The sequence below is a fragment of the Schistocerca piceifrons genome, chromosome X, assembly GCF_021461385.2.
Source record: "Schistocerca piceifrons isolate TAMUIC-IGC-003096 chromosome X, iqSchPice1.1, whole genome shotgun sequence".
NCBI classification, from domain to species: domain Eukaryota; kingdom Metazoa; phylum Arthropoda; class Insecta; order Orthoptera; family Acrididae; genus Schistocerca; species Schistocerca piceifrons.
The window spans coordinates 985,488,695-985,560,783 of NC_060149.1; positions in this window are offsets into that span (position 1 = coordinate 985,488,695).

The window sequence follows — 72,089 nt, forward strand, 5'->3', positions numbered from 1 at the left end:
CTCTATTTCATTCCGATGCAATTTCTGTGTTTCATCGTCAAAAAGAAGGTCCAAGGGATACAGTAAACCTGAAGTGAAGCATCGGAATCTATAACTAGTGTCACAGGAATGGTTATAAACATAGACAGTAGGAATAGTCAGTCTTCTTGTACTTAAGTCGGCATTGTGCCTATTGTATTTAATTCCGATGCAATTTCTGTGTTTCATCGTCAATAAGAAGGTCCAAGGGATACAGTAAACCTGGAGTGAAGCATCGGAATCTAAAACTAGTGTCCCAGGGATGGTTCAAAACATAGACAGTAAGAAGAGTCAGCCATCTTGTACTTAAGTCGGCATTTTGCATTTTGTAATTAATTCCGATGCAATTTCTGTGTTTCATCGTCAATAAGAAGGTCAGAGGGATACAGTATTCCTGAAGTGAAGAATTGGAATCTATGACTAGTGTCACAGGAATGGTTCAAAACATAGTCAGTAAGAAGAGTCAGTCTTCTTGTACTTAAGTCGGTATTGTGCCTTTTGTATTTAATTCCGATGCAATTTCTGTGTTTCATCGTCAATAAGAAGGTCCAAGGGATACAGATAACCTGAAGTGAATCATCGGAATCTACAACTAGTGTCACAGGAATGGTCCAAATCATAGTCAGTAAGAAGACTCAGTCTTCTTGTACTTAAGTCACCATTGTGCCTTTTCTATTTAATTCTGATTCAATTTCTGTGTTTCATCGTCAATAAGAAGGTCCAAGGTATACAGTAAACCTAGAGTGACGCATCGGAATCCATAAACAGTGTCACAGGAATGGTTCAAAACATAGTCAGTAAGAAGAGTCAGTCTTCTTGTACTTAAGTCGGTATTGTGCCCTTTGTATTTAATTCCGATGCAATTTCTGTGTTTCATCGTCAATAAGAAGGTCCAAGGGATACAGTAAACCTGAAGTGAAGCATCGGAATCTGTAACTAGTGTCACAGGAATGGTTCAAAACATAGAAAGTAAGAAGAGTCAGACTTCTTGTACTTAAGTCGGCATTGTGCCTGTTGTATTTCATTCCGATGCAATTTCTGTGTTTCTTCGTCCATAAGAAGGTCCGAGTGATACAGTAAACCTCAAGTGAAGCATCTGAATAAAAAACTAGTGTCACAGGAAAGGTTGAAAACATAGGCAGTAGGATGAGTCAGCCTTCTTGTACTTAAGTCGGTATTGTGCGTTTTCTATTCAATTCCGATGCAATTCCTGTGTTTCATCGTCAATAAGACGGTCATAGGGATACAGTAAACCTAAAGTGAAGCATCGGTATCCATGCCTAGAGTCACAGGAATGGTTCAAAACATAGTCAGTAGGAAGAGTCAGTCTTCTTGTACTTATGTCGGTATTGTGCCTTTTGTATTTAATTCCGATACAATTTCTGTGTTTCATCGTCAATAAGAAGGTCCAAGGGATACAGTAAACCTGAAGTGAAGAATCGGAATCTGTAACTAGTGTCACAGGAATGGTTGAAAGCATGGAGTGGTGGAAGATTCAGTCTTCTTGTACTTAAGTCGGCATTGTGCCTTTTCTATTTAATTCCGATGCAATTTCTGTGTTTCATCATCAATAATACGGTCGGAGGGATACACTAAACCTGAATTGAAGCATCGGAATCTAAAACTAGTGTCCCAGGGATGGTTCAAAACATAGACAGTAAGAAGAGTCAGTCATCTTGTACTTAAGTCGGCATTGTGCTTTTTGTAATTAATTCCGATGCAATTTCTATGTTTCATCGTCAACACGAAGGTCCAAGGGATACAGTAAAGCTAGAGTGATGCATCGGAATCCATAACTAGTGTCACAGGAATGGTTCAAACCATAGACAGTAAGAAGAGTCAGACTTCTTTTACTTATGTCGGCAATGTGCCTCTTGTATTTAATTCCGATGCAATTTTTGTGTTTCATCGTCAATAAGAAGGTCCAAGGAATACAGTAAACCTGAAGTGAAGCATCGGAATCTATACCTAGTGTCACAGGAATGGTTCAAATCATAGACAGTAAGAAGTGCGGACTTCTTTTACTTAAGTCGGCATTGTGCCTTTTGTATTTAATTCCGATGCAATTTCTGTGTTTCATCGGCAATAAGAAGGTCCCAGGGATACAGTAAACCTGGAGTGAAGCATCGAAGCCTATAACTAGTGTCACAGGAACGGTTCAAAACATAGGCAGTAAGAGGAGTCAGACTTCTTTTACTTAAGTCTGCATTGTGCCTATTGTATTTAAATCCGATGCAATTTCTGTGTTTCATCGGCAATAAGAAGGTCCAAGGGATACAGTACACCTGGAGTGAAGCATCGAAGTCTATAACTAGTGTCACAGGAATGGTTCAAAACATAGACAGTAAGAAGAGTCAGTCTTCTTGTACTTAATTCGGCATTGTGCCTTTTGTATTTCATTCCGATGCAATTTCTGTGTTTCATCGTCCATAAGAAGGTCCGAGGGATACAGTAAACCTCAAGTGAAGCATCTGAATAAAAAACTAGTGTCACAGGAGTGGTTGAAAATATAGACAGTAGGAGGAGTCCGTCTTCTTGTACTTAAGTCGGTATTGTGCGTTTTCTATTTAATTCCGATGCAATTTCTGTGTTTCATCGTCAATAAGAAGGTCAGAGGGATACAGTAAACCTGAAGTGAAGCATCGGAATCTATAACTAGTGTCACAGGAATGGTTCAAAACATAGTCAGTAAGAAGAGTCAGTCTTCTTGTACTTAAGTGAGTATTGTGCCTTTTGTATTTAATTCCGATGCAATTTCTGTGTTTCATCGTCAATAAGAAGGTACAAGGGATACAGTAAACCTGAAGTGAATCATCGGAATCTATAACTAGTATAACAGGAATGGTTCAAAACATAGTCAGTAAGAAGAGTCAGTCTTCTTGTACTTAAGTCATCATTGTGCATTTTTTATTTAATTCTGATGCAATTTCTGTGTTTCATCGTCAATAAGAAGGTGCAAGGTATACAGTAAACCTTGAGTGAAGCATCGGAAGCTATAACTAGTGTCACAGGAATGGTTCAAACCATAGACAGTAAGAAGAGTCAGACTTCTTTTACTTAAGTCGGCATTGTGCCTTTTCCATTTAATTCCGAGTTTATTTCTGTGTTTCATCGTCAATTAGAACGTTTAAGGGATACAGTAAACCCGGAGTGAAGCATCGGAGTCTATAACTAGTGTCACAGGAATGGTTCAAAACATAGACAGTAAGAAGAGTCAGTCTTCTTGTACTTAATTCGGTATTGTGCCTTTCCAATTTAATTCCGATGCAATTTCTGTGTTTTATCGTCAATTAGAAGGTCAGAGGGATACAGGAAACCTGAAGTGAAGCATCGGAATCTATAACTAGGGCCACAGAAATGGTTCAAAACGTAGACAGTAAGAAGAGCCAGTCTTCTTGTACTTAATTCGGCATTGTGCCTTTTGTATTTAATTCTGATGCAATTTCTGTGTTTTATCGTCAATAAGAAGGTCAGAGGGATACAGTAAACCTGAAGTGAAGCATCGGAATCTATAACTAGTGTCACAGGAATGGTTCAAAACATAGTCAGTAAGAAGAGTCAGTCTTCTTGTACTTATGTCGGCACTGTGCTTTTTGTATTTAATTCCGATGCAATTTCTGTGTTTCATCGTCAATATGTAGGTCCAAGGGATACAGTAAACCTGGAGTGAAGCATCGGAATCTATAACTAGTGTCACAGGGATGGTTCAAACAATAGACAGGGAGAAGAGTCAGTATTCTTGTACTTAAGTCGGCATTGTCCCTTTTCTATTTAATTCCGATGCAATTTCGGTGTTTCATCGTCAATACGAAGGTCCAAGGGATACAGTAAACCTGAAGTGAAGCATCGGAATCTATAACTAGTGTCACAGGAATGGTTAAAATCATAGACAGTAGGAAGAGTCAGTCTTCTTGTACTTAAGTTGGCATTGTGCCTATTGTATTTCATTCCGATGCAATTTCTGTGTTTCATCGTCAATAAGAAGGTCCAAGGGATACAGTAAACCTGGAGTGAAGCATCGGAATCTAAAACTAGTGTCCCAGGGATGGTTCAAAACATAGACAGTAAGAAGAGTCAGCCATCTTGTACTTAAGTCGGCATTTTGCTTTTTGTAATTAATTCCGATGCAATTTCTGTGTTTCATCGTCAATAAGAAGGTCAGAGGGATACAGTAATCCTGAAGTGAAGAATTGGAATCTATGACTAGTGTCACAGGAATGGTTCAAAACATAGTCAGTAAGAAGAGTCAGTCTTCTTGTACTTAAGTCGGTATTGTGCCTTTTGTATTTAATTCCGATGCAATTTCTGTGTTTCATCGTCAATAAGAAGGTCCAAGGGATACAGATAACCTGAAGTGAATCATCGGAATCTACAACTAGTGTCACAGGAATGGTCCAAATCATAGTCAGTAAGAAGAGTCAGTCTTCTTGTACTTAATTCGGCATTGTGCCTTTTGTATTTAATTCTGATGCAATTTCTGTGTTTCATCGTCAATAAGAAGGTCAGAGGGATACAGTAAACCTGGAGTGAAGCATCGGAATCTATAACTAGTGTCACAGGAATGGTTCAAACATAGACAGTAAGAATCGTCAGTCTTCTTATACATAAGTCGGCATTGTGCCTTTTGTATTTCATTCCGATGCAATTTCTGTGTTTCTTCGTCCATAAGAAGGTCCGAGTGATACAGTAAACCTCAAGTGAAGCATCTGAATAAAAAACTAGTGTCACAGGAAAGGTTGACAACATTGGCAGTAGGATGAGTCAGCCTTCTTGTACTTAAGTCGGTATTGTGCGTTTTCTATTCAATTCCGATGCAATTTCTGTGTTTCATCGTCAATAAGACGGTCATAGGGATACAGTAAACCTGAAGTGAAGCATCGGTATCTATGCCTAGAGTCACAGGAATGGTTCAAAGCATAGTCAGTAAGAAGAGTCAGTCTTCTTGTACTTATGTCGGTATTGTGCCTTTTGTATTTAATTCCGATACAATTTCTGTGTTTCATCGTCAATAAGAAGGTCCAAGGGATACAGTAAACCTGAAGTGAAGAATCGGAATCTGTAACTAGTGTCACAGGAATGGTTCAAAACATAGAGTGGTGGGAGATTCAGTCTTCTTGTACTTAAGTCGGCATTGTGCCTTTTCTATTTAATTCCGATGCAATTTCTGTGTTTCATCATCAATAATACGGTCGGAGGGATACACTAAACCTGAATTGAAGCATCGGAATCTAAAACTAGTGTCCCAGGGATGGTTCGAAACATAGACAGTAAGAAGAGTCAGTCATCTTGTACTTAAGTCGGCATTGTGCTTTTTGTAATTAATTCCGATGCAATTTCTATGTTTCATCGTCAATAAGAAGGTCCAAGGGATACAGTTAACCTGAAGTGAATCATCGGAATCTATAACTAGTGTCACAGGAATGGTTCAAATCATAGTCGGTAAGAAGAGTCAGTCTTCTTGTACTTAAGTCATCATTGTGCCTTTTCTATTTAATTCTGATTCAATTTCTGTGTTTCATCGTCAACACGAAGGTCCAAGGGATACAGTAAACCTAGAGTGATGCATCGGAATCCATAACTAGTGTCACAGGAATGGTTCAAACCATAGACAGAAAGAAGAGTCAGACTTCTTTTACTTATGTCGGCAATGTGCCTCTTGTATTTAATTCCGATGCAATTTCTGTGTTTCATCGTCAATAAGACGGTCGGAGGTATACAGTAAACCTGAAGTGAAGCATCGGAATCTATGACTAGTGTCACAGGAATGGTTCAAAACATAGTCAGTAAGAAGAGTCAGTCTTCTTGTAGTTAAGTCGGTATTGTGCCTTTTGTATCTAATTCCGATGCAATTTTCGTGTTTCATCGTCAATAAGAAGGTCCAAGGAATACAGTAAACCTGAAGTGAAGCATCGGAATCTATAACTAGTGTCACAGGAATGGTTCAAATCATAGACAGTAAGAAGAGCGGACTTCTTTTACGTAAGTCGGCATTGTGATTTTTGTATTTAATTCCGATGCAATTTCTGTGTTTCATCGGCAATAAGAAGGTCCCAGGGATACAGTAAACCTGGAGTGAAGCATCGAAGCCTATAACTAGTGTCACAGGAACGGTTCAAAACATAGGCAGTAAGAGGAGTCAGACTTCTTTTACTTAAGTCTGCATTGTGCCTATTGTATTTAAATCCGATGCAATTTCTGTGTTTCATCGGCAATAAGAAGGTCCAAGGGATACAGTACACCTGGAGTGAAGCATCGAAGTCTATAACTAGTGTCACAGGAATGGTTCAAAACATAGACAGTAAGAAGAGTCAGTCTTCTTGTACTTAATTCGGCATTGTGCCTTTTGTATTTCATTCCGATGCAATTTCTGTGTTTCATCGTCCATAAGAAGGTCCGAGGGATACAGTAAACCTCAAGTGAAGCATCTGAATAAAAAACTAGTGTCACAGGAGTGGTTGAAAATATAGACAGTAGGAGGAGTCCGTCTTCTTGTACTTAAGTCGGTATTGTGCGTTTTCTATTTAATTCCGATGCAATTTCTGTGTTTCATCGTCAATAAGTAGGTCCAAGGGATACAGTAAACCTGGAGTGAAGCATCGGAATCTATAACTACTGTCACAGGGATGGTTCAAACCATAGACAGTAAGATGAGTCAGTATTCTTGTACTTAAGTCGGCATTGTGCCTTTTCTATTGAATTCCGATGCAATTTCTGTGTTTCATCGTCAATAAGAAGGTCCAAGGGATACAGTAAACCTGAAGTGAAGCATCGGAATCTATAACTAGTGTCACAGGAATGGTTCAAAACATAGTCAGTAAGAAGAGTCAGTCTTCTTGTACTTAAGTCGGCACTGTGCTTTTTGTATTTAATTCCGATGCAATATCTGTGTTTCATCGTCAATAAGCAGGTCCAAGGGATACAGTAAACCTGGAGTGAAGCATCGGAATCTATAACTAGTGTCACAGGGATGGTTCAAACCATAGACAGTAAGTTGAGTCAGTATTCTTGTACTTAAGTCGGCATTGTGCCTTTTCTATTAAATTCCGATGCAATTCCTGTGTTTCATCGTCAATAAGAAGGTCCAAGGGATACAGTAAACCTGAAGTGAAGCATCGGAATCTATAACTAGTGTCACAGGAATGGTTATAAACATAGACAGTAGGAAGAGTCAGTCTTCTTGTACTTAAGTCGGCATTGTGCCTATTGTATTGAATTCCGATGCAATTTCTGTGGTTCATCGTCAATAATACGGTCGGAGGGATACAGTAAACCTGAGGTGAAGCAGCGGAATCTATGACTACTGTCACAGGAATGGTTCAAAACATAGACAGTAAGAAGAGTCAGACTTCTTTTACTTAAGTCGGCAGTGTGCATTTTGTATTCAACTCCGATGCAATTTCTGTGTTTCATCGGCAATAAGAAGGTCCAAGTGATACAGGAAACCTGGAGTGAAGCATCGAAGTCTATAACTAGTGTCACAGGAATGGTTCAAAACGTAGACAGTAAGAAGAGTCAGTCTTCTTGTACTTAATTCGGCATTGTGCCTTTTGTATTTAATTCTGATGCAATTTCTGTGCTTTATCGTCAATAAGAAGGTCAGAGGGATACAGTAAACCTGAAGTGAAGCATCGGAATCTGTAACTAGTGTCACAGGAATGGTTAAAAACATAGACAGCAGGAAGAGTCAGTCTTCTTGTACTTAAGTCGGCATTGTGCCTGTTGTATTTAATTCCGATGCAATTTCTGTGTTTCATCGTCAATAAGAAGGTCCAAGGGATACAGTAAGCCTGGAGTGAAGCATCGGAATCTAAAACTAGTGTCCCAGGGATGGTTCAAAACATAGACAGTAAGAAGAGTCAGCCATCTTGTACTTAAGTCGGCATTTTGCTTTTTGTAATTAATTCCGATGCAATTTCTGTGTTTCATCGTCAATAAGAAGGTCAGAGGGATACAGTTATCCTGAAGTGAAGAATTGGAATCTATGACTAGTGTCACAGGAATGGTTCAAAACATAGTCAGTAAGAAGAGTCAGTCTTCTTGTACTTAAGTCGGTATTGTGCCTTTTGTATTTAATTCCGATGCAATTTCTGTGTTTCATCGTCAATAAGAAGGTCCAAGGGATACAGTTAACCTGAAGTGAATCATCGGAATCTACAACTAGTGTCAAAGGAATGGCCCAAATCATAGTCAGTAAGAAGAGTCAGTCTTCTTGTACTTAAGTCACCATTGTGCCTTTTCTATTTAATTCTGATTCAATTTCTGTGTTTCGTCGTCAATAAGAAGGTCCAAGGGATACAGTAAACCTAGAGGGACGCATCGGAATCCATAAACAGTGTCACAGGAATGGTTCAAAACATAGTCAGTAAGAAGAGTCAGTCTTCTTGTACTTAAGTCGGTATTGTGCCTTTTGTATTTAATTCCGATGCAATTTCTGTGTTTCATCGTCAATAAGAAGATCCAAGGGATACAGTAAACCTAAAGTGAAGCATCGGAATCTGTAACTAGTGTCACAGGAATGGTTCAAAACATAGACAGTAAAAAGAGTCAGACTTCTTTTACTTAAGTCGGCATTGTGCCTGTTGTATTTAATTCCGATGCAATTTCTGTGTTTCATCGCCAATAAGAAGGTCCAAGGGATACAGTAAACCTGGAGTGAAACATCGAAGTCTATAACTAGTGTCACAGGAGCGGTTCAAAACATAGACAGTAAGAAGAGTCAGTCTTCTTGTACTTAATCCGGCATTGTGCCTTTTGTATTTAATTCTGATGCAATTTCTGTGTTTCATCGTCAATGAGAAGGTCAGAGGGATACATTAAACCTGAAGTGAAGCATCGGAATCTATAACTAGTGTCACAGGAATGGTTCAAAACATAGAGTGTTGGAAGATTCAGTCTTCCTATACATAAGTCGGCATTGTGCCTTTTGTATTTCATTCCGATGCAATTTCTGTGTTTCTTCGTCCATAAGAAGGTCCGAGTGATACAGTAAACCTGAACTGAAGAATCGGAATCTGTAACTAGTGTCACAGGAATGGTTCAAACATAGAGTGTTGGAAGATTCAGTCTTCTTGTACTTAAGTCGGCATTGTGCCTTTTCTATTTAATTCCGATGCAATTTCTGTGTTTCATCATCAATAAGACGGTCATAGGGATACAGTAAACCTGAAGTGAAGCATCGGAATCTATGCCTAGAGTCACAGGAATGGTTCAAAACATAGTCAGTAAGAAGAGTCAGTCTTCTTGTACTTAAGTCGTTATTGTGCTATTTGTATTTAATTCCGATACAATTTCTGTGTTTCATCGTCAATAAGAAGGTCCAAGGGATACAGTAAACCTGAAGTGAAGAATCGGAATCTGTAACTAGTGTCACAGGAATGGTTCAAACATAGAGTGTTGGAAGATTCAGTCTTCTTGTACTTAAGTCGGCATTGTGCCTTTTCTATTTAATTCCGATGCAATTTCTGTATTTCATCATCAATAATACGGTCGGAGGGATACACTAAACCTGAATTGAAGCATCGGAATCTAAAACTAGTGTCCCAGGGATGGTTCAAAACATAGACAGTAAGAAGAGTCAGTCATCCTGTACTTAAGTCGGCATTGTGCTTTTTGTAATTAATTCCGATGCAATTTCTATGTTTCATCGTCAATAAGAAGGTCCAAGGGATACAGTTAACCTGAAGTGAATCATCGGAATCTATAACTAGTGTCACAGGAATGGTTCAAATCATAGTCGGTAAGAAGAGTCAGTCTTCCTGTAGTTAAGTCATCATTGAGCCTTTTCTATTTAATTCTGATTCAATTTCTGTGTTTCATCGTCAACAAGAAGGTCCAAGGGATACAGTAAACCTAGAGTGATGCATCGGAATCCATAACTAGTGTCACAGTAATGGTTCAAACCATAGACATTAAGAAGAGTCAGACTTCTTTTACTTATGTCGGCATTGTGCCTCTTGTATTTAATTCCGATGCAATTTCTGTGTTTCATCGTCAATAAGACGGTCGGAGGTATACAGTAAACCTGAAGTGAAGCATCGGAATCTATGACTAGTGTCACAGGAATGGTTCAAAACATAGTCAGTAAGAAGAGTCAGTCTTCTTGTAGTTAAGTCGGTATTGTGCCTTTTGTATCTAATTCCGATGCAATTTTTGTGTTTCATCGTCAATAAGAAGGTCCAAGGAATACAGTAAACCTGAAGTGAAGCATCGGAATCTATAACTAGTGTCACAGGAATGGTTCAAATCATAGACAGTAAGAAGAGCGGACTTCTTTTACTTAAGTCTGCATTGTGCCTTCTGTATTTAATTCCGATGCAATTTCTGTGTTTCATCGGCAATAAGAAGGTCCCAGGGATACAGTAAACCTGGAGTGAAGCATCGAAGCCTATAACTAGTGTCACAGGAACGGTTCAAAGCATAGGCAGTAAGAGGAGTCAGACTTCTTTTACTTAAGTCTGCATTGTGCCTATTGTATTCAATTCCGATGCAATTTCTGTGTTTCATCGTCCATAAGAAGGTCCGAGGGATACATTAAAACTCAAGTGAAGCATCTGAATAAAAAACTAGTGTCACAGGAGTGGTTGAAAATATAGACAGTAGGGGGAGTCCGTCTTCTTGTACTTAAGTCGGTATTGTGCGTTTTCTATTTAATTCTGATGCAATTTCTGTGTTTCATCGTCAATAAGAAGGTCAGAGGGATACAGTAAACCAGAAGTGAAGCATCGGAATCTATAACTAGTGTCACAGGAATGGTTCAAAACATAGTCAGTAAGAAGAGTCAGTCTTCTTGTACTTAAGTCAGTATTGTGCCTTTTGTATTTAATTCCGATGCAATTTCTGTGTTTCATCGTCAATAAGAAGGTACAAGGGATACAGTAAACCTGAAGTGAATCATCGGAATCTATAACTAGTATCACAGGAATGGTTCAAAACATAGTCAGTAAGAAGAGTCAGTCTTCTTGTACTTAAGTCATCATTGTGCCTTTTTTATTTAATTCTGATGCAATTTCTGTGTTTCATCGTCAATAAGAAGGTCCAAGGTATACAGTAAACCTTGAGTGAAGCATCGGAAGCTATAACTAGTGTCACAGGAATGGTTCAAACCATAGACAGTAAGAAGAGTCAGACTTCTTTTACTTAAGTCGGCATTGTGCCTTTTCTATTTAATTCCGAGTTTATTTCTGTGTTTCATCGTCAATAAGTAGGTCCAAGGGATACAGTAAACCCGGAGTGAAGCATCGGAGTCTATAACTAGTGTCACAGGAATGGTTCAAAACATAGACAGTAAGAAGAGTCAGTCTTCTTGTACTTAATTCGGTATTGTGCCTTTCCAATTTAATTCCGATGCAATTTCTGTGTTTTATCGTCAATTAGAAGGTCAGAGGGATACAGGAAACCTGAAGTGAAGCATCGGAATCTATAACTAGCGTCACAGGAATGGTTCAAAGCATAGTCAGTAAGAAGAGTCAGTCTTCTTGTACTTAAGTCGGCACTGTGCATTTTCTATTTAATTCCGATGCAATTTCTGTGTTTCATCGTCAATAAGAAGGTCCAAGGGATACAGTAAACCTGAAGTGAAGCATCGGAATCTATAACTAGTGTCACAGGAATGGTTATAAACATAGACAGTAGGAATAGTCAGTCTTCTTGTACTTAAGTCGGCATTGTGCCTATTGTATATAATTCCGATGCAATTTCTGTGGTTCATCGTCAATAATACGGTCGGAGGGATACAGTAAACCTGAAGTGAAGCAGCGTAATTTATGACTAGTGTCACAGGAAAGTTAAAAACATAGACAGTAAGAAGAGTCAGACTTCTTTTACTTAAGTCGGCAGTGTGCATTTTGTATTCAACTCCGATGCAATTTCTGTGTTTCATCGGCAATAAGAAGGTCCAAGGGATACAGTAAACCTGGAGTGAAGCATCGAAGTCTATAACTAGGGCCACAGAAATGGTTCAAAACGTAGACAGTAAGAGGAGTCAGTCTTCTTGTACTTAATTCGGCATTGTGCCTTTTGTATTTAATTCTGATGCAATTTCTGTGTTTTATCGTCAATAAGAAGGTCAGAGGGATACAGTAAACCTGAAGTGAAGCATCGGAATCTATAACTAGTGTCACAGGAATGGTTCAAAACATAGTCAGTAAGAAGAGTCAGTCTTCTTGTACTTATGTCGGCACTGCGCTTTTTGTATTTAATTCCGATGCAATTTCTGTGTTTCATCGTCAATAAGTAGGTCCAAGGGATACAGTAAACCTGGAGTGAAGCATCGGAATCTATAACTAGTGTCACAGGGATGGTTCAAACAATAGACAGGGAGAAGAGTCAGTATTCTTGTACTTAAGTCGGCATTGTCCCTTTTCTATTTAATTCCGATGCAATTTCGGTGTTTCATCGTCAATACGAAGGTCCAAGGGATACAGTAAACCTGAAGTGAAGCATCAGAATCTATAACTATTGTCACAGGAATGGTTAAAATCATAGACAGTAGGAAGAGTCAGTCTTCTTGTACTTAAGTCGGCATTGTGCCTATTGTATTTCATTCCGATGCAATTTCTGTGTTTCATCGTCAATAAGAAGGTCCAAGGGATACAGTAAACCTGGAGTGAAGCATCGGAATCTAAAACTAGTGTCCCAGGGATGGTTCAAAACATAGACAGTAACAAGGGTCAGCCATCTTGTACATAAGTCGGCATTTTGCTTTTTGTAATTAATTCCGATGCAATTTCTGTGTTTCATCGTCAATAAGAAGGTCAGAGGGATACAGTAATCCTGAAGTGAAGAATTGGAATCTATGACTAGTGTCACAGGAATGGTTCAAAACATAGTCAGTAAGAAGAGTCAGTCTTCTTGTACTTAAGTCGGTATTGTGCCTTTTGTATTTAATTCCGATGCAATTTCTGTGTTTCATCGTCAATAAGAAGGTCCAAGGGATACAGATAACCTGAAGTGAATCATCGGAATCTACAACTAGTGTCACAGGAATGGTCCAAATCATAGTCAGTAAGAAGAGTCAGTCTTCTTGTACTTAAGTCACCATTGTGCCTTTTCAATTTAATTCTGATTCAATTTCTGTGTTTCATCGTCAATAAGAAGGTCCAAGGTATACAGTAAACCTAGAGTGACGCATCGGAATCCATAAACTGTGTCACAGGAATGGTTCAAAACATAGTCAGTAAGAAGAGTCAGTCTTCTTGTACTTAAGTCATTATTGGGCCCTTTGTATTTAATTCCGATGCAATTTCTGTGTTTCATCGTCAATAAGAAGGTCCAAGGGATACAGTAAACCTGAAGTGAAGCATCGGAATCTGTAACTAGTGTCACAGGAATGGTTCAAAACATAGAAAGTAAGAAGAGTCAGACTTCTTGTACTTAAGTCGGCATTGTGCCTGTTGTATTTAATTCCGATGCAATTTCTGTGTTTCATCGCCAATAAGAAGGTCCAAGGGATACAGTAAACCTGGAGTGAAGCATCGGAATCTATAACTAGTGTCACAGGAATGGTTCAAATCATAGTCGGTAAGAAGAGTCAGTCTTCTTGTAGTTAAGTCATCATTGAGCCTTTTCTATTTAATTCTGATTCAATTTCTGTGTTTCATCGTCAACAAGAAGGTCCAAGGGATACAGTAAACCTAGAGTGATGCATCGGAATCCATAACTAGTGTCACAGTAATGGTTCAAACCATAGACATTAAGAAGAGTCAGACTTCTTTTACTTATGTCGGCATTGTGCCTCTTGTATTTAATTCCGATGCAATTTCTGTGTTTCATCGTCAATAAGACGGTCGGAGGTATACAGTAAACCTGAAGTGAAGCATCGGAATCTATGACTAGTGTCACAGGAATGGTTCAAAACATAGTCAGTAAGAAGAGTCAGTCTTCTTGTAGTTAAGTCGGTATTGTGCCTTTTGTATCTAATTCCGATGCAATTTTTGTGTTTCATCGTCAATAAGAAGGTCCAAGGAATACAGTAAACCTGAAGTGAAGCATCGGAATCTATAACTAGTGTCACAGGAATGGTTCAAATCATAGACAGTAAGAAGAGCGGACTTCTTTTACTTAAGTCTGCATTGTGCCTTCTGTATTTAATTCCGATGCAATTTCTGTGTTTCATCGGCAATAAGAAGGTCCCAGGGATACAGTAAACCTGGAGTGAAGCATCGAAGCCTATAACTAGTGTCACAGGAACGGTTCAAAGCATAGGCAGTAAGAGGAGTCAGACTTCTTTTACTTAAGTCTGCATTGTGCCTATTGTATTTAATTCCGATGCAATTTCTGTGTTTCATCGGCAATAAGAAGGTCCAAGGGATACAGTACACCTGGAGTGAAGCATCGAAGTCTATAACTAGTGTCACAGGAATGGTTCAAAACATAGACAGTAAGAAGAGTCAGTCTTCTTGTACTTAATTCGGCATTGTGCCTTTTGTATTTCATTCCGATGCAATTTCTGTGTTTCATCGTCCATAAGAAGGTCCGAGGGATACAGTAAACCTCAAGTGAAGCATCTGAATAAAAAACTAGTGTCACAGGAGTGGTTGAAAGTATAGACAGTAGGGGGAGTCCGTCTTCTTGTACTTAAGTCGGTATTGTGCGTTTTCTATTTAATTCCGATGCAATTTCTGTGTTTCATCGTCAATAAGAAGGTCAGAGGGATACAGTAAACCAGAAGTGAAGCATCGGAATCTATAACTAGTGTCACAGGAATGGTTCAAAACATAGTCAGTAAGAAGAGTCAGTCTTCTTGTACTTAAGTCAGTATTGTGCCTTTTGTATTTAATTCCGATGCAATTTCTGTGTTTCATCATCAATAAGAAGGTACAAGGGATACAGTAAACCTGAAGTGAATCATCGGAATCTATAACTAGTATCACAGGAATGGTTCAAAACATAGTCAGTAAGAAGAGTCAGTCTTCTTGTACTTAAGTCATCATTGTGCCTTTTTTATTTAATTCTGATGCAATTTCTGTGTTTCATCGTCAATAAGAAGGTCCAAGGTATACAGTAAACCTTGAGTGAAGCATCGGAAGCTATAACTAGTGTCACAGGAATGGTTCAAACCATAGACAGTAAGAAGAGTCAGACTTCTTTTACTTAAGTCGGCATTGTGCCTTTTCTATTTAATTCCGAGTTTATTTCTGTGTTTCATCGTCAATAAGTAGGTCCAAGGGATACAGTAAACCCGGAGTGAAGCATCGGAGTCTATAACTAGTGTCACAGGAATGGTTCAAAACATAGACAGTAAGAAGAGTCAGTCTTCTTGTACTTAATTCGGTATTGTGCCTTTCCAATTTAATTCCGATGCAATTTCTGTGTTTCATCGTCAATAAGAAGGTCAGAGGGATACAGAAAACCTGAAGGGAAGCATCGGAATCTATGACTAGTGTCACAGGAATGGTTCAAAACACAGAGAGTTGGAAGATTCAGTCTTCTTGTACTTAAGTCTCCTGTGTGCCTTTTCTATTTAATTCCGATGCAATTTCTGTGTTTCATCGTCAGTAAGACGGTCAGAGGGATACAGAAAACCTGAAGTGAAGCATCGGAATCTATGACTAGTGTCACAGGAATGGTTCAAATCATAGTCAGTAAGTAGAGACAGTCTTCTTGTACTTAAGTCGGCAGTTTGCCTATTGTATTTAATTCCGATGCAATATCTGTGTTTCATCGTCAATAAGAGGGTCCAAGGGATACAGTAAACCTCGAGTGAAGCATCGGAATCTACAACAAGTGTCTCAGGGATGGTTCAAAACATAGACAGTAAGGAGAGTCAGTCTACTTGTACTTAAGTCGGCATTGTGCCTTTTGTATTTAATTCCAATGCAATTTCTGTGTTTCATCGCAATATGAAGCTCAGAGGGATACAGTAATCCTGAAGTGAAGCATCGGAATCTATGACTAGTGTCACAGAAATGGTTTAAAACATAGTCAGTAAGAGGAGTCAGTCCTCTTGTACTTAAGTCATCATTGTGCCATTTCTATTTAATTCTGATGCAATTTTTGTGTTTCATCGTCAATATGAAGGTCCAAGGGATACAGTAAACCTGGAGTGAAGCATCGGAATCTATAACTAGTGTCACAGGAACGGTTCAAAACATAGACACTATGAAGAGTCAGACTTCTTTTACTTAAGTCGGCATTGTGCCTTTTGTATTTATTTCCGATGCAATTTCTGTGTTTCATCGGCAATAAGAAGGTCCAAGGGATACAGTAAACCTGCAGTGAAGCATCGAAGTCTATAACTAGTGTCACTGGAATGGTTCAAAACATAGACAGTAAGAAGAGTCAGTCTTCTTGTACTTAATTCGGCATTGTGCCTTTTTTATTTAATTCTGATGCAATTTCCGTGTTTCATCGTCAATAAGAAGGTCAGAGGGATACAGTAAACCTGAAGTGAAGCATCGTGATCTATAACTAGTGTCACAGGAATGGTTCAAACATAGACAGTAAGAAGAGTCAGTCTTCTTGTACTTAATTCGGCATTGTGTCTTTTGTATTTCATTCCGATGCAATTTCTGTGTTTCATCGTCCATAAGAAGGTCCGAGGGATACAGTAAACCTCAAGTGAAGCATCTGAATAAAAAACTAGTGTCACAGGAGTGGTTGAAAATATAGACAGTAGGAGGAGTCCGTCTTCTTGTACTTAAGTCGGTATTGTGCGTTTTCTATTTAATTCCGATGCAATTTCTGTGTTTCATCGTCAATAAGAAGGTCAGAGGGATACAGTAAACCTGAAGTGAAGCATCGGAATCTATTACTAGTGTCACAGGAATGGTTCAAAACATAGTCAGTAAGAAGAGTCAGTCTTCTTGTACTTAAGTGAGTATTGTGCCTTTTGTATTTAATTCCGATGCAATTTCTGTGTTTCATCGTCAATAAGAAGGTACAAGGGATACAGTAAACCTGAAGTGAATCATCGGAATCTATAACTAGTATAACAGGAATGGTTCAAAACATAGTCAGTAAGAAGAGTCAGTCTTCTTGTACTTAAGTCATCATTGTGCATTTTTTATTTAATTCTGATGCAATTTCTGTGTTTCATCGTCAATAAGAAGGTCCAAGGTATACAGTAAACCTTGAGTGAAGCATCGGAAGCTATAACTAGTGTCACAGGAATGGTTCAAAACATAGACAGTAAAAAGAGTCAGACTTCTTTTACTTAAGTCGGCATTGTGCCTGTTGTATTTAATTCCGATGCAATTTCTGTGTTTCATCGCCAATAAGAAGGTCCAAGGGATACAGTAAACCTGGAGTGAAACATCGAAGTCTATAACTAGTGTCACAGGAACGGTTCAAAACATAGACAGTAAGAAGAGTCAGTCTTCTTGTACTTAATCCGGCATTGTGCCTTTTGTATTTAATTCTGATGCAATTTCTGTGTTTCATCGTCAATGAGAAGGTCAGAGGGATACATTAAACCTGAAGTGAAGCATCGGAATCTATAACTAGTGTCACAGGAATGGTTCAAAACATAGAGTGTTGGAAGATTCAGTCTTCCTATACATAAGTCGGCATTGTGCCTTTTGTATTTCATTCCGATGCAATTTCTGTGTTTCTTCGTCCATAAGAAGGTCCGAGTGATACAGTAAACCTGAACTGAAGAATCGGAATCTGTAACTAGTGTCACAGGAATGGTTCAAACATAGAGTGTTGGAAGATTCAGTCTTCTTGTACTTAAGTCGGCATTGTGCCTTTTCTATTTAATTCCGATGCAATTTCTGTGTTTCATCATCAATAAGACGGTCATAGGGATACAGTAAACCTGAAGTGAAGCATCGGAATCTATGCCTAGAGTCACAGGAATGGTTCAAAACATAGTCAGTAAGAAGAGTCAGTCTTCTTGTACTTAAGTCGTTATTGTGCTATTTGTATTTAATTCCGATACAATTTCTGTGTTTCATCGTCAATAAGAAGGTCCAAGGGATACAGTAAACCTGAAGTGAAGAATCGGAATCTGTAACTAGTGTCACAGGAATGGTTCAAACATAGAGTGTTGGAAGATTCAGTCTTCTTGTACTTAAGTCGGCATTGTGCCTTTTCTATTTAATTCCGATGTAATTTCTGTATTTCATCATCAATAATACGGTCGGAGGGATACACTAAACCTGAATTGAAGCATCGGAATCTAAAACTAGTGTCCCAGGGATGGTTCAAAACATAGTCTGTAAGAAGAGTCAGTCTTCTTGTACTTAAATCGGCATTGTGCTCATTGTATTTAATTCCGATGCAATTTCTGTGTTTCATCGTCAATAAGAAGGTCCAAGGGATACAGTTAACCTGAAGTGAATCATCGGAATCTATAACTAGTGTCACAGGAATGGTTCAAATCATAGTCGGTAAGAAGAGTCAGTCTTCTTGTAGTTAAGTCATCATTGAGCCTTTTCTATTTAATTCTGATTCAATTTCTGTGTTTCATCGTCAACAAGAAGGTCCAAGGGATACAGTAAACCTAGAGTGATGCATCGGAATCCATAACTAGTGTCACAGTAATGGTTCAAACCATAGACATTAAGAAGAGTCAGACTTCTTTTACTTATGTCGGCATTGTGCCTCTTGTATTTAATTCCGATGCAATTTCTGTGTTTCATCGTCAATAAGACGGTCAGAGGTATACAGTAAACCTGAAGTGAAGCATCGGAATCTATGACTAGTGTCACAGGAATGGTTCAAAACATAGTCAGTAAGAAGAGTCAGTCTTCTTGTAGTTAAGTCGGTATTGTGCCTTTTGTATCTAATTCCGATGCAATTTTTGTGTTTCATCGTCAATAAGAAGGTCCAAGGAATACAGTAAACCTGAAGTGAAGCATCGGAATCTATAACTAGTGTCACAGGAATGGTTCAAATCATAGACAGTAAGAAGAGCGGACTTCTTTTACTTAAGTCTGCATTGTGCCTTCTGTATTTAATTCCGATGCAATTTCTGTGTTTCATCGGCAATAAGAAGGTCCCAGGGATACAGTAAACCTGGAGTGAAGCATCGAAGCCTATAACTAGTGTCACAGGAACGGTTCAAAGCATAGGCAGTAAGAGGAGTCAGACTTCTTTTACTTAAGTCTGCATTGTGCCTATTGTATTCAATTCCGATGCAATTTCTGTGTTTCATCGGCAATAAGAAGGTCCAAGGGATACAGAACACCTGGAGTGAAGCATCGAAGTCTATAACTAGTGTCACAGGAATGGTTCAAAACATAGACAGTAAGAAGAGTCAGTCTTCTTGTACTTAATTCGGCATTGTGCCTTTTGTATTTCATTCCGATGCAATTTCTGTGTTTCATCGTCCATAAGAAGGTCCGAGGGATACATTAAAACTCAAGTGAAGCATCTGAATAAAAAACTAGTGTCACAGGAGTGGTTGAAAATATAGACAGTAGGGGGAGTCCGTCTTCTTGTACTTAAGTCGGTATTGTGCGTTTTCTATTTAATTCCGATGCAATTTCTGTGTTTCATCGTCAATAAGAAGGTCAGAGGGATACAGTAAACCAGAAGTGAAGCATCGGAATCTATAACTAGTGTCACAGGAATGGTTCAAAACATAGTCAGTAAGAAGAGTCAGTCTTCTTGTACTTAAGTCAGTATTGTGCCTTTTGTATTTAATTCCGATGCAATTTCTGTGTTTCATCGTCAATAAGAAGGTACAAGGGATACAGTAAACCTGAAGTGAATCATCGGAATCTATAACTAGTATCACAGGAATGGTTCAAAACATAGTCAGTAAGAAGAGTCAGTCTTCTTGTACTTAAGTCATCATTGTGCCTTTTTTATTTAATTCTGATGCAATTTCTGTGTTTCATCGTCAATAAGAAGGTCCAAGGTATACAGTAAACCTTGAGTGAAGCATCGGAAGCTATAACTAGTGTCACAGGAATGGTTCAAACCATAGACAGTAAGAAGAGTCAGACTTCTTTTACTTATGTCGGCATTGTGCCTTTTCTATTTAATTCCGAGTTTATTTCTGTGTTTCATCGTCAATAAGTAGGTCCAAGGGATACAGTAAACCCGGAGTGAAGCATCGGAGTCTATAACTAGTGTCACAGGAATGGTTCAAAACATAGACAGTAAGAAGAGTCAGTCTTCTTGTACTTAATTCGGTATTGTGCCTTTCCAATTTAATTCCGATGCAATTTCTGTGTTTTATCGTCAATTAGAAGGTCAGAGGGATACAGGAAACCTGAAGTGAAGCATCGGAATCTATAACTAGTGTCACAGGAATGGTTCAAAGCATAGTCAGTAAGAAGAGTCAGTCTTCTTGTACTTAAGTCGGCACTGTGCATTTTCTATTTAATTCCGATGCAATTTCTGTGTTTCATCGTCAATAAGAAGGTCCAAGGGATACAGTAAACCTGAAGTGAAGCATCGGAATCTATAACTAGTGTCACAGGAATGGTTATAAACATAGACAGTAGGAATAGTCAGTCTTCTTGTACTTAAGTCGGCATTGTGCCTATTGTATTTAATTCCGATGCAATTTCTGTGGTTCATCGTCAATAATACGGTCGGAGGGATACAGTAAACCTGAAGTGAAGCAGCGTAATCTATGACTAGTGTCACAGGAAAGTTAAAAACATAGACAGTAAGAAGAGTCAGACTTCTTTTACTTAAGTCGGCAGTGTGCATTTTGTATTCAACTCCGATGCAATTTCTGTGTTTCATCGGCAATAAGAAGGTCCAAGGGATACAGTAAACCTGGAGTGAAGCATCGAAGTCTATAACTAGGGCCACAGAAATGGTTCAAAACGTAGACAGTAAGAAGAGTCAGTCTTCTTGTACTTAATTCGGCATTGTGCCTTTTGTATTTAATTCTGATGCAATTTCTGTGTTTTATCGTCAATAAGAAGGTCAGAGGGATACAGTAAACCTGAAGTGAAGCATCGGAATCTATAACTAGTGTCACAGGAATGGTTCAAAACATAGTCAGTAAGAAGAGTCAGTCTTCTTGTACTTATGTCGGCACTGTGCTTTTTGTATTTAATTCCGATGCAATTTCTGTGTTTCATCGTCAATAAGTAGGTCCAAGGGATACAGTAAACCTGGAGTGAAGCATCGGAATCTATAACTAGTGTCACAGGGATGGTTCAAACAATAGACAGGGAGAAGAGTCAGTATTCTTGTACTTAAGTCGGCATTGTCCCTTTTCTATTTAATTCCGATGCAATTTCGGTGTTTCATCGTCAATACGAAGGTCCAAGGGATACAGTAAACCTGAAGTGAAGCATCAGAATCTATAACTAGTGTCACAGGAATGGTTAAAATCATAGACAGTAGGAAGAGTCAGTCTTCTTGTACTTAAGTCGGCATTGTGCCTATTGTATTTCATTCCGATGCAATTTCTGTGTTTCATCGTCAATAAGAAGGTCCAAGGGATACAGTAAACCTGGATTGAAGCATCGGAATCTAAAACTAGTGTCCCAGGGATGGTTCAAAACATAGACAGTAACAAGAGTCAGCCATCTTGTACATAAGTCGGCATTTTGCTTTTTGTAATTAATTCCGATGCAATTTCTGTGTTTCATCGTCAATAAGAAGGTCAGAGGGATACAGTAATCCTGAAGTGAAGAATTGGAATCTATGACTAGTGTCACAGGAATGGTTCAAAACATAGTCAGTAAGAAGAGTCAGTCTTCTTGTACTTAAGTCGGTATTGTGCCTTTTGTATTTAATTCCGATGCAATTTCTGTGTTTCATCGTCAATAAGAAGGTCCAAGGGATACAGATAACCTGAAGTGAATCATCGGAATCTACAACTAGTGTCACAGGAATGGTCCAAATCATAGTCAGTAAGAAGAGTCAGTCTTCTTGTACTTAAGTCACCATTGTGCCTTTTCAATTTAATTCTGATTCAATTTCTGTGTTTCATCGTCAATAAGAAGGTCCAAGGTATACAGTAAACCTAGAGTGACGCATCGGAATCCATAAACAGTGTCACAGGAATGGTTCAAATCATAGTCAGTAAGAAGAGTCAGTCTTCTTGTACTTAAGTCGGTATTGTGCCCTTTGTATTTAATTCCGATGCAATTTCTGTGTTTCATCGTCAATAAGAAGGTCCAAGGGATACAGTAAACCTGAAGTGAAGCATCGGAATCTGTAACTAGTGTCACAGGAATGGTTCAAAACATAGAAAGTAAGAAGAGTCAGACTTCTTGTACTTAAGTCGGCATTGTGCCTGTTGTATTTAATTCCGATGCAATTTCTGTGTTTCATCGCCAATAAGAAGGTCCAAGGGATTCAGTAAACCTGGAGTGAAGCATCGGAATCTATAACTAGTGTCACAGGAATGGTTCAAATCATAGTCGCTAAGAAGAGTCAGTCTTCTTGTAGTTAAGTCATCATTGAGCCTTTTCTATTTAATTCTGATTCAATTTCTGTGTTTCATCGTCAACAAGAAGGTCCAAGGGATACAGTAAACCTAGAGTGATGGATCGGAATCCATAACTAGTGTCACAGTAATGGTTCAAACCATAGACATTAAGAAGAGTCAGACTTCTTTTACTTATGTCGGCATTGTGCCTCTTGTATTTAATTCCGATGCAATTTCTGTGTTTCATCGTCAATAAGACGGTCGGAGGTATACAGTAAACCTGAAGTGAAGCATCGGAATCTATGACTAGTGTCACAGGAATGGTTCAAAACATAGTCAGTAAGAAGAGTCAGTCTTCTTGTAGTTAAGTCGGTATTGTGCCTTTTGTATCTAATTCCGATGCAATTTTTGTGTTTCATCGTCAATAAGAAGGTCCAAGGAATACAGTAAACCTGAAGTGAAGCATCGGAATCTATAACTAGTGTCACAGGAATGGTTCAAATCATAGACAGTAAGAAGAGCGGACTTCTTTTACTTAAGTCTGCATTGTGCCTTCTGTATTTAATTCCGATGCAATTTCTGTGTTTCATCGGCAATAAGAAGGTCCCAGGGATACAGTAAACCTGGAGTGAAGCATCGAAGCCTATAACTAGTGTCACAGGAACGGTTCAAAGCATAGGCAGTAAGAGGAGTCAGACTTCTTTTACTTAAGTCTGCATTGTGCCTATTGTATTTAATTCCGATGCAATTTCTGTGTTTCATCGGCAATAAGAAGGTCCAAGGGATACAGTACACCTGGAGTGAAGCATCGAAGTCTATAACTAGTGTCACAGGAATGGTTCAAAACATAGACAGTAAGAAGAGTCAGTCTTCTTGTACTTAATTCGGCATTGTGCCTTTTGTATTTCATTCCGATGCAATTTCTGTGTTTCATCGTCCATAAGAAGGTCCGAGGGATACAGTAAACCTCAAGTGAAGCATCTGAATAAAAAACTAGTGTCACAGGAGTGGTTGAAAGTATAGACCGTAGGGGGAGTCCGTCTTCTTGTACTTAAGTCGGTATTGTGCGTTTTCTATTTAATTCCGATGCAATTTCTGTGTTTCATCGTCAATAAGAAGGTCAGAGGGATACAGTAAACCAGAAGTGAAGCATCGGAATCTATAACTAGTGTCACAGGAATGGTTCAAAACATAGTCAGTAAGAAGAGTCAGTCTTCTTGTACTTAAGTCAGTATTGTGCCTTTTGTATTTAATTCCGATGCAATTTCTGTGTTTCATCATCAATAAGAAGGTACAAGGGATACAGTAAACCTGAAGTGAATCATCGGAATCTATAACTAGTATCACAGGAATGGTTCAAAACATAGTCAGTAAGAAGAGTCAGTCTTCTTGTACTTAAGTCATCATTGTGCCTTTTTTATTTAATTCTGATGCAATTTCTGTGTTTCATCGTCAATAAGAAGGTCCAAGGTATACAGTAAACCTTGAGTGAAGCATCGGAAGCTATAACTAGTGTCACAGGAATGGTTCAAACCATAGACAGTAAGAAGAGTCAGACTTCTTTTACTTAAGTCGGCATTGTGCCTTTTCTATTTAATTCCGAGTTTATTTCTGTGTTTCATCGTCAATAAGTAGGTCCAAGGGATACAGTAAACCCGGAGTGAAGCATCGGAGTCTATAACTAGTGTCACAGGAATGGTTCAAAACATAGACAGTAAGAACAGTCAGCCATCTTGTACTTAAGTCGGCATTTTGCTTTTTGTAATTAATTCCGATGCAATTTCTGTGTTTCATCGTCAATAAGAAGGTCAGAGGGATACAGTAATCCTGAAGTGAAGCATTGGAATCTATGACTAGTGTCACAGGAATGGTTCAAATCATAGTCAGTAAGACGAGTCAGTCTTCTTGTACTTAAGTCGGTATTGAGCCTTTTGTATTTAATTCCGATGCAATTTCTGTGTTTCATCGTCAATAAGAAGGTCCAAGGGATACACTACACCTGAAGTGAATCATCGGAATCTACAACTAGTGTCACAGGAATGGTTCAAATCATAGTCAGTAAGAAGAGTCAGTCTTCTTGTACTTAAGTCACCATTGTGCCTTTTCTATTTAATTCTGATTCAATTTCTGTGTTTCATCGTCAATAAAAAGGTCAGAGGGATACAGAAAACCTGAAGGGAAGCATCGGAATCTATGACTAGTGTCACAGGAATGGTTCAAAACACAGAGAGTTGGAAGATTCAGTCTTCTTGTACTTAAGTCTCCTTTGTGCCTTTTCTATTTAATTCCGATGCAATTTCTGTGTTTCATCGTCAGTAAGACGGTTAGAGGGATACAGAAAACCTGAAGTGAAGCATCGGAATCTATGACTAGTGTCACAGGAATGGTTCAAATCATAGTCAGTAAGTAGAGACAGTCTTCTTGTACTTAAGACGGTATTGTGCCTTTTGTATCTAATTCCGATGCAATTTCTGTGTTTCATCGTCAATAAGAAGGTCCAAGGGATACAGTAAACCTGAAGTGAAGCTTCGGAGTCTATGACAAATGTCACAGGAATGGTTCAAACATAGACAGTAGGAAGAGTCAGTCTTCTTGTACTTAAGTCGGCAGTTTGCCTATTGTATTTAATTCCGATGCAATTTCTGTGTTTCATCGTCAATAAGAGGGTCCAAGGGATACAGTAAACCTCGAGTGAAGCATCGGAATCTACAACAAGTGTCTCAGGGATGGTTCAAAACATAGACAGTAAGGAGAGTCAGTCTACTTGTACTTAAGTCGGCATTGTGCCTTTTGTATTTAATTCCAATGCAATTTCTGTGTTTCATCGCAATATGAAGCTCAGAGGGATACAGTAATCCTGAAGTGAAGCATCGGAATCTATGACTAGTGTCACAGAAATGGTTTAAAACATAGTCAGTAAGAGGAGTCAGTCCTCTTGTACTTAAGTCATCATTGTGCCATTTCTATTTAATTCTGATGCAATTTTTGTGTTTCATCGTCAATATGAAGGTCCAAGGGATACAGTAAACCTGGAGTGAAGCATCGGAATCTATAACTAGTGTCACAGGAACGGTTCAAAACATAGACACTATGAAGAGTCAGACTTCTTTTACTTAAGTCGGCATTGTGCCTTTTGTATTTATTTCCGATGCAATTTCTGTGTTTCATCGGCAATAAGAAGGTCCAAGGGATACAGTAAACCTGCAGTGAAGCATCGAAGTCTATAACTAGTGTCACTGGAATGGTTCAAAACATAGACAGTAAGAAGAGTCAGTCTTCTTGTACTTAATTCGGCATTGTGCCTTTTTTATTTAATTCTGATGCAATTTCCGTGTTTCATCGTCAATAAGAAGGTCAGAGGGATACAGTAAACCTGAAGTGAAGCATCGTGATCTATAACTAGTGTCACAGGAATGGTTCAAACATAGACAGTAAGAAGAGTCAGTCTTCTTGTACTTAATTCGGCATTGTGCCTTTTGTATTTCATTCCGATGCAATTTCTGTGTTTCATCGTCCATAAGAAGGTCCGAGGGATACAGTAAACCTCAAGTGAAGCATCTGAATAAAAATCTAGTGTCACAGGAGTGGTTGAAAATATAGACAGTAGGAGGAGTCCGTCTTCTTGTACTTAAGTCGGTATTGTGCGTTTTCTATTTAATTCCGATGCAATTTCTGTGTTTCATCGTCAATAAGAAGGTCAGAGGGATACAGTAAACCTGAAGTGAAGCATCGGAAACTATTACTAGTGTCACAGGAATGGTTCAAAACATAGTCAGTAAGAAGAGTCAGTCTTCTTGTACTTAAGTGAGTATTGTGCCTTTTGTATTTAATTCCGATGCAATTTCTGTGTTTCATCGTCAATAAGAAGGTACAAGGGATACAGTAAACCTGAAGTGAATCATCGGAATCTATAACTAGTATAACAGGAATGGTTCAAAACATAGTCAGTAAGAAGAGTCAGACTTCTTGTACTTAAGTCATCATTGTGCATTTTTTATTTAATTCTGATGCAATTTCTGTGTTTCATCGTCAATAAGAAGGTCCAAGGTATACAGTAAACCTTGAGTGAAGCATCGGAAGCTATAACTAGTGTCACAGGAATGGTTCAAACCATAGACAGTAAGAAGAGTCAGACTCTTTTACTTAAGTCGGCATTGTGCCTTTTCTCTTTAATTCCGAGTTTATTTCTGTGTTTCATCGTCAATTAGAACGTTTAAGGGATACAGTAAACCCGGAGTGAAGCATCGGAGTCTATAACTAGTGTCACAGGAATGGTTCAAAACATAGACAGTAAGAAGAGTCAGTCTTCTTGTACTTAATTCGGTATTGTGCCTTTCCAATTTAATTCCGATGCAATTTCTGTGTTTTATCGTCAATTAGAAGGTCAGAGGGATACAGGAAACCTGAAGTGAAGCATCGGAATCTATAACTAGTGTCACAGGAATGGTTCAAAGCATAGTCAGTAAGAAGAGTCAGTCTTCTTGTACTTAAGTCGGCACTGTGCATTTTCTATTTAATTCCGATGCAATTTGTGTGTTTCATCGTCAATAAGAAGGTCGAAGGGATACAGTAAACCTGAAGTGAAGCATCGGAATCTATAACTAGTGTCACAGGAATGGTTATAAACATAGACAGTAGGAATAGTCAGTCTTCTTGTACTTAAGTCGGCATTGTGCCTATTGTATTTAATTCCGATGCAATTTCTGTGGTTCATCGTCAATAATACGGTCGGAGGGATACAGTAAACCTGAAGTGAAGCAGCGTAATCTATGACTAGTGTCACAGGAAAGTTAAAAACATAGACAGTAAGAAGAGTCAGACTTCTTTTACTTAAGTCGGCAGTGTGCATTTTGTATTCAACTCCGATGCAATTTCTGTGTTTCATCGGCAATAAGAAGGTCCAAGGGATACAGTAAACCTGGAGTGAAGCATCGAAGTCTATAACTAGGGCCACAGAAATGGTTCAAAACGTAGACAGTAAGAAGAGTCAGTCTTCTTGTACTTAATTCGGCATTGTGCCTTTTGTATTTAATTCTGATGCAATTTCTGTGTTTTATCGTCAATAAGAAGGTCAGAGGGATACAGTAAACCTGAAGTGAAGCATCGGAATCTATAACTAGTGTCACAGGAATGGTTCAAAACATAGTCAGTAAGAAGAGTCAGTCTTCTTGTACTTATGTCGGCACTGTGCTTTTTGTATTTAATTCCGATGCAATTTCTGTGTTTCATCGTTAATAAGTAGGTCCAAGGGATACAGTAAACCTGGAGTGAAGCATCGGAATCTATAACTAGTGTCACAGGGATGGTTCAAACAATAGACAGGGAGAAGAGTCAGTATTCTTGTACTTAAGTCGGCATTGTCCCTTTTCTATTTAATTCCGATGCAATTTCGGTGTTTCATCGTCAATACGAAGGTCCAAGGGATACAGTAAACCTGAAGTGAAGCATCGGAATCTATAACTAGTGTCACAGGAATGGTTAAAATCATAGACAGTAGGAAGAGTCAGTCTTCTTGTACTTAAGTCGGCATTGTGCCTATTGTATTTCATTCCGATGCAATTTCTGTGTTTCATCGTCAATAAGAAGGTCCAAGGGATACAGTAAACCTGGAGTGAAGCATCGGAATCTAAAACTAGTGTCCCAGGGATGGTTCAAAACAAAGACAGTAAGAAGAGTCAGCCATCTTGTACTTAAGTCGGCATTTTGCTTTTTGTAATTAATTCCGATGCAATTTCTGTGTTTCATCGTCAATAAGAAGGTCAGAGGGATACAGTAATCCTGAAGTGAAGAATTGGAATCTATGACTAGTGTCACAGGAATGGTTCAAAACATAGTCAGTAAGAAGAGTCAGTCTTCTTGTACTTAAGTCGGTATTGTGCCTTTTGTATTTAATTCCGATGCAATTTCTGTGTTTCATCGTCAATAAGAAGGTCCAAGGGATACAGATAACCTGAAGTGAATCATCGGAATCTACAACTAGTGTCACAGGAATGGTCCAAATCATAGTCAGTAAGAAGAGTCAGTCTTCTTGTACTTAAGTCACCATTGTGCCTTTTCTATTTAATTCTGATTCAATTTCTGTGTTTCATCGTCAATAAGAAGGTCCAAGGTATACAGTAAACCTAGAGTGACGCATCGGAATCCATAAACAGTGTCACAGGAATGGTTCAAAACATAGTCAGTAAGAAGAGTCAGTCTTCTTGTACTTAAGTAGGTATTGTGCCCTTTGTATTTAATTCCGATGCAATTTCTGTGTTTCATCGTCAATAAGAAGGTCCAAGGGATACAGCAAACCTGAAGTGAAGCATCGGAATCTGTAACTAGTGTCACAGGAATGGTTCAAAACATAGAAAGTAAGAAGAGTCAGACTTCTTGTACTTAAGTCGGCATTGTGCCTGTTGTATTTAATTCCGATGCAATTTCTGTGTTTCATCGCCAATAAGAAGGTCCAAGGGATACAGTAAACCTGGAGTGAAGCATCGAAGTCTGCAACTAGTGTCACAGGAACTGTTCAAAACATAGACAGTAAGAAGAGTCAGTCTTCTTGTACTTAATTCGGCATTGTGCCTTTTGTATTTAATTCCGAAGCAATATCTGTGTTTCATCGTCAATAAGAAGGTCCAAGGGATACAGTAAACCTGAAGTGAAGCATCGGAATCTATAACTAGTGTCACAGGAATGGTTCAAAACATAGAGTGTTGGAAGATTCTGTCTTCTTATACATAAGTCGGCATTGTGCCTTTTGTATTTCATTCCGATGCAATTTCTGTGTTTCTTCGTCCATAAGAAGGTCCGAGTGATACAGTAAACCTCAAGTGAAGCATCTGAATAAAAAACTAGTGTCACAGGAAAGGTTGAAAACATAGGCAGTAGGATGAGTCAGCCTTCTTGTACTTAAGTCGGTATTGTGCGTTTTCTATTCAATTCCGATGCAATTTCTGTGTTTCATCGTCAATAAGACGGTCATAGGGATACAGTAAACCTGAAGTGAAGCATCGGTATCTATGCCTAGAGTCACAGGAATGGTTCAAAACATAGTCAGTAAGAAGAGTCAGTCTTCTTGTACTTAAGTCGGTATTGTGCCTTTTGTATTTAATTCCGATGCAATTTCTGTGTTTCATCGTCAATAAGAAGGTCCAAGGGATACAGATAACCTGAAGTGAATCATCGGAATCTACAACTAGTGTCACAGGAATGGTCCAAATCATAGTCAGTAAGAAGAGTCAGTCTTCTTGTACTTAAGTCACCATTGTGCCTTTTCTATTTAATTCTGATTCAATTTCTGTGTTTCATCGTCAATAAGAAGGTCCAAGGTATACAGTAAACCTAGAGTGACGCATCGGAATCCATAAACAGTGTCACAGGAATGGTTCAAAACATAGTCAGTAAGAAGAGTCAGTCTTCTTGTACTTAAGTCGGTATTGTGCCCTTTGTATTTAATTCCGATGCAATTTCTGTGTTTCATCGTCAATAAGAAGGTCCAAGGGATACAGTAAACCTGAAGTGAAGCGTCGGAATCTGTAACTAGTGTCACAGGAATGGTTCAAAACATAGAAAGTAAGAAGAGTCAGACTTCTTGTACTTAAGTCGGCATTGTGCCTGTTGTATTTAATTCCGATGCAATTTCTGTGTTTCATCGCCAATAAGAAGGTCCAAGGGATACAGTAAACCTGGAGTGAAGCATCGAAGTCTGCAACTAGTGTCACAGGAACGGTTCAAAACATAGACAGTAAGAAGAGTCAGTCTTCTTGTACTTAATTCGGCATTGTGCCTTTTGTATTTAATTCCGATGCAATATCTGTGTTTCATCGTCAATAAGAAGGTCCAAGGGATACAGTAAACCTGAAGTGAAGCATCGGAATCTATAACTAGTGTCACAGGAATGGTTCAAAACATAGAGTGTTGGAAGATTCTGTCTTCTTATACATAAGTCGGCATTGTGCCTTTTGTATTTCATTCCGATGCAATTTCTGTGTTTCTTCGTCCATAAGAAGGTCCGAGTGATACAGTAAACCTCAAGTGAAGCATCTGAATAAAAAACTAGTGTCACAGGAAAGGTTGAAAACATAGGCAGTAGGATGAGTCAGCCTTCTTGTACTTAAGTCGGTATTGTGCGTTTTCTATTCAATTCCGATGTAATTTCTGTGTTTCATCGTCAATAAGACGGTCATAGGGATACAGTAAACCTGAAGTGAAGCATCGGTATCTATGCCTAGAGTCACAGGAATGGTTCAAAACATAGTCAGTTAGAAGAGTCAGTCTTCTTGTACTTATGTCGGTATTGTGCCTTTTGTATTTAATTCCGATACAATTTCTGTGTTTCATCGTCAATACGAAGGTCCAAGGGATACAGTAAACCTGAGGTGAAGAATCGGAATCTGTAACTAGTGTCACAGGAATGGTTCAAAACATAGAGTGGTGGAAGATTCAGTCTTCTTGTACTTAAGTCGGCATTGTGCCTTTTCTATTTAATTCCGATGCAATTTCTGTGTTTCATCATCAATAATACGGTCGGAGGGATACACTAAACCTGAATTGAAGCATCGGAATCTAAAACTAGTGTCCCAGGGATGGTTCGAAACATAGACAGTAAGAAGAGTCAGTCATCTTGTACTTAAGTCGGCATTGTGCTTTTTGTAATTAATTCCGATGCAATTTCTATGTTTCATCGTCAATAAGAAGGTCCAAGGGATACAGTTAACCTGAAGTGAATCATCGGAATCTATAACTAGTGTCACAGGAATGGTTCAAATCATAGTCGGTAAGAAGAGTCAGTCTTCTTGTACTTAAGTCATCATTGTGCCTTTTCTATTTAATTCTGATTCAATTTCTGTGTTTCATCGTCAACACGAAGGTCCAAGGGATACAGTAAACCTAGAGTGATGCATCGGAATCCATAACTAGTGTCACAGGAATGGTTCAAACCATAGACAGTAAGAAGAGTCAGACTTCTTTTACTTATGTCGGCAATGTGCCTCTTGTATTTAATTCCGATGCAATTTCTGTGTTTCATCGTCAATAAGACGGTCGGAGGTATACAGTAAACCTGAAGTGAAGCATCGGAATCTATGACTAGTGTCACAGGAATGGTTCAAAACATAGTCAGTAAGAAGAGTCAGTCTTCTTGTACTTAATTCGGCATTGTGCCTTTTGTATTTCATTCCGATGCAATTTCTGTGTTTCATCGTCCATAAGAAGGTCCGAGGGATACAGTAAACCTCAAGTGAAGCATCTGAATAAAAAACTAGTGTCACAGGAGTGGTTGAAAGTATAGACCGTAGGGGGAGTCCGTCTTCTTGTACTTAAGTCGGTATTGTGCGTTTTCTATTTAATTCCGATGCAATTTCTGTGTTTCATCGTCAATAAGAAGGTCAGAGGGATACAGTAAACCAGAAGTGAAGCATCGGAATCTATAACTAGTGTCACAGGAATGGTTCAAAACATAGTCAGTAAGAAGAGTCAGTCTTCTTGTACTTAAGTCAGTATTGTGCCTTTTGTATTTAATTCCGATGCAATTTCTGTGTTTCATCATCAATAAGAAGGTACAAGGGATACAGTAAACCTGAAGTGAATCATCGGAATCTATAACTAGTATCACAGGAATGGTTCAAAACATAGTCAGTAAGAAGAGTCAGTCTTCTTGTACTTAAGTCATCATTGTGCCTTTTTTATTTAATTCCGATGCAATTTCTGTGTTTCATCGTCAATAAGAAGGTCCAAGGTATACAGTAAACCTTGAGTGAAGCATCGGAAGCAATAACTAGTGTCACAGGAATGGTTCAAACCATAGACAGTAAGAAGAGTCAGACTTCTTTTACTTAAGTCGGCATTGTGCCTTTTCTATTTAATTCCGAGTTTATTTCTGTGTTTCATCGTCAATAAGTAGGTCCAAGGGATACAGTAAACCCGGAGTGAAGCATCGGAGTCTATAACTAGTGTCACAGGAATGGTTCAAAACATAGACAGTAAGAAGAGTCAGTCTTCTTGTACTTAATTCGGTATTGTGCCTTTCCAATTTAATTCCGATGCAATTTCTGTGTTTCATCGTCAATAAGAAGGTCAGAGGGATACAGAAAACCTGAAGGGAAGCATCGGAATCTATGACTAGTGTCACAGGAATGGTTCAAAACACAGAGAGTTGGAAGATTCAGTCTTCTTGTACTTAAGTCTCCTTTGTGCCTTTTCTATTTAATTCCGATGCAATTTCTGTGTTTCATCGTCAGTAAGACGGTCAGAGGGATACAGAAAACCTGAAGTGAAGCATCGGAATCTATGACTAGTGTCACAGGAATGGTTCAAATCATAGTCAGTAAGTAGAGACAGTCTTCTTGTACTTAAGACGGTATTGTGCCTTTTGTATCTAATTCCGATGCAATTTCTGTGTTTCATCGTCAATAAGAAGGTCCAAGGGATACAGTAAACCTGAAGTGAAGCTTCGGAGTCTATGACAAATGTCACAGGAATGGTTCAAACATAGACAGTAGGAAGAGTCAGTCTTCTTGTACTTAAGTCGGCAGTTTGCCTATTGTATTTAATTCCGATGCAATTTCTGTGTTTCATCGTCAATAAGAGGGTCCAAGGGATACAGTAAACCTCGAGTGAAGCATCGGAATCTACAACAAGTGTCTCAGGGATGGTTCAAAACATAGACAGTAAGGAGAGTCAGTCTACTTGTACTTAAGTCGGCATTGTGCCTTTTGTATTTAATTCCAATGCAATTTCTGTGTTTCATCGCAATATGAAGCTCAGAGGGATACAGTAATCCTGAAGTGAAGCATCGGAATCTATGACTAGTGTCACAGAAATGGTTTAAAACATAGTCAGTAAGAGGAGTCAGTCCTCTTGTACTTAAGTCATCATTGTGCCATTTCTATTTAATTCTGATGCAATTTTTGTGTTTCATCGTCAATATGAAGGTCCAAGGGATACAGTAAACCTGGAGTGAAGCATCGGAATCTATAACTAGTGTCACAGGAACGGTTCAAAACATAGACACTATGAAGAGTCAGACTTCTTTTACTTAAGTCGGCATTGTGCCTTTTGTATTTATTTCCGATGCAATTTCTGTGTTTCATCGGCAATAAGAAGGTCCAAGGGATACAGTAAACCTGCAGTGAAGCATCGAAGTCTATAACTAGTGTCACTGGAATGGTTTAAAACATAGACAGTAAGAAGAGTCAGTCTTCTTGTACTTAATTCGGCATTGTGCCTTTTTTATTTAATTCTGATGCAATTTCCGTGTTTCATCGTCAATAAGAAGGTCAGAGGGATACAGTAAACCTGAAGTGAAGCATCGTGATCTATAACTAGTGTCACAGGAATGGTTCAAACATAGACAGTAAGAAGAGTCAGTCTTCTTGTACTTAATTCGGCATTGTGCCTTTTGTATTTCATTCCGATGCAATTTCTGTGTTTCATCGTCCATAAGAAGGTCCGAGGGATACAGTAAACCTCAAGTGAAGCATCTGAATAAAAATCTAGTGTCACAGGAGTGGTTGAAAATATAGACAGTAGGAGGAGTCCGTCTTCTTGTACTTAAGTCGGTATTGTGCGTTTTCTATTTAATTCCGATGCAATTTCTGTGTTTCATCGTCAATAAGAAGGTCAGAGGGATACAGTAAACCTGAAGTGAAGCATCGGAATCTATTACTAGTGTCACAGGAATGGTTCAAAACATAGTCAGTAAGAAGAGTCAGTCTTCTTGTACTTAAGTGAGTATTGTGCCTTTTGTATTTAATTCCGATGCAATTTCTGTGTTTCATCGTCAATAAGAAGGTACAAGGGATACAGTAAACCTGAAGTGAATCATCGGAATCTATAACTAGTATAACAGGAATGGTTCAAAACATAGTCAGTAAGAAGAGTCAGTCTTCTTGTACTTAAGTCATCATTGTGCATTTTTTATTTAATTCTGATGCAATTTCTGTGTTTCATCGTCAATAAGAAGGTCCAAGGTATACAGTAAACCTTGAGTGAAGCATCGGAAGCTATAACTAGTGTCACAGGAATGGTTCAAACCATAGACAGTAAGAAGAGTCAGACTTCTTTTACTTAAGTCGGCATTGTGCCTTTTCTATTTAATTCCGAGTTTATTTCTGTGTTTCATCGTCAATTAGAACGTTTAAGGGATACAGTAAACCCGGAGTGAAGCATCGGAGTCTATAACTAGTGTCACAGGAATGGTTCAAAACATAGACAGTAAGAAGAGTCAGTCTTCTTGTACTTAATTCGGTATTGTGCCTTTCCAATTTAATTCCGATGCAATTTCTGTGTTTTATCGTCAATTAGAAGGTCAGAGGGATACAGGAAACCTGAAGTGAAGCATCGGAATCTATAACTAGTGTCACAGGAATGGTTCAAAGCATAGTCAGTAAGAAGAGTCAGTCTTCTTGTACTTAAGTCGGCACTGTGCATTTTCTATTTAATTCCGATGCAATTTGTGTGTTTCATCGTCAATAAGAAGGTCGAAGGGATACAGTAAACCTGAAGTGAAGCATCGGAATCTATAACTAGTGTCACAGGAATGGTTATAAACATAGACAGTAGGAATAGTCAGTCTTCTTGTACTTAAGTCGGCATTGTGCCTATTGTATTTAATTCCGATGCAATTTCTGTGGTTCATCGTCAATAATACGGTCGGAGGGATACAGTAAACCTGAAGTGAAGCAGCGTAATCTATGACTAGTGTCACAGGAAAGTTAAAAACATAGACAGTAAGAAGAGTCAGACTTCTTTTACTTAAGTCGGCAGTGTGCATTTTGTATTCAACTCCGATGCAATTTCTGTGTTTCATCGGCAATAAGAAGGTCCAAGGGATACAGTAAACCTGGAGTGAAGCATCGAAGTCTATAACTAGGGCCACAGAAATGGTTCAAAACGTAGACAGTAAGAAGAGTCAGTCTTCTTGTACTTAATTCGGCATTGTGCCTTTTGTATTTAATTCTGATGCAATTTCTGTGTTTTATCGTCAATAAGAAGGTCAGAGGGATACAGTAAACCTGAAGTGAAGCATCGGAATCTATAACTAGTGTCACAGGAATGGTTCAAAACATAGTCAGTAAGAAGAGTCAGTCTTCTTGTACTTATGTCGGCACTGTGCTTTTTGTATTTAATTCCGATGCAATTTCTGTGTTTCATCGTTAATAAGTAGGTCCAAGGGATACAGTAAACCTGGAGTGAAGCATCGGAATCTATAACTAGTGTCACAGGGATGGTTCAAACAATAGACAGGGAGAAGAGTCAGTATTCTTGTACTTAAGTCGGCATTGTCCGTTTTCTATTTAATTCCGATGCAATTTCGGTGTTTCATCGTCAATACGAAGGTCCAAGGGATACAGTAAACCTGAAGTGAAGCATCGGAATCTATAACTAGTGTCACAGGAATGGTTAAAATCATAGACAGTAGGAAGAGTCAGTCTTCTTGTACTTAAGTCGGCATTGTGCCTATTGTATTTCATTCCGATGCAATTTCTGTGTTTCATCGTCAATAAGAAGGTCCAAGGGATACAGTAAACCTGGAGTGAAGCATCGGAATCTAAAACTAGTGTCCCAGGGATGGTTCAAAACAAAGACAGTAAGAAGAGTCAGCCATCTTGTACTTAAGTCGGCATTTTGCTTTTTGTAATTAATTCCGATGCAATTTCTGTGTTTCATCGTCAATAAGAAGGTCAGAGGGATACAGTAATCCTGAAGTGAAGAATTGGAATCTATGACTAGTGTCACAGGAATGGTTCAAAACATAGTCAGTAAGAAGAGTCAGTCTTCTTGTACTTAAGTCGGTATTGTGCCTTTTGTATTTAATTCCGATGCAATTTCTGTGTTTCATCGTCAATAAGAAGGTCCAAGGGATACAGATAACCTGAAGTGAATCATCGGAATCTACAACTAGTGTCACAGGAATGGTCCAAATCATAGTCAGTAAGAAGAGTCAGTCTTCTTGTACTTAAGTCACCATTGTGCCTTTTCTATTTAATTCTGATTCAATTTCTGTGTTTCATCGTCAATAAGAAGGTCCAAGGTATACAGTAAACCTAGAGTGACGCATCGGAATCCATAAACAGTGTCACAGGAATGGTTCAAAACATAGTCAGTAAGAAGAGTCAGTCTTCTTGTACTTAAGTCGGTATTGTGCCCTTTGTATTTAATTCCGATGCAATTTCTGTGTTTCATCGTCAATAAGAAGGTCCAAGGGATACAGTAAACCTGAAGTGAAGCATCGGAATCTGTAACTAGTGTCACAGGAATGGTTCAAAACATAGAAAGTAAGAAGAGTCAGACTTCTTGTACTTAAGTCGGCATTGTGCCTGTTGTATTTAATTCCGATGCAATTTCTGTGTTTCATCGCCAATAAGAAGGTCCAAGGGATACAGTAAACCTGGAGTGAAGCATCGAAGTCTGCAACTAGTGTCACAGGAACGGTTCAAAACATAGACAGTAAGAAGAGTCAGTCTTCTTGTACTTAATTCGGCATTGTGCCTTTTGTATTTAATTCCGATGCAATATCTGTGTTTCATCGTCAATAAGAAGGTCCAAGGGATACAGTAAACCTGAAGTGAAGCATCGGAATCTATAACTAGTGTCACAGGAATGGTTCAAAACATAGAGTGTTGGAAGATTCTGTCTTCTTATACATAAGTCGGCATTGTGCCTTTTGTATTTCATTCCGATGCAATTTCTGTGTTTCTTCGTCCATAAGAAGGTCCGAGTGATACAGTAAACCTCAAGTGAAGCATCTGAATAAAAAACTAGTGTCACAGGAAAGGTTGAAAACATAGGCAGTAGGATGAGTCAGCCTTCTTGTACTTAAGTCGGTATTGTGCGTTTTCTATTCAATTCCGATGCAATTTCTGTGTTTCATCGTCAATAAGACGGTCATAGGGATACAGTAAACCTGAAGTGAAGCATCGGTATCTATGCCTAGAGTCACAGGAATGGTTCAAAACATAGAAAGTAAGAAGAGTCAGACTTCTTGTACTTAAGTCGGCATTGTGCTTTTTGTAATTAATTCCGATGCAATTTCTATGTTTCATCGTCAATAAGAAGGTCCAAGGGATACAGTTAACCTGAAGTGAATCATCGGAATCTATAACTAGTGTCACAGGAATGGTTCAAATCATAGTCGGTAAGAAGAGTCAGTCTTCTTGTACTTAAGTCATCATTGTGCCTTTTCTATTTAATTCTGATTCAATTTCTGTGTTTCATCGTCAACACGAAGGTCCAAGGGATACAGTAAACCTAGAGTGATGCATCGGAATCCATAACTAGTGTCACAGGAATGGTTCAAACCATAGACAGTAAGAAGAGTCAGACTTCTTTTACTTATGTCGGCAATGTGCCTCTTGTATTTAATTCCGATGCAATTTCTGTGTTTCATCGTCAATAAGACGGTCGGAGGTGTACAGTAAACCTGAGGTGAAGCATCGGAATCTATGACTAGTGTCACAGGAATGGTTCAAAACATAGTCAGTAAGAAGAGTAAGTCTTCTTGTACTTAATTCGGCATTGTGCCTTTCGTATTTCATTCCGATGCAATTTCTGTGTTTCATCGTCCATAAGAAGGTCCGAGGGATACAGTAAACCTCAAGTGAAGCATCTGAATAAAAAACTAGTGTCACAGGAGTGGTTGAAAGTATAGACCGTAGGGGGAGTCCGTCTTCTTGTACTTAAGTCGGTATTGTGCGTTTTCTATTTAATTCCGATGCAATTTCTGTGTTTCATCGTCAATAAGAAGGTCAGAGGGATACAGTAAACCAGAAGTGAAGCATCGGAATCTATAACTAGTGTCACAGGAATGGTTCAAAACATAGTCAGTAAGAAGAGTCAGTCTTCTTGTACTTAAGTCAGTATTGTGCCTTTTGTATTTAATTCCGATGCAATTTCTGTGTTTCATCATCAATAAGAAGGTACAAGGGATACAGTAAACCTGAAGTGAATCATCGGAATCTATAACTAGTATCACAGGAATGGTTCAAAACATAGTCAGTAAGAAGAGTCAGTCTTCTTGTACTTAAGTCATCATTGTGCCTTTTTTATTTAATTCCGATGCAATTTCTGTGTTTCATCGTCAATAAGAAGGTCCAAGGTATACAGTAAACCTTGAGTGAAGCATCGGAAGCTATAACTAGTGTCACAGGAATGGTTCAAACCATAGACAGTAAGAAGAGTCAGACTTCTTTTACTTAAGTCGGCATTGTGCCTTTTCTATTTAATTCCGAGTTTATTTCTGTGTTTCATCGTCAATAAGTAGGTCCAAGGGATACAGTAAACCCGGAGTGAAGCATCGGAGTCTATAACTAGTGTCACAGGAATGGTTCAAAACATAGACAGTAAGAAGAGTCAGTCTTCTTGTACTTAATTCGGTATTGTGCCTTTCCAATTTAATTCCGATGCAATTTCTGTGTTTCATCGTCAATAAGAAGGTCAGAGGGATACAGAAAACCTGAAGGGAAGCATCGGAATCTATGACTAGTGTCACAGGAATAGTTCAAAACACAGAGAGTTGGAAGATTCAGTCTTCTTGTACTTAAGTCTCCTTTGTGCCTTTTCTATTTAATTCCGATGCAATTTCTGTGTTTCATCGTCAGTAAGACGGTCAGAGGGATACAGAAAACCTGAAGTGAAGCATCGGAATCTATGACTAGTGTCACAGGAATGGTTCAAATCATAGTCAGTAAGTAGAGACAGTCTTCTTGTACTTAAGACGGTATTGTGCCTTTTGTATCTAATTCCGATGCAATTTCTGTGTTTCATCGTCAATAAGAAGGTCCAAGGGATACAGTAAACCTGAAGTGAAGCTTCGGAGTCTATGACAAATGTCACAGGAATGGTTCAAACATAGACAGTAGGAAGAGTCAGTCTTCTTGTACTTAAGTCGGCAGTTTGCCTATTGTATTTAATTCCGATGCAATTTCTGTGTTTCATCGTCAATAAGAGGGTCCAAGGGATACAGTAAACCTCGAGTGAAGCATCGGAATCTACAACAAGTGTCTCAGGGATGGTTCAAAACATAGACAGTAAGGAGAGTCAGTCTACTTGTACTTAAGTCGGCATTGTGCCTTTTGTATTTAATTCCAATGCAATTTCTGTGTTTCATCGCAATATGAAGCTCAGAGGGATACAGTAATCCTGAAGTGAAGCATCGGAATCTATGACTAGTGTCACAGAAATGGTTTAAAACATAGTCAGTAAGAGGAGTCAGTCCTCTTGTACTTAAGTCATCATTGTGCCATTTCTATTTAATTCTGATGCAATTTTTGTGTTTCATCGTCAATATGAAGGTCCAAGGGATACAGTAAACCTGGAGTGAAGCATCGGAATCTATAACTAGTGTCACAGGAACGGTTCAAAACATAGACACTATGAAGAGTCAGACTTCTTTTACTTAAGTCGGCATTGTGCCTTTTGTATTTATTTCCGATGCAATTTCTGTGTTTCATCGGCAATAAGAAGGTCCAAGGGATACAGTAAACCTGCAGTGAAGCATCGAAGTCTATAACTAGTGTCACTGGAATGGTTCAAAACATAGACAGTAAGAAGAGTCAGTCTTCTTGTACTTAATTCGGCATTGTGCCTTTTTTATTTTATTCTGATGCAATTTCCGTGTTTCATCGTCAATAAGAAGGTCAGAGGGATACAGTAAACCTGAAGTGAAGCATCGTGATCTATAACTAGTGTCACAGGAATGGTTCAAACATAGACAGTAAGAAGAGTCAGTCTTCTTGTACTTAATTCGGCATTGTGCATTTTGTATTTCATTCCGATGCAATTTCTGTGTTTCATCGTCCATAAGAAGGTCCGAGGGATACAGTAAACCTCAAGTGAAGCATCTGAATAAAAAACTAGTGTCACAGGAGTGGTTGAAAATATAGACAGTAGGAGGAGTCCGTCTTCTTGTACTTAAGTCGGTATTGTGCGTTTTCTATTTAATTCCGATGCAATTTCTGTGTTTCATCGTCAATAAGAAGGTCAGAGGGATACAGTAAACCTGAAGTGAAGCATCGGAATCTATTACTAGTGTCACACGAATGGTTCAAAACATAGTCAGTAAGAAGAGTCAGTCTTCTTGTACTTAAGTGAGTATTGTGCCTTTTGTATTTAATTCCGATGCAATTTCTGTGTTTCATCGTCAATAAGAAGGTACAAGGGATACAGTAAACCTGAAGTGAATCATCGGAATCTATAACTAGTATAACAGGAATGGTTCAAAACATAGTCAGTAACAAGAGTCAGTCTTCTTGTACTTAAGTCATCATTGTGCATTTTTTATTTAATTCTGATGCAATTTCTGTGTTTCATCGTCAATAAGAAGGTCCAAGGTATACAGTAAACCTTGAGTGAAGCATCGGAAGCTATAACTAGTGTCACAGGAATGGTTCAAACCATAGACAGTAAGAAGAGTCAGACTTCTTTTACTTAAGTCGGCATTGTGCCTTTTCTATTTAATTCCGAGTTTATTTCTGTGTTTCATCGTCAATTAGAACGTTTAAGGGATACAGTAAACCCGGAGTGAAGCATCGGAGTCTATAACTAGTGTCACAGGAATGGTTCAAAACATAGACAGTAAGAAGAGTCAGTCTTCTTGTACTTAATTCGGTATTGTGCCTTTCCAATTTAATTCCGATGCAATTTCTGTGTTTTATCGTCAATTAGAAGGTCAGAGGGATACAGGAAACCTGAAGTGAAGCATCGGAATCTATAACTAGTGTCACAGGAATGGTTCAAAGCATAGTCAGTAAGAAGAGTCAGTCTTCTTGTACTTAAGTCGGCACTGTGCATTTTCTATTTAATTCCGATGCAATTTGTGTGTTTCATCGTCAATAAGAAGGTCCAAGGGATACAGTAAACCTGAAGTGAAGCATCGGAATCTATAACTAGTGACACAGGAATGGTTATAAACATAGACAGTAGGAATAGTCAGTCTTCTTGTACTTAAGTCGGCATTGTGCCTATTGTATTTAATTCCGATGCAATTTCTGTGGTTCATCGTCAATAATACGGTCGGAGGGATACAGTAAACCTGAAGTGAAGCAGCGTAATCTATGACTAGTGTCACAGGAAAGTTAAAAACATAGACAGTAAGAAGAGTCAGACTTCTTTTACTTAAGTCGGCAGTGTGCATTTTGTATTCAACTCCGATGCAATTTCTGTGTTTCATCGGCAATAAGAAGGTCCAAGGGATACAGTAAACCTGGAGTGAAGCATCGAAGTCTATAACTAGGGCCACAGAAATGGTTCAAAACGTAGACAGTAAGAAGAGTCAGTCTTCTTGTACTTAATTCGGCATTGTGCCTTTTGTATTTAATTCTGATGCAATTTCTGTGTTTTATCGTCAATAAGAAGGTCAGAGGGATACAGTAAACCTGAAGTGAAGCATCGGAATCTATAACTAGTGTCACAGGAATGGTTCAAAACATAGTCAGTAAGAAGAGTCAGTCTTCTTGTACTTATGTCGGCACTGTGCTTTTTGTATTTAATTCCGATGCAATTTCTGTGTTTCATCGTTAATAAGTAGGTCCAAGGGATACAGTAAACCTGGAGTGAAGCATCGGAATCTATAACTAGTGTCACAGGGATGGTTCAAACAATAGACAGGGAGAAGAGTCAGTATTCTTGTACTTAAGTCGGCATTGTCCCTTTTCTATTTAATTCCGATGCAATTTCGGTGTTTCATCGTCAATACGAATGTCCAAGGGATACAGTAAACCTTAAGTGAAGCATCGGAATCTATAACTAGTGTCACAGGAATGGTTAAAATCATAGACAGTAGGAAGAGTCAGTCTTCTTGTACTTAAGTCGGCATTGTGCCTATTGTATTTCATTCCGATGCAATTTCTGTGTTTCATCGTCAATAAGAAGGTCCAAGGGATACAGTAAACCTGGAGTGAAGCATCGGAATCTAAAACTAGTGTCCCAGGGATGGTTCAAAACATAGACAGTAAGAAGAGTCAGCCATCTTGTACTTAAGTCGGCATTTTGCTTTTTGTAATTAATTCCGATGCAATTTCTGTGTTTCATCGTCAATAAGAAGGTCAGAGGGATACAGTAATCCTGAAGTGAAGAATTGGAATCTATGACTAGTGTCACAGGAATGGTTCAAAACATAGTCAGTAAGAAGAGTCAGTCTTCTTGTACTTAAGTCGGTATTGCGCCTTTTGTATTTAATTCCGATGCAATTTCTGTGTTTCATCGTCAATAAGAAGGTCCAAGGGATACAGATAACCTGAAGTGAATCATCGGAATCTACAACTAGTGTCACAGGAATGGTCCAAATCATAGTCAGTAAGAAGAGTCAGTCTTCTTGTACTTAAGTCACCATTGTGCCTTTTCTATTTAATTCTGATTCAATTTCTGTGTTTCATCGTCAATAAGAAGGTCCAAGGTATACAGTAAACCTAGAGTGACGCATCGGAATCCATAAACAGTGTCACAGGAATGGTTCAAAACATAGTCAGTAAGAAGAGTCAGTCTTCTTGTACTTAAGTCGGTATTGTGCCCTTTGTATTTAATTCCGATGCAATTTCTGTGTTTCATCGTCAATAAGAAGGTCCAAGGTATACAGTAAACCTGAAGTGAAGCATCGGAATCTGTAACTAGTGTCACAGGAATGGTTCAAAACATAGAAAGTAAGAAGAGTCAGACTTCTTGTACTTAAGTCGGCATTGTGCCTGTTGTATTTAATTCCGATGCAATTTCTGTGTTTCATCGCCAATAAGAAGGTCCAAGGGATACAGTAAACCTGGAGTGAAGCATCGAAGTCTGCAACTAGTGTCACAGGAACGGTTCAAAACATAGACAGTAAGAAGAGTCAGTCTTCTTGTACTTAATTCGGCATTGTGCCTTTTGTATTTAATTCCGATGCAATATCTGTGTTTCATCGTCAATAAGAAGGTCCAAGGGATACAGTAAACCTGAAGTGAAGCATCGGAATCTATAACTAGTGTCACAGGAATGGTTCAAAACATAGAGTGTTGGAAGATTCTGTCTTCTTATACATAAGTCGGCATTGTGCATTTTGTATTTCATTCCGATGCAATTTCTGTGTTTCTTCGTCCATAAGAAGGTCCGAGTTATACAGTAAACCTCAAGTGAAGCATCTGAATAAAAAACTAGTGTCACAGGAAAGGTTAAAAACATAGGCAGTAGGATGAGTCAGCCTTCTTGTACTTAAGTCGGTATTGTGCGTTTTCTATTCAATTCCGATGCAATTTCTGTGTTTCATCGTCAATAAGACGGTCATAGGGATACAGTAAACCTGAAGTGAAGCATCGGTATCTATGCCTAGAGTCACAGGAATGGTTCAAAACATAGTCAGTAAGAAGAGTCAGTCTTCTTGTACTTATGTCGGTATTGTGCCTTTTGTATTTAATTCCGATACAATTTCTGTGTTTCATCGTCAATACGAAGGTCCAAGGGATACAGTTAACCTGAGGTGAAGAATCGGAATCTGTAACTAGTGTCACAGGAATGGTTCAAAACATAGAGTGGTGGAAGATTCAGTCTTCTTGTACTTAAGTCGGCATTGTGCCTTTTCTATTTAATTCCGATGCAATTTCTGTGTTTCATCATCAATAATACGGTCGGAGGGATACACTAAACCTGAATTGAAGCATCGGAATCTAAAACTAGTGTCCCAGGGATGGTTCGAAACATAGACAGTAAGAAGAGTCAGTCATCTTGTACTTAAGTCGGCATTGTGCTTTTTGTAATTAATTCCGATGCAATTTCTATGTTTCATCGTCAATAAGAAGGTCCAAGGGATACAGTTAACCTGAAGTGAATCATCGGAATCTATAACTAGTGTCACAGGAATGGTTCAAATCATAGTCGGTAAGAAGAGTCAGTCTTCTTGTACTTAAGTCATCATTGTGCCTTTTCTATTTAAATCTGATTCAATTTCTGTGTTTCATCGTCAACACGAAGGTCCAAGGGATACAGTAAACCTAGAGTGATGCATCGGAATCCATAACTAGTGTCACAGGAATGGTTCAAACCATAGACAGTAAGAAGAGTCAGACTTCTTTTACTTATGTCGGCAATGTGCCTCTTGTATTTAATTCCGATGCAATTTCTGTGTTTCATCGTCAATAAGACGGTCGGAGGTATACAGTAAACCTGAAGTGAAGCATCGGAATCTATCACTAGTGTCACAGGAATGGTTCAAAACATAGTCAGTAAGAAGAGTCAGTCATCTTGTAGTTAAGTCGGTAATGTGCCTTTTGTATCTAATTCCGATGCAATATTTGTGTTTCATCGTCAATAAGAAGGTCCAAGGAATACAGTAAACCTGAAGTGAAGCATCGGAATCTATAACTAGTGTGACAGGAATGGTTCAAATTATAGACAGTAAGAAGAGCGGACTTCTTTTACTTAAGTCGGCATTGTGATTTTTGTATTTAATTCCGATGCAATTTCTGTGTTTCATCGGCAATAAGAAGGTCCCAGGGATACAGTAAACCTGGAGTGAAGCATCGAAGCCTATAACTAGTGTCACAGGAACGGTTCAAAACATAGGCAGTAAGAGGAGTCAGACTTCTTTTACTTAAGTCTGCATTGTGCCTATTGTATTTAAATCCGATGCAATTTCTGTGTTTCATCGGCAATAAGAAGGTCCAAGGGATACAGTACACCTGGAGTGAAGCATCGAAGTCTATAACTAGTGTCACAGGAATGGTTCAAAACATAGACAGTAAGAAGAGTCAGTCTTCTTGTACTTAATTCGGCATTGTGCCTTTTGTATTTCATTCCGATGCAATTTCTGTGTTTCATCGTCCATAAGAAGGTCCGAGGGATACAGTAAACCTCAAGTGAAGCATCTGAATAAAAAACTAGTGTCACAGGAGTGGTTGAAAATATAGACAGTAGGAGGAGTCCGTCTTCTTGTACTTAAGTCGGTATTGTGCGTTTTCTAATTAATTCCGATGCAATTTCTGTGTTTCATCGTCAATACGAAGGTCAGAGGGATACAGTAAACCTGAAGTGAAGCTTCGGAATCTATAACTAGTGTCACAGGAATGGTTCAAAACATAGTCAATAAGAAGAGTCAGTCTTCTTGTACTTAAGTGAGTATTGTGCCTTTTGTATTTAATTCCGATGCAATTTCTGTGTTTCATCGTCAATAAGAAGGTACAAGGGATACAGTAAACCTGAAGTGAATCATCGGAATCTATAACTAGTATAACAGGAATGGTTCAAAACATAGTCAGTAAGAAGAGTCAGTCATCTTGTACTTAAGTCATCATTGTGCATTTTTTATTTAATTCTGATGCAATTTCTGTGTTTCATCGTCAATAAGAAGGTCCAAGGTATACAGTAAACCTTGAGTGAAGCATCGGTAGCTATAACTAGTGTCACAGGAATGGTTCAAACCATAGACAGTAAGAAGAGTCAGACTTCTTTTACTTAAGTCGGCATTGTGCCTTTTCTATTTAATTCCGAGTTTATTTCTGTGTTTCATCGTCAATTAGAACGTTTAAGGGATACAGTAAACCCGGAGTGAAGCATCGGAGTCTATAACTAGTGTCACAGGAATGGTTCAAAACATAGACAGTAAGAAGAGTCAGTCTTCTTGTACTTAATTCGGTATTGTGCCTTTCCAATTTAATTCCGATGCTATTTCTGTGTTTTATCGTCAATAAGAAGGTCAGAGGGATACAGGAAACCTGAAGTGAAGCATCGGAAGCTATAACTAGTGTCACAGGAATGGTTCAAAACATAGTCAGTAAGAAGAGTCAGTCTTCTTGTACTTAAGTCGGCACTGTGATTTTTGTATTTAATTCCGATGCAATTTCTGTGTTTCATCGTCAATAAATAGGTCCAAGGGATACAGTAAACCTGGAGTGAAGCATCGGAATCTATGACTAGTGTCACAGGGATGGTTCAAACCATAGACAGTAAGATGAGTCAGTATTCTTGTACTTAAGTCGGCATTGTGCCTTTTCTATTTAATTCCGATGCAATTTCTGTGTTTCATCGTCAATAAGAAGGTCCAAGGGATACAGTAAACCTGAAGTGAAGCATCGGAATCTATAACTAGTGTCACAGGAATGGTTAAAACATAGACAGTAGGAAGAGTCAGTCTTCTTGTACTTAAGTCGGCATTGTGCTTATTGTATTTAATTCCGATGCAATTTCTGTGTTTCATCGTCAATAAGAAGGTCCAAGAGATACAGTAAACCTGGAGTGAAGCATCGGAATCTAAAACTAGTGTCCCAGGGATGGTTCAAAACATAGACAGTAAGAAGAGTCAGCCATCTTGAACTTAAGTCGGCATTTTGCTTTTTGTAATTAATTCCGATGCAATTTCTGTGTTTTATCGTCAATAAGAAGGTCAGAGGGATACAGGAAACCTGAAGTGAAGCATCGGAATCTATAACTAGTGTCACAGGAATGGTTCAAAACATAGTCAGTAAGAAGAGTCAGTCTTCTTGTACTTAAGTCGGCACTGTGCTTTTTGTATTTAATTCCGATGCAATTTCTGTGTTTCATCGTCAATAAGTAGGTCCAAGGGATACAGTAAACCTGGAGTGAAGCATCGGAATCTATAACTAGTGTCACAGGGATGGTTCAAACCATAGACAGTAAGTTGAGTCAGTATTCTTGTACTTAAGTCGGCATTGTGCCTTTTCTATTAAATTCCGATGCAATTCCTGTGTTTCATCGTCAATAAGAAGGCCCATGGGATACAGTAAACCTGAAGTGAAGCATCGGAATCTATAACTAGTGTCACAGGAATGGTTATAAACATAGACAGTAGGAAGAGTCAGTCTTCTTGTACTTAAGTCGGCATTGTGCCTATTGTATTTAATTCCGATGCAATTTCTGTGGTTCATCGTCAATAATACGGTCGGAGGGATACAGTAAACCTGAGGTGAAGCAGCGGAATCTATGACTAGTGTCACAGGAATGGTTAAAAACATAGACAGTAAGAAGAGTCAGACTTCTTTTACTTAAGTCGGCAGTGTGCAATTTGTATTCAACTCCGATGCAATTTCTGTGTTTCATCGGCAATAAGAAGGTCCAAGTGATACAGTAAACCTGGAGTGAAGCATCGAAGTCTATGACTAGTGTCACAGGAATGGTTCAAAACGTAGACAGTAAGAAGAGTCAGTCTTCTTGTACTTAATTCGGCATTGTGCCTTTTGTATTTAATTCTGATGCAATTTCTGTGTTTTATCGTCAATAAGAAGGTCAGAGGGATACAGTAAACCTGAAGTGAAGCATCGGAATCTATAACTAGTGTCACAGGAATGGTTAAAATCATAGACAGCAGGAAGAGTCAGTCTTCTTGTACTTAAGTCGGCATTGTGCCTATTGTATTTAATTCCGATGCAATTTCTGTGTTTCATCGTCAATAAGAAGGTCCAAGGGATACAGTAAACCTGGAGTGAAGCATCGGAATCTAAAACTAGTGTCCCAGGGATGGTTCAAAACATAGACAGTAAGAAGAGTCAGCCATCTTGTACTTAAGTCGGCATTTTGCTTTTTGTAATTAATTCCGATGCAATTTCTGTGTTTCATCGTCAATAAGAAGGTCAGAGGGATACAGTAATCCTGAAGTGAAGAATTGGAATCTATGACTAGTGTCACAGGAATGGTTCAAAACATAGTCAGTAAGAAGAGTCAGTCTTCTTGTACTTAAGTCGGTATTGTGCCTTTTGTATTTAATTCCGATGCAATTTCTGTGTTTCATCGTCAATAAGAAGGTCCAAGGGATACAGTTAACCTGAAGTGAATCATCGGAATCTACAACTAGTGTCAAAGGAATGGTCCAAATCATAGTCAGTAAGAAGAGTCAGTCTTCTTGTACTTAAGTCACCATTGTGCCTTTTCTATTTAATTCTGATTCAATTTCTGTGTTTCATCGTCAATAAGAAGGTCCAAGGGATACAGTAAACCTAGAGGGACGCATCGGAATCCATAAACAGTGTCACAGGAATGGTTCAAAACATAGTCAGTAAGAAGAGTCAGTCTTCTTGTACTTAAGTCGGTATTGTGCCTTTTGTATTTAATTCCGATGCAATTTCTGTGTTTCATCGTCAATAAGAAGATCCAAGGGATACAGTAAACCTAAAGTGAAGCATCGGAATCTGTAACTAGTGTCACAGGAATGGTTCAAAACATAGACAGTAAGTAGAGTCAGCCTTCTTTTACTTAAGTCGGCACTGTGCTTTTTGTATTTAATTCCGATGCAATTTCTGTGTTTCATCGTCAATAAGTAGGTCCAAGGGATACAGTAAACCTGGAGTGAAGCATCGGAATCTATAACTAGTGTCACAGGGATGGTTCAAACCATAGACAGTAAGTTGAGTCAGTATTCTTGTACTTAAGTCGGCATTGTGCCTTTTCTATTAAATTCCGATGCAATTCCTGTGTTTCATCGTCAATAAGAAGGTCCAAGGGATACAGTAAACCTGAAGTGAAGCATCGGAATCTATAACTAGTGTCACAGGAATGGTTATAAACATAGACAGTAGGAAGAGTCAGTCTTCTTGTACTTAAGTCGGCATTGTGCCTATTGTATTTAATTCCGATGCAATTTCTGTGGTTCATCGTCAATAATACGGTCGGAGGGATACAGTAAACCTGAGGTGAAGCAGCGGAATCTATGACTAGTGTCACAGGAATGGTTAAAATCATAGACAGTAAGAAAAGTCAGACTTCTTTTACTTAAGTCGGCAGTGTGCATTTTGTATTCAACTCCGATGCAATTTCTGTGTTTCATCGGCAATAAGAAGGTCCAAGTGATACAGTAAACCTGGAGTGAAGCATCGAAGTCTATAACTAGTGTCACAGGAATGGTTCAAAACGTAGACAGTAAGAAGAGTCAGTCTTCTTGTACTTAATTCGGCATTGTGCCTTTTGTATTTAATTCTGATGCAATTTCTGTGTTTTATCGTCAATAAGAAGGTCAGAGGGATACAGTAAACCTGAAGTGAAGCATCGGAATCTATAACTAGTGTCACAGGAATGGTTAAAAACATAGACAGCAGGAAGAGTCAGTCTTCTTGTACTTAAGTCGGCATTGTGCCTATTGTATTTAATTCCGATGCAATTTCTGTGTTTCACCGTCAATAAGAAGGTCCAAGGGATACAGTAAACCTGGAGTGAAGCATCGGAATCTAAAACTAGTGTCCCAGGGATGGTTCAAAACATAGACAGTAAGAAGAGTCAACCATCTTGTACTTAAGTCGGCATTTTGCTTTTTGTAATTAATTCCGATGCAATTTCTGTGTTTCATCGTCAATAAGAAGGTCAGAGGGATACAGTAATCCTGAAGTGAAGAATTGGAATCTATGACTAGTGTCACAGGAATGGTTCAAAACATAGTCAGTAAGAAGAGTCAGTCTTCTTGTACTTAAGTCGGTATTGTGCCTTTTGTATTTAATTCCGATGCAATTTCTGTGTTTCATCGTCAATAAGAAGGTCCAAGGGATACAGTTAACCTGAAGTGAAACATCGGAATCTACAACTAGTGTCAAAGGAATGGTCCAAATCATAGTCAGTGAGAAGAGTCAGTCTTCTTGTACTTAAGTCACCATTGTGCCTTTTCTATTTAATTCTGATTCAATTTCTGTGTTTCATCGTCAATAAGAAGGTCCAAGGGATACAGTAAACCTAGAGGGACGCATCGGAATCCATAAACAGTGTCACAGGAATGGTTCAAAACATAGTCAGTAAGAAGAGTCAGTCTTCTTGTACTTAAGTCGGTATTGTGCCTTTTGTATTTAATTCCGATGCAATTTCTGTGTTTCATCGTCAATAAGAAGATCCAAGGGATACAGTAAACCTAAAGTGAAGCATCGGAATCTGTAACTAGTGTCACAGGAATGGTTCAAAACATAGACAGTAAGAAGAGTCAGACTTCTTTTACTTAAGTCGGCATTGTGCCTGTTGTATTTAATTCCGATGCAATTTCTGTGTTTCATCGCCAATAAGATGGTCCAAGGGATACAGTAAACCTGGAGTGAAACATCGAAGTCTATAACTAGTGTCACAGGAACGGTTCAAAACATAGACAGTAAGAAGAGTCAGTCTTCTTGTACTTAATCCGGCATTGTGCCTTTTGTATTTAGTTCTGATGCAATTTCTGTGTTTCATCGTCAATAAGAGGGTCAGAGGGATACATTAAACCTGAAGTGAAGCATCGCAATCTATAACTAGTGTCACAGGAATGGTTCAAAACATAGAGTGTTGGAAGATTCAGTCTTCCTATACATAAGTCGGCATTGTGCCTTTTGTATTTCATTCCGATGCAATTTCTGTGTTTCTTCGTCCATAAGAAGGTCCGAGTGATGCAGTAAACCTGAAGTGAAGAATCGGAATCTGTAACTAGTGTCACAGGAATGGTTCAAACATAGAGTGTTGGAAGATTCAGTCTTCTTGTACTTAAGTCGGCATTGTGCCTTTTCTATTTAATTCCGATGCAATTTCTGTGTTTCATCATCAATAAGACGGTCATAGGGATACAGTAAACCTGAAGTGAAGCATCGGAATCTATGCCTAGAGTCACAGGAATGGTTCAAAACATAGTCAGTAAGAAGAGTCAGTCTTCTTGTAATTAAGTCGTTATTGTGCTATTTGTATTTAATTCCGATACAATTTCTGTGTTTCATCGTCAATAAGAAGGTCCAAGGGATACAGTAAACCTGAAGTGAAGAATCGGAATCTGTAACTAGTGTCACAGGAATGGTTCAAACATAGAGTGTTGGAAGATTCAGTCTTCTTGTACTTAAGTCGGCATTGTGCCTTTTCTATTTAATTCCGATGCAATTTCTGTATTTCATCATCAATAATACGGTCGGAGGGATACACTAAACCTGAATTGAAGCATCGGAATCTAAAACTAGTGTCCCAGGGATGGTTCAAAACATAGACAGTAAGAAGAGTCAGTCATCTTGTACTTAAGTCGGCATTGTGCTTTTTGCAATTAATTCCGATGCAATTTCTATGTTTCATCGTCAATAAGAAGGTCCAAGGGATACAGTTAACCTGAAGTGAATCATCGGAATCTATAACTAATGTCACAGGAATGGTTCAAATCATAGTCGGTAAGAAGAGTCAGTCTTCTTGTACTTAAGTCATCATTGAGCCTTTTCTATTTAATTCTGATTCAATTTCTGTGTTTCATCGTCAACAAGAAGGTCCAAGGGATACAGTAAACCTAGAGTGATGCATCGGAATCCATAACTAGTGTCACAGTAATGGTTCAAACCATAGACATTAAGAAGAGTCAGACTTCTTTTACTTATGTCGGCATTGTGCCTCTTGTATTTAATTCCGATGCAATTTCTGTGTTTCATCGTCAATAAGACGGTCGGAGGTATACAGTAAACCTGAAGTGAAGCATCGGAATCTATGACTAGTGTCACAGGAATGGTTCAAAACATAGTCAGTAAGAAGAGTCAGTCTTCTTGTAGTTAAGTCGGTATTGTGCCTTTTGTATCTAATTCCGATGCAATTTTTGTGTTTCATCGTCAATAAGAAGGTCCAAGGAATACAGTAAACCTGAAGTGAAGCATCGGAATCTATAACTAGTGTCACAGGAATGGTTCAACTCATAGACAGTAAGATGAGCGGACTTCTTTTACATAAGTCTGCATTGTGCCTTCTGTATTTAATTCCGATGCAATTTCTGTGTTTCATCGGCAATAAGAAGGTCCCAGGGATACAGTAAACCTGGAGTGAAGCATCGAAGCCTATAACTAGTGTCACAGGAACGGTTCAAAGCATAGGCAGTAAGAGGAGTCATACTTCTTTTACTTAAGTCTGCATTGTGCCTATTGTATTTAATTCCGATGCAATTTCTGTGTTTCATCGGCAATAAGAAGGTCCAAGGGATACAGTACACCTGGAGTGAAGCATCGAAGTCTATAACGAGTGTCACAGGAATGGTTCAAAACATAGACAGTAAGAAGAGTGAGTCTTCTTGTACTTAATTCGGCATTGTGCCTTTTGTATTTCATTCCGATGCAATTTCTGTGTTTCATCGTCCATAAGAAGGTCCGAGGGATACAGTAAACCTCAAGTGAAGCATCTGAATAAAAAACTAGTGTCACAGGAGTGGTTGAAAATATAGACAGTAGGGGGAGTCCGTCTTCTTGTACTTAAGTCGGTATTGTGCGTTTTCTATTTAATTCCGATGCAATTTCTGTGTTTCATCGTCAATAAGAAGGTCAGAGGGATACAGTAAACCAGAAGTGAAGCATCGGAATCTATAACTAGTGTCACAGGAATGGTTCAAAACATAGTCAGTAAGAAGAGTCAGTCTTCTTGTACTTAAGTCAGTATTGTGCCTTTTCTATTTAATTCCGATGCAATTTCTGTGTTTCATCGTCAATAAGAAGGTACAAGGGATACAGTAAACCTGAAGTGAATCATCGGAATCTATAACTAGTATCACAGGAATGGTTCAAAACATAGTCAGTAAGAAGAGTCAGTCTTCTTGTACTTAAGTCATCATTGTGCCTTTTTTATTTAATTCTGATGCAATTTCTGTGTTTCATCGTCAATAAGAAGGTCCAAGGTATACAGTAAACCTTGAGTGAAGCATCGGAAGCTATAACTAGTGTCACAGGAATGGTTCAAACCATAGACAGTAAGAAGAGTCAGTCTTCTTGTACTTAATTCGGTATTGTGCCTTTCCAATTTAATTCCGATGCAATTTCTGTGTTTCATCGTCAATAAGAAGGTCAGAGGGATACAGAAAACCTGAAGGGAAGCATCGGAATCTATGACTAGTGTCACAGGAATGGTTCAAAACACAGAGAGTTGGAAGATTCAGTCTTCTTGTACTTAAGTCTCCTTTGTGCCTTTTCTATTTAATTCCGATGCAATTTCTGTGTTTCATCGTCAATAAGACGGTCAGAGGGATACAGAAAACATGAAGTGAAGCATCGGAATCTATGACTAGTGTCACAGGAATGGTTCAAATCATATTCAGTAAGTAGAGACAGTCTTCTTGTACATAAGACGGTATTGTGCCTTTTGTATTTAATTCCGATGCAATTTCTGTGTTTCATCGTCAATAAGAAGGTCCAAGGGATACAGTAAACCTGAAGTGAAGCTTCGGAGTCTATGACAAATGTCACAGGAATGGTTCAAACATAGACAGTAGGAAGAGTCAGTCTTCTTGTACTTAAGTCGGCAGTTTGCCTATTGTATTTAATTCCGATGCAATTTCTGTGTTTCATCGTCAATAAGAGGGTCCAAGGGATGCAGTAAACCTCGAGTGAAGCATCGGAATCTACAACAAGTGTCTCAGGGATGGTTCAAAACATAGACAGTAAGAAGAGTCAGTCTACTTGTACTTAAGTCGGCATTGTGCCTTTTGTATTTAATTCCAATGCAATTTCTGTGTTTCATCGCAATATGAAGCTCAGAGGGATACAGTAATCCTGAAGTGAAGCATCGGAATCTATGACTAGTGTCACAGAAATGGTTTAAAACATAGTCAGTAAGAGGAGTCAGTCCTCTTGTATTTAAGTCATCATTGTGCCATTTCTATTTAATTCTGATGCAATTTTTGTGTTTCATCGTCAATATGAAGGTCCAAGGGATACAGTAAACCTGGAGTGAAGCATCGGAATCTATAACTAGTGTCACAGGAACGGTTCAAAACATAGACACTATGAAGAGTCAGACTTCTTTTACTTAAGTCGGCATTGTGCCTTTTGTATTTATTTCCGATGCAATTTCTGTGTTTCATCGGCAATAAGAAGGCCAAAGGGATACAGTAAACCTGCAGTGAAGCATCGAAGTCTATAACTAGTGTCACAGGAATGGTTCAAAACATAGACAGTAAGAAGAGTCAGTCTTCTTGTACTTAATTCGGCATTGTGCCTTTTTTATTTAATTCTGATGCAATTTCCGTGTTTCATCGTCAATAAGAAGGTCAGAGGGATACAGTAAACCTGAAGTGAAGCATCGTAATCTATAACTAGTGTCACAGGAATGGTTCAAAACATAGTCAGTAAGAAGAGTCGGTCTTCATGTACTTAAGTTGGCACTGTGCTTTTTGTATTTAATTCCGATGCAATTTCTGTGTCTCATCGTCAATACGTAGGTCCAAGGGATACAGTAAACCTGGAGTGAAGCATCGGAATCTATAACTAGTGTCACAGGAATGGTTAAAAACATAGACAGTAGGATGAGTCAGTCTTCTTGTACTTAAGTCGGCATTGTACTTTTTGTAATTAATTCCGATGCAATTTCTGTGTTTCATCGTCAATAAGAAGGTAAGAGGGATACAGTAATCCTGAAGTGAAGCATTGGAATCTATGACTAGTGTCACAGGAATGGTTCAAAACATAGTCACTTAGAAGAGTCAGTCTTCTTGTACTTAAGTCGGTATTGTGCCTTTTGGATTTATTTCCGATGCAAGTTCTGTGTTTCATCTTCAATAAGAAGGTCCAATGATACAGTTAACCTGAAGTGAATCATCAGAATCTATAACTAGTGTCACAGGAATGGTTCAAAACATAGTCAGTAAGAAGAGTCAGTCTTCTTGTACATAAGTCATCATTGTGCCTTTTTTTTTTAATTCTGATGCAATTTCTGTGTTTCATCGTCAATAAGAAGGTCCAAGGTATACAGTAAACCTTGAGTGAAGCATCGGAAGCTATAACTAGTGTCACAGGAATGGTTCAAACCATAGACAGTAAGAAGAGTCAGACTTCTTTTACTTAAGTCGGCATTGTGCCTTTTCTATTTAATTCCGAGTTTATTTCTGTGTTTCATCGTCAATAAGAAGGCCCAAGGGATACAGTAAACCCGGAGTGAAGCATCGGAGTCTATAACTAGTGTCACAGGAATGGTTCAAAACATAGACAGTAAGAAGAGTCAGTCTTCTTGTACTTAATTCGGTATTGTGCCTTTCCAATTTAATTCCGATGCAATTTCTGTGTTTCATCGTCAATAAGAAGGTCAGAGGGATACAGAAAACCTGAAGGGAAGCATCGGAATCTATGACTAGTGTCACAGGAATGGTTCAAAACACAGAGAGTTGGAAGATTCAGTCTTCTTGTACTTAAGTCTCCTTTGTGCCTTTTCTATTTAATTCCGATGCAATTTCTGTGTTTCATCGTCAATAAGACGGTCAGAGGGATACAGAAAACCTTAAGTGAAGCATCGGAATCTATGACTAGTGTCACAGGAATGGTTCAAAACATAGTCAGTAAGTAGAGTCAGTCTTCTTGTACTTAAGACGGTATTGTGCCTTTTGTATTTAATTCCGATGCAATTTCTGTGTTTCATCGTCAATAAGAATTTCCAAGGGATACAGTAAACCTGAAGTGAAGCTTCGGAATCTATGACAAATGTCACAGGAATGGTTCAAACATAGACAGTAGGAAGAGTCAGTCTTCTTGTACTCAAGTCGGCAGTTTGCCTATTGTATTTAATTCCGATGCAATTTCTGTGTTTCATCGTCAATAAGAAGGTCCAGGGGATACAGTAAACCTCGAGTGAAGCATCGGAATCTACAACAAGTGTCTCAGCGATGGTTCAAAACATAGTAAGAAGAGTCTGTCTATTTGTACTTAAGTCGGCATTGTGCCTTTTGTATTTAATTCCAATGCAATTTCTGTGTTTCATCGTCAATATGAAGCTCAGAGGGATACAGTAATCCTGAAGTGAAGCATCGGTATCTATGACTAGTGTCACAGAAATGGTTTAAAACATAGTCAGTAAGAAGAATCAGTCCTCTTGTACTTAAGTCATCATTGTGCCATTTCTATTTAATTCTGATGCAATTTTTGTGTTTCATCGTCAATATGAAGGTCCAAGGGATACAGTAAACCTGGAGTGAAGCATCGGAATCTATAACTAGTGTCACAGGAACGGTTCAAACATAGACACGAAGAAGAGTCAGACTTCTTTTACTTAAGTCGGCATTGTGCCTTTTGTATTTATTTCCGATGCAATTTCTGTGTTTCATCGGCAATAAGAAGGTCCAAGGGATACAGTAAACCTGAAGTGAAGCATCGGAATCTATAACTAGTGTCACAGGAATGGTTAAAAACATAGACAGTAGTATGATTCAGTCTTCTTGTACTTAAGTCGGCATTGTACTTTTTGTAATTAATTCCGATGCAATTTCTGTGTTTCATCGTCAATAAGAAGGTCAGAGGGATACAGTAATCCTGAAGTGAAGCATTGGAATCTATGACTAGTGTCACAGGAATGGTTCAAAACATAGTCACTTAGAAGAGTCAGTCCTCTTGTACTTAAGTCGGTATTGTGCCTTTTGGATTTATTTCCGATGCAAGTTCTGTGTTTCATCTTCAATAAGAAGGTCCAATGATACAGTTAACCTGAAGTGAATCATCAGAATCTATAACTAGTGTCACAGGAATGGTTCAAATCATAGTCAGTAAGAAGAGTCAGTCTTCTTGTACTTAAGTCACCATTGTGCTTTTTCTATTTAATTCTGCTGCAATTTCTGTGTTTCATCGTCAATAAGAAGGTCCAAGCGATACAGTAAACCTAGAATGAAGCATCGGAATCCATTACTAGTGTCACAGGAATGGTTCAAACCATAGACAGTAAGAAGAGTCAGACTTCTTTTACTTAAGTCGGCATTGTGCCTCCTTTATTTAATTCCGTGCAATTTCTGTGTTACATCGTCAATAAGACGGTCGGAGGGATACAGTAAACCTGAAGTGAAGCATCGGAATCTATGACTAGTGTCACAGGAATGGTTCAAAACATAGTCAGTAAGAAGACTCAGTCTTCTTGTACTTAAGTCGGTATTGTGCCTTTTCTATTTAATTCCGATGCAGTTTCTGTGTTTCATCGTCAATAAGAAGGTCCAAGGGATACAGTAAACCTGAAGTGAAGCATCGGAATCTACGACTAGTGTCACAGGAATGGTTCAAACCTAGACATTAGGAAGAATCAGTCTTCTTGTACTTAAGGCGGCAGTTTGCCTATTGTATTAAATTACGATGCAATATCTGTGTTTCATCGTCAATAAGAGGGTCCAAGGGATACAGTAAACCTCGAGTGAAGCATCGGATTCTATAACAAGTGTCTCAGGGATGGTTCAAAACATAGACAGTAAGAAGAGTCAGTCTTCTTTTACTTAAGTCGGCATTGTGCCTTTTGTATTTAATTCCGATGCAATTTCTGTGTTTCACCGTCAATATGAAGCTCAGAGGGATACAGTAATCCTGAAGTGAAGCATCGGAATCTATGACTAGTGTCACAGGAAAGGTTCAAAACGTAGTCAGTAAGAAGAGTCAGTCTTCTTGTACTTAAGTAATCATTGTGCCTTTTCTATTTAATTCTGATGCAATTTCTGTGTTTCATCGTCAATAAGCAAGTCCAAGGGATACAGTAAACCTGGAGTGAAGCATCGGAATCTATATCTAGTGTCACAGGAATGGTTCAAATCATAGACAGTAAGAAGAGTCAGACATCTTTTGCTTAAGTCGGCATTGTGCCTTTTGTATTTAATTCCGATGCATTTTCTGTGTTTCATCGGCAATAAGAAGGTCCAAGGGATACAGTAAACCTGGAGTGAAACATCGAAGTCTATAACTAGTGTCACAGGAATGGTTCAAAACATAGACAGTAAGAAGAGTCAGTCTTCTTGTACTTAACTCGGCATTGTGCCTATTGCATTAAATTCTGATGCAATTTCTATGTTTCATCGTCAATAAGGAGGTCAGAGGGATACAGTAAACCTGAAGTGAAGCATCGGAATCTATAACTAGTGTCACAGGAATGGTTCAAAACATAGAGAGTTGGAAGATTCAGTCTTCTTGTACTTAAGTCGGCATTTTGCCTTTTGTATTTCATTCCGATGCAATTTCTGTGTTTCATCGTCCATAAGATTGTCCGAGGGATACAGTTAACCTCAAGTGAAGCATCTGAATAAAAAACTAGTGTCACAGGAATGGTTCCAAACATAGAGAGTTGGAAGATTCAGTCTTCTTGTACTTATGTCGGCATTATGTCTTTTCTATTTAATTCCGATGCAATTTCTTTGCTTCATCGTCAATAAGACGTTCAGAGGGTTACAGTTAACCTGAAGTGAAGCATCGGAATCCATGCCTAGTGTCACAGGAATGGTTAAAAACATAGTCAGTAAGAAGAGTCAACCTTCTTGTACTTAAGTCGGTATTGTGCATTTTGTATTTAATTCCGATGCAATTTCTGTGTTTCATCGTCAATAAGAAGGTCCAAGGGATACAGTTAACCTGAAGTAAATCATCGGAATCTATAACTAGTGTCACAAAAATGGTTCAAATCATAGTCAGTAAGAAGAGTCAGTCTTCTTGTACGTAAGTCATCATTGTGCATTTTCTATTTAATTCTGATGCAATTTCTGTGTTTCATGGTCAATAAGAAGGTCCGAGGGATACAGTAAACCTAGAGTGAAGCATCGGAATCCGTAACTAGTGTCACAGGAATGGTTCAAACCATAGACAGTAAGAAGAGTCAGACTTCTTTTACTTAAGTCGGCATTGTGCCTCTTGTATTTAATTCCGATGCAATTTCTGTGTTTCATCGTCAATAAGAAGGTCAGAGGGATACAGTAAACAAGAAGTGAAGCATCGGAATCCAAAACTAGTGTCAAAGGAATGGTTCAAACGTAGTCAGTAAGAAGAGTCAGTCTTCTTGTACTTAAGTCGGCATTGCGCCTTTTCTATTTAATTCCGATGCAATTTCTGTGTTCCATCGTCAATAAGAAGGTCACAGGGATACAGTAATCCTGAAGTGAAGCATTGGAATCTGTGACTTGTGTCACAGGAATGGTTCAAAACATAGTCAGTAAGAAGAGTCAGTCTTCTTGTACTTAAGTCGGTATTGTGCATTTTGTATTTAATTTCGATGCAATTTCTGTGTTTCTTCGTCAATAAGAAAGTCCAAGGGATACAGTTAACCTGAAGTAAATCATCGGAATCTATAACTAGTGTCACAAAAATGGTTCAAATCATAGTCAGTAAGAAGAGTCAGTCTTCTTGTACTTAAGTTATCATTGTGCATTTTCTATTTAATTCTGATGCAATTTCTGTGTTTCATGGTCAATAAGAAGGTCCAAGGGATACAGTAAACCTAGAGTGAAGCATCGGAATCCGTAACTAGTGTCACAGGAATGGTTCAAACCATAGCCAGTATAAAGAGTCAGACTTCTTTTACTTAAGTCGGCATTGTGCCTCTTGTATTTAATTCCGATGCAATTTCTGTGTTTCATCGTCAATATGAAGCTCAGAGGGATACAGTAATCCGGAAGTGAAGCATCGGAATCTATGACTAGTGTCACAGAAATGGTTCTAAACATAGTCAATAAGAAGAGTCAGTCTTCTTGTACTTAAGTCATCATTGTGCCATTCCTATTTAATTCTGATGCAATTTTTGTGTTTCATCGTCAATAAGAAGGTCAGAGGGATACAGTAAACCTGAAGTGAAGCATCGGAATCTATAACTAGTGTCACAAAAATGGTTCAAATCATAGTCAGTAAGAAGAGTCAGTCTTCATGTACTTAAGTCGGCACTGTGCTTTTTGTATTTAATTCCGATGCAATTTCTGTGTTTCATCGTCAGTAAGTAGGTCCAAGGGATACAGTAAACCTGGAGTGAAACATCGGAATCTATAGCTACTGTCACAGGGACGGTTCAAAACATAGACAGTAAGATGAGTCAGTCTTCTTGTACTTAAGTCGGCATTGTGCCTTTTCTATTTAATTCCGATGCAATTTCTGTGTTTCATCGTCAATAAGGAGGTCCAAGTGGTACAGTAAACCTGAAGTGAAGCATCGGAATCTATAACTAGTGTCACAGGAATGGTAAAAAACATAGACAGTAGGATGAGTCAGTCTTCTTGTACTTAAGTCGGCATTGCGCCTATTGTTTTTAATTCCGATGCAATTTCTGTGTTTCATCGTCAATAAGAAGGTCCAAGGGATACAGTAAACCTGGAGTGAAGCATCGGAATCAAAAACTAGTGTCCCAGGGATGGTTCAAAACATAGACAGTAAGAAGAGTCAGTCATCTTGTACTTAAGTCGGCATTGTACTTTTTGTAATTAATTCCGATGCTATTTCTGTGTTTCATCGTCAATAAGAAGGTCAGAGGGATACAGTAATCCTGAAGTGAAGCATTGGAATCTATGACTAGTGTCACAGGAATGGTTCAAAACATAGTCAGTTAGAAGAGTCAGTCTTCTTGTACTTAAGTCGGTAATGTGCCTTTTGGATTTATTTCCGATGCAATTTCTGTGTTTCATCGTCAATGAGAAGGTCCAAGGGATACAGTCATCCTGAAGTGAATCATCAGAATCTATAACTAGTGTCACAGGAATGGTTCAAATCATAGTCAGTAAGAAGAGTTAGTCTTCTTGTACTTAAGTCACCATTGTGCTTTTTCTATTTAATTCTGATGCAATTTCTGTGTTTCATCGTCAATAAGAAGGTCCAAGGGATACAGTAAACCTAGAGTGAAGCATCGGAATCCATTACTAGTGTCACAGGAATGGTTCAAACCATAGACAGTAAGAAGAGTCAGACTTCTTTTACTTAAGTCGGCATTGTGCCTCTTGTATTTAATTCCGTGCAATTTCTGGGTTACATCGTCAATAAGACGGTCGGAGGTATACAGTAAACGTGAAGTGAAGCATCGGAATCTATGACTAGTGTCACAGGAATGGCTCAAAACATAGTCAGTAAGAAGAGTCAGACTTCTTTTACTTCAGTCGGCATTGTGCCTCTTGTATTTAATTCCGTGCAATTTCTGTGTTACATCGTCAATAAGAAGGTCCAAGGGATACAGTAAACCTGAAGTGAAGCATCGGAATCTGTAACTAGTGTCACAGGAATGGTTCAAAACATAGACAGTAAGAAGAGTCAGACTTCTTTTACTTAAGTCGGCATTGTGCCTGTTGTGTTTAATTCCGATGCAATATCTGTGTTTCATCGCCAATAAGAAGGTCCAAGGGATACAGTAAACCTATAGTGAAGCATCGAAGTCTATAACTAGTGTCACAGGAACGGTTCAAAACATAGACAGTAAGAAGAGTCAGTCTTCTTGTACTTAATTCGGCATTGTGCCTTTTGTATTTAATTCTGATGCAATTTCTGTGTTTCATCGTCAATAAGAAGGTCAGAGGGATACATTAAACCTGAAGTGAAGCATCGGAATCTATAACTAGTGTCACAGGAATGGTTCAAAACATAGAGTGTTGGAAGATTCAGTCTTCTTATACATAAGTCGGCATTGTGCATTTTGTATTTCATTCCGATGCAATTTCTGTGTTTCTTCGTCCATAAGAAGGTCCGAGTGATACAGTAAACCTCAAGTGAAGCATCTGAATAAAAAACTACTGTCACAGGAAAGGTTGAAAACATAGACAGTAGGATGAGTCAGTCTTCTTGTACTTAAGTCGGTATTGTGCGTTTTCTATTCAATTCCGATGCAATTTCTGTGTTTCATCGTCAATAAGACGGTCATTGGGATACAGTAAACCTGAAGTGAAGCATCGGAATCTATGCCTAGAGTCACAGGAATGGTTCAAAACATAGTCAGTAAGAAGAGTTAGTCTTCTTGTACTTAAGTCGGTATTGTGACTTTTGTATTTAATTCCGATACAATTTCTGTGTTTAATCGTCAATAAGAAGGTCCAAGGGATACAGTAAACCTGAAGTGAAGAATCGGAATCTATAACTAGTGTCACAGGAATGGTTCAAAGCATAGAGTGTTGGAAGATTCAGTCTTCTTGTACTTAAGTCGGCATTGTGCCTTTTCTATTTAATCCCAATGCAATTTCAGTGTTTCATCATCAATAATACGGTCGGAGGGATACACTAAACCTGAATTGAAGCATCGGAATCTAAAACTAGTGTCCCAGGGATGGTTCAAAACATAGACAGTAAGAAGAGTAAGTCATCTTGTACTTAAGTCGGCATTGTGCTTTTTGTAATTAATTCCGATGCAATTTCTGTGTTTCATCGTCAATAAGAAGGTCCAAGGGATACAGTAAACCTGAAGTGAAGCATCGGAATCTATAACTAGTGTCACAGGAATGGTTATAAACATAGACAGTAGGAAGAGTCAGTCTTCTTGTACTTAAGTCGGCATTGTGCCTATTGTATTTAATTCCGATGCAATTTCTGTGCTTCATCGGCAATAAGAAGGTCCAAGGGATACAGTGAACCTGGAGTGAAGCATCGAAGTCTTTAACTAGTGTCACAGGAATGGTTCAAAACGTAGACAGTAAGAAGAGTCACTCTTCTTGTACTTAATTCGGCATTGTGCCTTTTGTATTTAATTCTGATGCAATTTCTGTGTTTTATCGTCAATACGAAGGACAGAGGGATACAGGAAACCTGACGTGTAGCATCGGAATCTATAACTAGTGTCACAGGAATGGTTCAAAACATAGTCAGTAAGAAGAGTCAGTCTTCTTGTAATTAAGTCGGCACTGTGCTTTTTGTATTTAATTCCGATGCAATTTCTGTGTTTCATCGTCAATAAGTAGGTATAAGGGATACAGTAAACCTGAAGTGAAGCATCGGAGTCTATAACTAGTGTCACAGGAATGGTGAAAAACATAGACAGTAGGAAGAGTCAGTCTTCTTGTACTTAAGTCGGCATTGTGCCTATTGTATTTAATTCCGATGCAATTTCTGTGTTTCATCGTCAATAAGAAGGTACAAGGGGTACAGTAAACCTGGAGTGAAGCATCGGAATCTAAATCTAGTGTCCCAGGGATGGTTCAAAGCATACACAGTAAGAAGAGTCAGCCATCTTGTACTTAAGTCGGCATTTTGCCTTTTGTAATTAATTCCGATGCAATTTCTGTGTTTCATCGTCAATACGAAGGTCAGAGGGATACAGTAATCCTGAAGTGAAGCATTGTAATCTATGACTAGTGTCACAGGAATGGTTCAAAACATAGTCAGTAAGAAGAGTCAGTTTTCTTGTACTTAAGTCGGTATTGTGCCTTTTGTATTTAATTCCGATGCAATTTCTGTGTTTCATCGTCAATAAGAAGGTCCAAGGGATACAGTAAACCTGAAGTGAATCATCGGAATCTGTAACTAGTGTCACAGGAATGGTTCAAAGCATAGACAGTAAAAAGAGTCAGACTTCTTTTACTTAAGTCGGCATTGTGCCTGTTGTATTTAATTCCGATGCAATTTCTGTGTTTCATCGCCAATAAGAAGGTCCAAGGGATACAGTAAACCTGGAGTGAAGCATCGAATTCCATAACTAGTGCCACAGGAACGGTTCAAAACATAGACAGTAAGAAGAGTCAGTCTTCTTGTACTTAATTCGGCATTGTGCCTTTTGTATTTAATTCTGATGCAATTTCTGTGTTTCATCGTCAATAAGAAGGTGTGAGGGATACATTAAACCTGAAGTGAAGCATCGGAATCTATAGCTAGTGTCACAGGAATGGTTCAAAACATAGAGTGTTGGAAGATTCAGTCTTCTTATACATAAGTCGGCATTGTGCCTTTTGTATTTCACTCCGATGCAATTTTTGTGTTTCTTCGGCCATAAGAAGGTCCGAGTGATACAGTAAACCTCAAGTGAAGCATCTGAATAAAAAATTAGTGTCACAGGAAAGGTTGAAAACATAGACAGTAGGATGAGTCAGTCTTCTTGTACTTAAGTCGGTATTGTGCGTTTTCTATTCAATTCCGATGCAATTTCTGTGTTTCATCGTCAATAAGACGGTCATAGGGATACAGTAAACCTGAAGTGAAGCATCGGAATCTATGCCTAGAGTCACAGGAATGGTTCAAAACATAGTCAGTAAGAAGAGTCAGTCTTCTTGTACTTAAGTCGGTATTGTGCCTTTTGCAATTAATTCCGATACAATTTCTGTGTTTCATCGTCAATAAGAAGGTCCAAGGGATACAGTAAACCTGAAGTGACGAATCGTAATCTATAACTAGTGTCACAGGAATTGTTCAAAACATAGAGTGTTGGAAGATACAGTCTTCTTGTACTTAAGTCGGCATTGTGCCTTTTCTATTTAATTCCGATGCAATTTCTGTGTTTCATCATCAATAATACGGTCGGAGGGATACACTGAACCTGAATTGAAGTATCGGAATCTAAAACTAGTGTCCCAGTGATGGTTCAAAACATAGACAGTAAGAAGAGTCAGTCATCTTGTACTTAAGTCGGCATTGTGCTTTTTGTAATTAATTCCGATGCAATTTCTGTGTTTCATCGTCAATAAGAAGGTCCAAGGGATACAGTTAACCTGAAGTGAATCATCGGAATCTATAACTAGTGTCACAGGAATGGTTCAAATCATAGTCGGTAAGAAGAGTCAGTCTTCTTGTACTTATGTCGGCATTGTGCCTCTTGTATTTAATTCCGATGCAATTTCTGTGTTTCATCGTCAATAAGACGGTCGGAGGTATACAGTAAACCTGAAGTGAAGCATCGGAATCTATGACTTGTGTCACAGGAATGGTTCAAAACATAGTCAGTAAGAAGAGTCAGTCTTCTTGTAGTTAAGTCGGTATTGTGCCTTTTGTATCTAATTCCGATGCAATTTTTGAGTTTTATCGTCAATAAGAAGGTCCAAGGAATACAGTAAACCTGAAGTGAAGCATCGGAATCTATAACTAGTGTCACAGGAATGGTTCAAAACATAGACAGTAAGAAGAGCGGACTTCCTTTACTTAAGTCGGCATTGTGCCTTTTGTATTTATTTCCGATGCAATTTCTGTGTTTCATCGGCAATAAGAAGGTCCCAGGACAGTAAACCTGGAGTGAAGCATCGAAGCCTATAACTAGTGTCACAGGAACGGTTCAAAACATAGGCAGTAAGAGGAGTCAGTCATCTTGTACCTAATTCGGCATTGTGCCTTTTGTATTTAATTCTGATGCAATTTCTGAGTTTCATCGTCAATAATAAGGTCAGAAGGATACAGTAAACCTGAAGTGAAGCATCGGAATCTATAACTAGTGTCACAGGAATGGTTCAAAACATAGAGAGTTGGAAGATTCAGTCTTCTTGTACTTAAGTCGGCATTGTGCATTTGTATTTCATTCCGATGCAATTTCTGTGTTTCATCGTCCATAAGAAGGTCCGAGGGATACAGTAAACCTCAAGTGAAGCATCTGAATAAAAAACTAGTGTCACAGGAATGGTTGAAAACATAGACAGTAGGAAGAGTCAGTCTTCTTGTACTTAAGTCGGTATTGAGCGTTTTCTATTCAATTCCGATGCAATTTCTGTGTTTCATCGTCAATAAGAAGGTCAGAGGGATACAGTAAACCTGAAGTGAAGCATCGGAATCTATAACTAGTGTCACAGGGTTGGTTCAAAACATAGAGAATTGGATGATTCAGTCTACATGTACTTATGTCGGCATTGTGCCTTTTCTATTTAATTCCGATGCAATTTCTGTGTTTCATCGTCCATAAGAAGGTCCGAGTGATACAGTAAACCTCAAGTGAAGCATCTGAATAAAAAACTAGTGTCACAGGAAAGGTTGAAAACATAGACAGTAGGATGAGTCAGTCTTCTTGTACTTAAGTCAGTATTGTGCGTTTTCTATTCAATTCCGATGCAATTTCGGTGTTTCATCGTCAATAAGACGGTCATAGCGATACAGTAAACCTGAAGTGAACCTCGGAAACTATGCCTAGAGTCACAGGAATGGTTCAAAACATAGTCAGTAAGAAGAGTCAGTCTTCTTGTACTTAAGTCACCATTGTGCCTTTTCCATTTAATTCTAATTCAATTTCTGTGTTTCATCGTCAATAAGAAGGTCCAAGGGATACAGTAAACCTAGAGTGATGCATCGGAATCCATAAACAGTGTCACAGGAATGGTTCAAAACATAGACAGTAAGAGGAGTCAGACTTCTTTTACTTAAGTCGGCATTGTGCCTTTTGTATTTAATTCCGATGCAATCTCTGTGTTTCATCGTCAATAAGACGGTTGGAGGGATACAGTAAACCTGAAATAAAGCATCGGAATCTATGACTAGTGTCACAGGAATGGTTCAAAACATAGTCAGTAAGAAGAGTCAGTTTTCTTGTACTTAAGTCGGTATTGTGCCTTTTCAATTTAATTCCGATGCAATTTCTGTGTTTCATCGTCAATAAGAAGGTCCAAAGGATACAGTAAACCTGAAGTGAAGCATCGGAATCTGTAACTAGTGTCACAGGAATGGTTCAAAGCATAGACAGTAAGAAGAGTCAGACTTCTTTTACTTAAGTCGGCATTGTGCCTGTTGTATTTAATTCCGATGCAATTTCTGTGTTTCATCGCCAATAAGAAGGTCCAAGGGATACAGTAAACCTGGAGTGAAGCATCGAATTCCATAACTAGTGTCACAGGAACGGTTCAAAACATAGACAGTAAGAAGAGTCAGTCTTCTTGTACTTAATTCGGCATTGTGCCTTTTGTATTTAATTCTGATGCAATTTCTGTGTTTCATCGTCAATAAGAAGGTGTGAGGGATACATTAAACCTGAAGTGAAGCATCGGAATCTATAACTAGTGTCACAGGAATGGTTCAAAACATAGAGTGTTGGAAGATTCAGTCTTCTTATACATAAGTCGGCATTGTGCCTTTTGTATTTCACTCCGATGCAATTTTTGTGTTTCTTCGTCCATAAGAAGGTCCGAGTGATACAGTAAACCTCAAGTGAAGCATCTGAATAAAAAATTAGTGTCACAGGAAAGGTTGAAAACATAGACAGTAGGATGAGTCAGTCTTCTTGTACTTAAGTCGGTATTGTGCGTTTTCTATTCAATTCCGATGCAATTTCTGTGTTTCATCGTCAATAAGACGGTCATAGGGATACAGTAAACCTGAAGTGAAGCATCGTAATCTATGCCTAGAGTCACAGAAATGGTTCAAAACATAGTCAGTAAGAAGAGTCAGTCATCTTGTACTTAAGTCGGCATTGTGCTTTTTGTAATTAATTCCGATGCAATTTCTGTGTTTCATCGTCAATAAGAAGGTCCAAGGGATACAGTTAACCTGAAGTGAATCATCGGAATCTATAACTAGTGTCACAGGAATGGTTCAAATCATAGTCGGTAAGAAGAGTCAGTCTTATTGTACTTAAGTCATCATTGTGCCTTTTCTATTTAATTCTGATTCAATTTCTGTGTTTCATCGTCAACAAGAAGGTCCAAGGGATACAGTAAACCTAGAGTGATGCATCGGAATCCATAACTAGTGTCACAGGAATGGTTCAAACCATAGACAGTAAGAAGAGTCAGACTTCTTTTACTTATGTCGGCATTGTGCCTCTTGTATTTAATTCCGATGCAATTTCTGTGTTTCATCGTCAATAAGACGGTCGGAGGTATACAGTAAACCTGAAGTGAAGCATCGGAATCTATGACTTGTGTCACAGGAATGGTTCAAAACATAGTCAGTAAGAAGAGTCAGTCTTCTTGTAGTTAAGTCGGTATTGTGCCTTTTGTATCTAATTCCGATGCAATTTTTGTGTTTTATCGTCAATAAGAAGGTCCAAGGAATACAGTAAACCTCAAGTGAAGCATCGGTATCTATAACTAGTGTCACAGGAATGGTTCAAAACATAGACAGTAAGAAGAGCGGATTTCCTTTACTTAAGTCAGCATTGTGCCTTTTGTATTTATTTCCGATGCAATTTCTGTGTTTCATCGGCAATAAGAAGGTCCCAGGGACAGTAAACCTGGAGTGAAGCATCGAAGCCTATAACTAGTGTCACAGGAACGGTTCAAAACATAGGCAGTAAGAGGAGTCAGTCATCTTGTACCTAATTCGGCATTGTGCCTTTTGTATTTCATTCTGATGCAATTTCTGTGTTTCATCGTCAATAAGAAGGTCAGAGGGATACAGTAAACCTGAAGTGAAGCATCGGAATCTATAACTAGTGTCACAGGAATGGTTCAAAACATAGAGAGTTGGAAGATTCAGTTTTCTTGTACTTAAGTCGGCATTGTGCATTTGTATTTCATTCCGATGCAATTTCTGTGTTTCATCGTCCATAAGAAGGTCCGAGGGATACAGTAAACCTCAAGTGAAGCATCTGAATAAAAAACTAGTGTCACAGGAATGGTTGAAAACATAGACAGTAGGAAGAGTCAGTCTTCTTGTACTTAAGTCGGTATTGAGCGTTTTCTATTCAATTCCGATGCAATTTCTGTGTTTCATCGTCAATAAGAAGGTCAGAGGGATACAGTAAACCTGAAGGTAAGCATCGGATGGTTCAAAACATAGAGAATTGGATGATTCAGTCTACTTGTACTTATGTTGGCATTGTGCCTTTTCTATTTAATTCCGATGCAATTTCTGTGTTTCATCGTCCATAAGAAGGTCCGAGTGATACAGTAAACCTCAAGTGATGCATCTGAATACAAAACTAGTGTCACAGGAAAGGTTGAAAACATAGACAGTAGGATGAGTCAGTCTTCTTGTACTTAAGTCGGTATTGTGCGTTTTCTATTCAATTCCGATGCAATTTCTGTGTTTCATCGTCAATAAGACGGTCATAGCGATACAGTACACCTGAAGTGAACCTCGGAATCTATGCCTAGAGTCACAGGAATGCTTCACAACATAGTCAGTAAGAAGAGTCAGTCTTCTTGTACTTAAGTCGGTATTGTGCCTTTGTATTTAATTCCGATACAATTTCTGTGTTTCATCGTCAACAAGAAGGTCCAAGGGATACAGTAAACCAGAAGTGAAGAATCGGAATCAATAACTAGTGTCACAGGAATTGTTAAAAACATAGAGTGTTGGAAGATACAGTCTTCTTGTACTTAAGTCGGCATTGTACCTTTTCTATTTAATTCCGATGCAATTTCTGTGTTTCATCATCAACAATACGGTCGGAGGGATACACTGAACCTGAATTGAAGTATCGGAATCTAAAACTAGTGTCCCAGGGATGGTTCAAAACATAGACAGTAAGAAGAGTCAGTCATCTTGTACTTAAGTCGGTATTGTGCTTTTTGTAATTAATTCCGATGCAATTTCTGTGTTTCATCGTCAATAAGAAGGTCCAAGGGATACAGTTAACCTGAAGTGAATCATCGGAATCTATAACTAGTGTCACAGGAATGGTTCAAATCATAGTCGGTAAGAAGAGTCAGTCTTCTTGTACTTAAGTCATCATTGTGCATTTTCTATTTAATTCTGATTCAATTTCTGTGTTTCATCATCAACAAGAAGGTCCAAGGCATACAGTAAACCTAGAGTGATGCATCGGAATCCATAACTAGTGTCACAGGAATGGTTCAAACCATAGACAGTAAGAAGAGTCAGACTTCTTTTACTTATGTCGGCATTGTGCATCTTGTATTTAATTCCGATGCAATTTCTGTGTTTCATCGTCAATTAGACGGTCGGAGGTATACAGTAAACCTGAAGTGAAGCATCGGAATCTATGACTTGTGTCACAGGAATGGTTCAAAGCATAGTCAGTAAGAAGAGTCAGTCTTCTTGTAGTTAAGTCGGTATTGTGCCTTTTGTATCTAATTCCGATGCAATTTTTGTGTTTTATCGTCAATAAGAAGGTCCAAGGAATACAGTAAACCTGAAGTGAAGCATCGGAATCTATAACTAGTGTCACAGGAATGGTTCAAAACATAGACAGTAAGAAGAGCGGACTTCTTTTACTTAAGTCGGCATTGTGCCTTTTGTATTTATTTCCGATGCAATTTCTGTGTTTCATCGGCAATAAGAAGGTCCCAGGGACAGTAAACCTGGAGTGAAGCATCGAAGCCTATAACTAGTGTCACAGGAACGGTTCAAAACATAGGCAGTAAGATGAGTCAGTCATCTTGTATCTAATTCGGCATTGTGCCTTTTGTATTTAATTCTGATGCAATTTCTGTGTTTCATCGTCAATAAGAAGGTCAGAGGGATACAGTAAACCTGAAGTGAAGAATCGGAATCTATAACTAGTGTCACAGGAATTGTTCAAAACATAGAGAGTTAGAAGATTCAGTCTTCTTGTACTTAAGTCGGCATTGTGCATTTGTATTTCATTCCGATGCAATTTCTGTGTTTCATCGTCCATAAGAAGGTCCGAGGGATACAGTAAACCTCAAGTGAAGCATCTGAATAAAAAACTAGTGTCACAGGAATGGTTGAAAACATAGACAGTAGGAAGAGTCAGTCTTCTTGTACTTAAGTCGGTATTGAGCGTTTTCTATTCAATTGCGATGCAATATCTGTGTTTCATCGTCAATAAGAAGGTCAGAGGGATACAGTAAACCTGAAGTGAAGCATCGGAATCTATAACTAGTGTCACAGGAATGGTTCAAAACATAGAGAATTGGATGATTCAGTCTACTTGTACTTATGTCGGCATTGTGCCTTTTCTGTTTAATTCCGATGCAATTTCTGTGTTTCATCGTCCATAAGAAGGTCCGAGTGATACAGTAAACCTCAAGTGAAGCATCTGAATAAAAAACTAGTGTCACAGGAAAGGTTGAAAACATAGACAGTAGGATGAGTCAGTCTTCTTGAACTTAAGTCGGTATTGTGCGTTTTCTATTCAATTCCGATGCAATTTCTGTGTTTCATCGTCAATAAGACGGTCATAGCGATACAGTAAACCTGAAGTGAACCTCGGAATCTATGCCTAGAGTCACAGGAATGGTTCAAAACATAGTCAGTAAGAAGAGTCAGTCTTCATGTACTTAAGTCGGTATTGTGCCTTTTGTATTTAATTCCGATACAATTTCTGTGTTTCATCGTCAATAAGAAGGTCCAAGGGATACAGTAAACCTGAAGTGAAGAATCGGAATCTATAACTAGTGTCACAGGAATTGTTCAAAACATAGAGTGTTGGAAGATACAGTCTTCTTGTACTTAAGTCGGCATTGTGCCTTTTCTATTTAATTCCGAAGCAATTTCTGTGTTTCATCGTCAATAAGTAGGTCCAAGGGATACAGTAAACCTGGAGTGAAGCATCGGAATCCATAACTAGTGTCACAGGGATGGTTCAAACCATAGACAGTAAGATGAGTCAGTATTCTTGTACTTAAGTCGGCATTGTGCCTTTTCTATTTAATTCCGATGCAATTTCTGTGTTTCATCGCCAATAAGAAGGTCCAAGGGATACAGTAAACCTGAAGTGAAGCATCGGAGTCTATAACTAGTGTCACAGGAATGGTTAAAAACATAGATAGTAGGAAGAGTCAGTCTTATTGTACTTAAGTCGGCATTGTGCCTATTGTATTTAATTCCGATGCAATTTCTGTGTTTCATCGTCAATAAGAAGGTCCAAGGGATACAGTAAACCTGGAGTGAAGCATCGGAATCTAAAACTAGTGTCCCAGGGATGGTTCAAAGCATAGACAGTAAGAAGAGTCAGCCATCTTGTACTTAAGTCGGCATTTTGCTTTTTGTAATTAATTCCGATGCAATTTCTGTGTTTCATCGTCAATAAGAAGGTCAGAGGGATACAGTAATCCTGAAGTGAAGCATTGGAATCTATGACTAGTGTCACAGGAATGGTTCTCAACATAGTCAGTAAGAAGAGTCAGTCTTCTTGTACTTAAGTCGGTATTGTGCTTTTTGTATTTAATTCCGATGCAATTTCTGTGTTTCATCGTCAATAAGAAGGTCCAAGGGATACAGTAAACCTGGAGTGAAGCATCGGAATCTATAACTAGTGTCACAGGAATGGTTCAAAACATAGTCAGTAAGAAGAGTCAGTCTTCTTGTACTTAAGTCGGCACTGTGCCTTTTGTATTTAATTCCGATGCAATTTCTGTGTTTCATCGTCAATAAGTAGATCCAAGGGATACAGTAAACCTCGAGTGAAGCATCGGAATCTATAACTAGTGTCACAGTAA